Source organism: Hyperolius riggenbachi, chromosome 1 (genome assembly GCF_040937935.1).
Source record: "Hyperolius riggenbachi isolate aHypRig1 chromosome 1, aHypRig1.pri, whole genome shotgun sequence".
Taxonomy (NCBI): domain Eukaryota; kingdom Metazoa; phylum Chordata; class Amphibia; order Anura; family Hyperoliidae; genus Hyperolius; species Hyperolius riggenbachi.
This window is the reverse complement of record NC_090646.1, coordinates 230401887-230473975: the sequence shown is the minus strand read 5'-3', so window position 1 is coordinate 230473975 and position 72089 is coordinate 230401887.

Genomic DNA, 72089 nt, shown 5'->3' with positions numbered 1-72089 from the left:
AGCTTCTTGGTATGTTCTAGTTCTGCTGACAGAACTGCAGATTTTCTCTCTAAGAGAAAATCCCCTTAAAGAGCAGGTCTGCTACTCAAGCCTTTTTTGACTAACTCAGTCCAAATAACTGAGGCCTACTTAAATTATAACAATCCCCCCTAAAAAGGCTTGACCCGCAGATCCCAGCATCTGAACCTAACCGTACCTGGTTTCTTTCCTTTATGTTTCACTTTTCGATGTTCGTGCTCACACAACTTCCCTGCTCTCGGCGGTTATTCCTGGAAGAGAGAGAGCAAGACCTCTTGGTCTTCCTGTAACCAGGCTCTCTGGGGAGGCCCTACTTCTAAGTCCCTCAATACGACATGCTCAGCATTTGCGTCACTTGCGTATCACTCACAAACTTGCATGACCACAGAAAAGTGAAACTCGTTTGTTTGTTACTCAATGAAGCAGTGCCAGGTGCCTTCTAAAAGAGCGCCTTTATACAATCAGCTCCATCACCGGTACTACTAAACCTATACCCGTAACCCTGTATATCCCTTAATTTAAAAATATTGGTTCATGAGATTGTTTATGAGGCACCAATCTCTTGACCAGGTTAATTTGTTTTACGTAATTTTAACACGCAACCTCACCTGGATAATGATGCCTAAAGTTGTCATCCCCATCCAGACGACCAGTGGATGTAGGAAGAACTTTTGAACTGCAGAGGCCCAGTCCGAGTGTCCCTGGAACATCACCGGAAACCTTTTCCACCAGGTCAGACTGGAACTCACCTGCTTATTTTTGTGTTCTACCTCGTTAAGATCCCCGGGATCATGGTGAAATCTTACCTCTAACTTAGTGTACTGTTTGCTTAACCGTTGTATCAAAGTGTGGTCGTCTTGGATCAACCCCTGTTCCCCTTTGTCCCATGTCGTGTTCTCTTTTAGGACGGGAACTGCCCGTGAAACTTTGAACTTTAGAGTTCTCTTAACAATTTAAGAAATAACGTCATCAAACCTGGATGACTGGATCCATATGGGATCTCCGCTCACCCAATATGTTCCCCTTGACAGATCCCCCTTATTGGAACAATTATGAACATGTACCTTGAATGTGTCCTTAGACATGATGCTAAAAAACAAACCTTTCCTTCAGCCACCGGAACTATCGGCTTGGCTTCAGGGTGGATCTTTTGAATGGTAGCCTCGCATTCTGCGTTATTGAGCCTGCAGGCTTCTTCACTAAATTTGACTTGCCCCGGCAAACACAGGTACCTCTGTGAGAATTGCCCCCATGAGGACAACTCTACTCGTTTCACCTCCCCGTCTAGCACCAAAAGAGTTTGACCTCTCAGGTCATGGTATAAGACATGTGTTGAGGTGGGAACTAAGGAAGTGGCGGTGACTAAAAGAATGTTGCACCGTTTCCATTTGTTCACCCAAACATTTTGAAGCTTCCATGCAAAAGATCCTTCTCCAGAAAAATCGATATACCTCCCCTTGTCCAATCTCAGTTGGACAGGATCTTTAAGCATCTCCCTGACAAAATATGTCCCCAACTGTCCTGATTGGACCTCTTCCCCCCTTATGTCCTGAGGCACAATATGTACCAGAGGTTGGGAAGACTGTACTCTCTGCAATTTTTCAATTAAGAGTACCTCTTCACTTACCCAACTAGCATGAGGATAAGCGGCTGCATATGGACTGTGTAATATCGTCCCCTGTTGTGACCCGTGTAGTGTGGATGGGGCTCCCTGTGTTGGCTTTCCTTCCCCCGGGACCGCTCTCCCCACCCTCTTTGTCACCTGGAAATGTGGCTCGATCTCGATTTTTACTTCTTGTTTCGAGAACCACCACCCCTCGGCTTTATAGCCTTTACGTGTGTATAGTTGTTTCAGAGGCACTCTCTGTTGGTAGTTCCAGAGTGTGATGTTGTCCCCCGCGTCTCTCTGGCAGGAGAATTGATGCCTCCTGCTCGTTCCTCTCCAATCTGGAACCATCTCACTCTGGATAACCAAGACAAGGTACCCCTGAATCACACACTCCACCTTTTGCATGTACCCATTGTACTGCAATGTACCTTTTAACCAAACTTTGGATCGGTGCATCGATTCTGGGAGTGGGGCATTCAATAGCATTCATCTGCATTCAATAGCAGATTTACATCTTTTCCTCCGTCCCTGCATGGTCCATCTGTGCCAAGCGGAGGGAGGTGTGAAAGGATTAGTACCTTTGTCACCAAACATTAACATGCTTGGGCCTTGCATTCTCATTAACCCCTTATTATACATGAGAATGTCCTCTCTTCGTTCTCCTAGGACGAAATGGCAACCTAGGATCACCATCAGCACGGTACTCTTCATTATAAAAGCACCACCTTGGGAAAGAAAAACATTAGCAATTTGCACTATGCTTTGCTCAGTCAGTTTTTTTAGTCGTTTTCCGATCTCAGGAATCTCGTGTTTTAGTCTCTTTCCAATTTCAGGAATCTCGTGTTTTAGTCTCTTTCCAATTTCAGGAATCTCGCTGTTCTTCAACCTCAGATTGGCATCTGGAACCTTTCGCTTATCCGACTGACATCTCCATCTTTGCTGCCAGCACTCGAGTCCATATTGCCAAACTCCTGAAATCGAAATTCTTATTAATGATTTGGGATTCGCCCTGCGGCTTGTACTCTGTACACTTTAACTTGATCAATATATGCCGTAATTGATCTCGTTGCTTTATGGTTCTCATGAACTCTGTTTACTCTTTTTGGTAGATTGGAGTTAAACCTCTCTCCCCTACCTAAGTACTATCCGAAGTACTTACCTGTGTAAAATATGCTCCCGCGGACTTCACCTTTGGAAGCTCTCACCTCATTGCAAGCTCCCTCCACATCCCCCCCCCATCTGTCCATGCGTGGCCGTCGCATGCACAAATTATGGATGCCACACCTGTTGTTGCTTTGCAGGTGAGCCTGCAATGCTCTTACTCATTATCGCATTTACTTATCTAGAACCTCATTGAGATACCAGCTCTGCTAGAAGTTCTGTGTATTGTACCCTCTGACCAATGTTTGCCGTGCTACTACCCCCATACTACACAAAAAATGGCTGCCTCCCTGTAGGAAGGAGCACTTTGCACTGAAACTACAGAGGGTGTAGGGTGCAGGGCTAAGCATTCCAGCAACAAATGCCTGTATGCAGATCCCTGAATGCCCACTTGGTAGGTAGTCGTATGGCAAACCTGTCCTGATACACTGGAAACTGTCACTCTGTAAATGGCAATTCTTTCATTTGTATAATTGCCCCATGAACTGCTGTCAGTTCTTGTTCTTTGTGCTACACTTGATAGGAGCTGGAAAAAAACATATTTGACCAATCAGTGGACGGAAAAACTGCACAAAAAAACAGCCCCAGCCCAGCATAGACCTCTTAGTCAAACTCTGGACCTGTCCACGACAAAAACTGGAAAAAAAAACGTTACCGCTCTGCAGCAGCGGCGACGGATACCTGGATTGGTCAACTCCCTTTTTTTCCAACTCCGGCACCCCCTTGCTGCACTGTCCCCCCTTTTCTCTATTGGGAACTCATGCTGCAACACCCATTAAGGTGCCCCACTTACAGGAATAATCCCATAAGCAACTCAGTACAGACACTTTCCTGATCTGCGCTGTTCCTTGTCTCACTGCACCTAACTGGGAAACATTTCCTATCCGTGACCATGCTAGTCTTACAGTAATAGCTTGGTGCACGTATTCTGGCATTCCTTTCCATGGACCCAGGGAAAAGCTCTGGGGAAATACTTTGAGATCCGAGATACTCAGTAGAATGCCTCTGTATTTCTACCCCCCTTCCTTTCAGCTGCTCTGCCCGGAGCCGCGAGCACAGCCTGACGTGACGTGGATCCCCCAGCCCCTCCTCCCCCCTGCCATGACGTGTGGGAGCCATGACTCTTGGGGGCGGGCCCTCTCCACTGCCGCCATTTTGAGTCCTGGACTGCCAGCTAAGATGGCTGCTCCCATAGCAACCTCTCAATCCTATAAACCTTAGGAGAAAAAACAAACTCAAACAGAACAAACATTTTATGCATAGTTACACCTAGCATCGATACACAGTGCAAAAAAAAAATCAGCATTCTGCCACACACACTGCCTTCAAAACCGGAGAAAAACTTTGACCCAGCTGCAATTCTACATGGACAACTCCCTCTCTACACAAATCATCTGCAGCTTATCTCAGCCATAACTCAGACCTACTAAAGCGCGCAGCATAACTCTAGACCACATTAACTGTTACCATCCCAGCTAGTACTTCTGAGACGAACATTTATCAGCCGGAGCTGACTAAACAACATTAAACATATGCAGACATTTAGAAACATTTTAGCAGCACTGACTGGAAACGCACCGAGGAAAGACAAACAAAAAAACAACTCACCCATTATCTCAGCTGTAGCTATAAACTTACTTTCACAGCCACCCAGAGACAAGGACTGTGCCTTCCTGTCTACCCAGCTCACCGAAAAAAAAGAGAGAAAAAAAAAACCCAGCTTACCACTGTCTCTCACTCGCTTTCCTCCCCTCTCTGTCTTCCCTCTCCCCCCCATCCACTACTAACAGACTGAAACACTGTTGGTTTCCCTCTGCCGCGGGGGACCCCCCCCACATCTGGCATCCTTCCCAGTCTCTGGACAGGGAGAGAAAAACAAAAACAAAAACCAGAGAAAAAAGAAAGAACGAAAGGAAAAAAAAATGAAGCACGCAGCCTCCAAACTGCAATTAACACAGAATATACATATTAACAACTCTATTGTTATAACACCAAATACAACACAGATAACGCCATATAACAACGTAAATCATACATGCCTGATCTGCGGACTCTTGGAAATTCATCAGCTTTCCGCAACTGTTGTCCGCGAAACTGAGTGGACACCGGAACTTCTGGGGGGCTCACACTCCCCCTCAGCGGATCGATCTCTCGCAGCAAGTTGCCAGCTGGCCATCAGAGTTTTCCTTTCGATCCAATTTAGGCTGTGACCTGCAGTGCACATGCAGTCAAAGTTAAACGTCCAAGAGTTTCGCCGCTGATTCCTTGAATTGCAGCCCGTGTGCTCGGCTCCCGCACACTCCCCACACCAGCTTATCAGGTTGATAAGCTTTTCCCGTCCGCGTCTATTCCGCTTGTTTTGCTGTGGAATATCTTGAAAACTTCGGCCCCTGGCCCCGTCTGCCTGTTTTGCTAGGCAGCGGAGGGTTTAATCGGCACCATTGTTAGATTCTGTTCTAAATCACCTTGCTTCGACACCATCAACTTCTTATAGTTGCGTCTCACAGACTGTGAGATAACTTGACTCTCAACATAGCAAGCAGGAGATAGACTTTTCTCAGGCTTCTTCAACGTTTACGGAGTTTATTCAGGAAACAGAAATACAGATAGATACAGTTCATCATATCCTAGCCACGCCAATCTTCATGTTGCGTTACAAGCTTCTTGATTAGACTTCCTGCTGAAGTCAATCAGGTACCTTCTTTCTAACCTAAGTTACACTAGACTACCTATGTACAGCATACATTATATCAGATTACAGAAAGGAATGAACATACTTAGAGGTCCCAGTCAGCCTTGCGAGCTAGTGCGAAAGTAAGAAGCAGAGTGCGCTCCCATAGCTCACTCAGACTTTAATACCGACTAGGAAAGAGTTAAATATGACATCATCTTCGCCATCACCTAGATCAGACTATTGGTGGACTCACTCGTGGTGTCATCATACACACCTACTCGATTAATATTCAATGAGGCATTTGACATACATACTGGAATGTGGATATTTACAAAACATGGTTGATGTTTATTGTTCTAGTGGCGGTACATGCCCAGGTCAGGGAGACCTGTGGCCTTGTCCATAGAACAGCTTCTTGGTATGTTCTAGTTCTGCTGACAGAACTGCAGATTTTCTCTCTAAGAGAAAATCCCCTTAAAGGGCAGGTCTGCTACTCAAGCCTTTTTTGACTAACTCAGTCCAAATAACTGAGGCCTACTTAAATTATAACATTTACCAGTGCTGTGAACGATCTCCCACACCCATTCACGTAACCCCATCGCAATGATTGGTGAATGGAAATGTGTCCAGCAAGTACCAGTAATCATTCATTGAAATGAAGGTAAAAACAAACAAACTCACTGCAACTGTAAACTGTGTACTGTTCTAATAAATAGGATAAAGTGAGTGGACATCTAGTGTATACAAAGATAAAAAAAAATACATAAAAAATACATCTTCTATAATCATTTACCCCATTCCTCCCTTCCCTCATAGTTACCAAAATAAAACACAATAGTTAAAGTGACAGCATTTAAAAGCATATATAAATAGTTACCTTGGGGACTCAGCCTTTTTAATACATTTATCAAGAGGGTATATTACTGTTATTTTTGCAAATACAGGCTTGTAATTATTGATAGAGTATTGATAGTATAAACAAACACAAAATGGAAAAATTACACCTTTAATTCCCCCAAAAACATTGTCACAATACATTTTACTAGGGACATAATTAAAATTCTGTAATAACCAGGACAAATGGGCAAATAAAATATGTGGGTTTTTGCTAGAGTAGCACTTTTTATTTTCAAATAATACAGTGGCTGAAAACTGAAAATTATTTCTTCTTATTATTCCCTTAAAATACATACGAAATAAACTAATTCTTAGTAAAAAGTACCACCCAAAGAAAGCCTAGTATGCTCCGCAAAAGACAATATATACAGTAGTTCATTAAGGTGTGATTGATTAGTAGTGATAAAGTTTTTGGCGAATAAATGGTGGGAGCGTGAAATGTGCTCTGGTTTTTAAAGAAAAATAACCTGTGATGGGGAAATGATTAAAGAAGATTAAAAACATGTGCACTCAAAGTATAGTTGCATACATTTTTTTACTGGGCTCTACGCTGCTTGTTGGTCCCTTGGCTTGCTCACTGCCCCTTCTTGATCCCTGCTTCAGAGGGATACTTTCAGAGTTTAATATGGAATCCAGACCAGAAAAAAGCATAGCTCTCTCACTTTAGCACAGTATTCTGTTAACGTTTGTGAGCAGATTTTCCCTACTGCAATACACATAGAGATGCCTGGCGATCTGGTCACAGACAATCAATTGCAACTATTGGTGGACAATGTAGACCACCTAACATTTTAAAATGTTATCAAAAATGAATGATACATGGGGTAATAAAAACTATGATGCTCTTCCTACGCAGCATATCCAGTAGCCCTTGTTCTCCCTAACCCTCTATTAAAACTTTTCTCACCCTACCTGCCACAGCCAGAGCCAGGTCAAGGTCCTCCAGCTCCCAAGGCTGAGACACCAAAGTGCGCCCCATTCATCACTCCCACCCCAGCTGTCACTACTGATTGTTATTAGACTAAGAGCCGCCCCAGGACCCCTAACCCCCCAACACCTTAATCTCTTGTTATCTGGCTTGCAGTTACTGCCATGTATCCCTCTTTCTTATTTCTCTCTGCTTCAAACACAATATGGGACTGATAGCTGAGTGAGATGTGCGCACCCTCCTACACTGCGCCCAGAGGCTGGTGCCTCTCTCGCCTCTGCCTCAGCCCAGCCCTGGCCCCAGCACCCTTAATGTATACTGAAGTACATAGAAATGTAAAATAATTGCAGCTTGTCAGCTGTCCACTCCAAATCCAGTAACAATTTTTTTCTCTATTTCCTTTTAAAACATAAACATTTAAAAGTAGGTTTTTATTAGAGTAATTATTAACTCACACATTTCTTAGAGGCAGGTTCTGTTTTGTTTTCTTTTAAATACATTTCAGGCTGATACCACTCTAATTTTCAATATGGAATAAGGCTGCCCTCCAAAATGACCACTCCCAAGACAGGCAAAATTACCTCTAAATCACCAATTCTCCAGTTTTCCACAATATACCATAGTAGGCCACTATGTCTGATAGTATAAGTGTTGCCACCAGGCTCTACTTTGCATACAGAGAAATTCATCATACCAGGCAACTAATGGCTCCATCCACATTCTCCAACAATGGCCTCAATTCACTAAGATCATGCTGGAGATAATAAGGCAAGAGAAAACTTACCTCCGCACATCGATTGCCTTATTAAGATGTACAGATAAGTTTTCACTGTGAGAGAGTTACCTTTTCTCTTCAGTCCTTAAGTTAACTCCTCTGTAGTTATTTTCACATGCAGTCAATTAACAGCCTGTCTTTAACTTTAAGCCCCATCTACACCACACAATTTTTGGTCCAATTTGATATGTCTGATCGGGATCCAATTCGATTCAATTTGCCATTGCAAAACAATGGCAAATCAAATCGAATCCCGATCTGACATGTCGGATTGAATCGAATCGAATTGCTGAATCGAATCACACAAAAAATTGTATAGTGTAGATGGGGATTTAAAATTCTGGAGTTATTTTAAGGATTGAAGAGTTAACTTTAGAGATCTCACCGTAACTTAATGACAGAAGTGTTAACTTTAGGTTTGCCTGAGGTAAAATGTTTCCAGAATACTACATGCCTTATCACCATGGTGCTAACTCTAGCAATGTTATTAAAGACAGGAGATAAGCTTAGTGAATTGACGCCAATATGACTTAATTCACAGATATTGCACTAGAGGAGAATATGTTGCCCCTCACCAGAATAAAGCACTGAAATTTGAGAAAAGTTTGTTAGTGAAAAAAAAAAAAAAAAAGAGCCACATCTCAAGAATAATCAATCTTAGCATACATATTTTTGTTCACTATTTCTGCAATTGGGTGTAGCATTTCCATGTCCATAGGCAATTCCCATGTGTATTGCACTTGCAATATGTGCAATTGAATTAAGCCCTGGGTATCTCTGTTGGACTGTTGGTGAACCCTTCTTGTGGGCTTTTGAAAGAAATAATCATACGTGTAGTTAGATGGTCTTGAAGGACCAACTTCTGTGATAAATGAGATTTTCTTCTTATTTGATTCAGAATGTACTATCCTTTAAACAGTTTTATTTGCATAATTAATATAATAGGAGATATAGTACATAACATGAGATCAAAAGGTTGATTTTGGGTGATATTACTTTCCTATCTCTCGTATACAACTACGATGAAGCAAAATCTCTACGCAGTGGCAGTAAATTGAAAGTCTTCAAATTATTTCATCATAAAAAGAAAGAAAGCATGAATTAGCACGGTAATAAATTATCTTAAAAGTATTGGGTAGTAAATTAGTGGCTGTCTTTATACAAATAACTCCAAAATGTTGGACTGCTATGACTCCACTTAAAAAAAGAATAAAATAAAATCCATCATAACTTTCACTCACAGCAACACAGGGATTAAAAGGGCTATAGATTCCAAGAATCTTCCTGTATTGGGGTTACTTAGCTGAAATGCTTGTACACTCATTATACTGTGCTCTATCATTTCCTAGGTATAGTAAATGGAAACAGCTAGAAATTTATAGCAAATGTCTCTGATGAATCATATATCCAGCAGGAATGACACTTTTACATTTTGTTTCTCAGTTGTTTTTTAGGCCTTTTCCCCTGAACTTACTTAGCACCTGCAAATGCTCAGGTCTGTAATGACATACAACTACATCCTTATAGAATACATATTTTTCTCAATACTGTATATTTGTTTTGTTTAAGCACTATATTGTAATCCATAACATTTAAAGTTCAATTCAAAGGTAAACTAAATTAAAAAAAAAAGTGACAAGGGGACATATTCACTAAATCACTGAAAAATTACCACTTACCATATTTTCCACTGTATAAGACACTCTGGAATATAAGACACATCTAGGTTTAGAGGGCAAAAACAAGGGAAATAAATATATATACTAAACATGGTGCATCTATGTTCCAGAAGTGTCTTGTGCATGTTCTCCCCCAAATGGTGTCCTCCTGGATCCCCATGTCTCCCCCATGTGTCTTCCAGTAGCCCCAAGTGTCCTTCTGTATCCCCCATGTCTCCTGTGTCCCCGCATGTGTGTGCAGTGTGCCCAGCTCTGCCTGCATGCCTCTGATCCCTCCCCTTGTGTTTTCTGGTCTCCCGTGTGTAGCAGAAGCTGGCTTACTTATTCGCCATGCATGCGAGGATTGCAGACCTCCCTCACATTCGCGCAGCTTGCTCTAGTGATCGGCTTGTGATGATGACAACATCAAATGCCGATCACTAGAGCAAGCTGTGCGGATGTGAAGGAGGTCTGCAATCCCCGCGGGCATGGCGGATAGGTATGCCAGCTGCCACTAAACACCCGGGGGGAGGGGGGGTGGCAGGAAATACAAGGGGAGGGAGTAGAGGCATGCAGGGGTAGCTGGGCACACTGTGGGCACACAGGCAGGGAATCCCGATGTGGCGGCGAGTCTGTGATTTGTATTGGCGGGCGTTCATAAGCTGGGGATTTGCTGCCTTTTTAGTATAAGATGCGAGGACTTTTTCTCCCCATTTTTGGAGAGAAAAAGTGTGTCTTGTAAGGTGGAAAATACAGTATATAGCATACATTGTGCAATTACTAGGGTAATGCATGTTACCCTACTTGTGTAACGTGTTACTCTAGCAACATGTTGTGCATTACTTATTTGTTTATGAATGTTGAAATCACTGAGTAGTGAGATCATCTTGAATTGATATTCAAATGTGTCAAATATGAAAGGAGCACCTTTCCATGTCTGCTGGAAGCATGGTGATGTTTTGGTCCCTGCTAACTAGTTTGTGTTTTCCTTTCCCGCATGCTGGGTCTTATTTGTGGGCAGGCCACATAGGCCATGGCCTTGGCAGAGCTTGAGCTCGGGCAGTGTTGCAGCTGTCGGCAGATCAGTTGTCCTGCAATTACTTGTCAGGGTTTCTTTCCTCTCTGCGTCTTTTGTTAATGCTCTGCTCTCACTCCCCTCCCACCCCTCCACTCTGACTCTGAGGGGAGGGGCTGAGCAGAGCAGGCTTGGGAGACTGGAGAATGGGGAGGACAGCGCTGTGCACATGCAGACGGGTAATTATGCAACACCTGATCTGCTGCCAGCTTCTGTGCTACTCTGCCTGCTAGTATTACAGCTTATGCAGTGAACAAATCAATAACAGATTTTTACATAATAGTAGAAAAATATGAATATGTTTATGAGACTTCTCATTCTTTTTATCCTATTACTTGATACATAGCTTATTTACAGATGCTTATATGAAGGGAAACATTGGTAGGAATAAAATGAATTAAAGTACTATATGTTTTGTGCGTGACTTCTGCATAAAATCTGTACAAGTAGTGTGGCAGAAGTGTGTATTAAGATGTACCTCTTTCTTATTTTAAAAAGTTGAGAGGTATGGGAAACATTTTGATAATAATGTTATCCATTCAGTCGTATCTGACTCTTGGTGATTGTATGAGTTAGCTCTCTCCATGCTGTCCGATCTTGTACCATTTCTACCAGTTGCCTTAAGCTCAATACTGTGTCTGCTTTGATGGTGTCAAGCCAACGCGTTCTCTGGTGGCTTTGTCGCGTTTTATCACTGATCAGGTCTGCCATTAGGTCTTTCTCTAAGGAATTTGATCGCATCACCTGGCCGAAATACGTGAGTCTGAGTCTGGTGATCTTGCCTTCCAGTGACATGTCTGGTCTTATATGTTCCAATACTTCCTTGTTCGTTATCCTTGCTGTCCATGCTGTCCTTGCTGTCCATGTCATGCTTGCTTCCCGGATCTGCCCGGGATGCGATCTATGTGAGTGCAATACGTTTTATATATATATTAAAGTTTTAATGGGGCTATGCTATGGGAGATTTTTTATTTGAGGTTATATGTGGAGGAAGAAGTGATATCTAACAGTGAGCAGTTGTATGATATGGGATATATCTGAAGAGAAGCATTGTGAAGAGGATAATCAGTATTTGAAGGAGATACGGTCGTGAGAGGTCAGGGTGACCTGGTAATATCCCCAAGGTGCGTGAAGACCCTGGTGGTCTCATATATTTGGTGAGTGTCATGATATCGGGTGTAGTGAAGGTGATTACAACTGTTTATCAAGTTTATCAACGTGAGAGTGTCGCTTGGACTGAGAGGAACGTCTTTGGACACTCAATCTTTTCATTTTCAACTGCTATCTTGATATTGTTGTCATCTACTGTTGCCATGATCTTGGTCTTTTTGATATTCAGGAGGAGGCCGAACTTTGCACTTTCCTCTTTGATTCGATCAGATGTTGCAGGCCACCCGCTGTTTCTGAGAGAATAGTTGTGTCATCAGCATACTGAAGGTTATTGATGTTCTGTCCATAATAATTTTTACATTAATTTCCGTTTCCTCAACATCCAATTTCCTCATGATCATTTCAGCGTAAATATTGAACAGGAAGGGGGATAGGATACAACCTTGCCTCACAGCTTTACCAATTTTGAACCAATCAGTGTCTCCATGGGGTGTTTGCACTGTGGCTTCTTGGCTGTCATATAGTGATCTGATCTTATCCGCTTAACCAGATGAGTTGGCACACCCATTCTACTTCTCCATTATTAGCAGTTATAAGAAGGTTGGCTGATTACTCTTGGCACTCATATCATTAACAAAATGTAATTCTGCTTTAAGAAATATAAACTGGATTCTGTATCAGGGATGTGATGTTGGGAAAACATAATTACCCCAACCTACCATGTGATCAGCTTACATCCTCTAATGTAGCTAATAATATGCTGGGCTATTGCACATACACAAGCTAACACTGCTGGAGCATGTTGATTAACCACAGTATGATTTAGTTCTTAGGCTAGGACATTTACCCTTAAGTTGAGTAAGTTCCCTTCCCTGTCTGACAGGATCTTTTCCCAGTTGTCGGTTATGTTCCCGATTTAATCGTCCACTTTTGTCCTCTTATTGTTGGTATTATTAATATTTAGTCTTGATATAGTGTCAATATCTTCCGCAGTGCTGTACAGATTATATAGTCTTGTCATTTATCCATCCCTCAGGAATCTCACAATCCAATCCATACCATAGTCATATGTCCATCATAATCTAAGGCCTTTTTTTAGGGGGAAGCCAATTATGTTTTTGGGATTTGGTAGGAAATCAGAGTGCCTGAAGGAAACACAAGAAGACATGGGGAGAACATAGATACTCTGTGAAGATAGTGTCCTGGCTGGGATGCAAACCAGGGACCCCGCGCTGCAAGGCGAGAGTGCTATCCATTATGCCACCATGCTATCCTGTTGTTATTGCTATTCTGCAGTAGTAAGATATAGAACTTGTTGGTTTGTCTCATTTGCTGTTGGTGTGCTGGCTAAATGAGCACACTCTAAAAATCCCAATGCTTTTACTGCCATTTCTACAGGTAGTTGAAATCCTCTGTTCAAAACTGTTGGATTTCTGTCTCGCCTTCTTAACAGTAAAGTGAATCTGATTTAAGCCTGATGAAAGCTGCACAGCCGAAAGCTTGCTTACTCTTATTCTTTTAAGTTAGCCAATAAATGGTATCATCCATTAATTATTTTAAAGAGTATATGAACATTATCTCCTAGGAGATAACTCAGGCGAAAAAAGTTCATAGCATATGGGCCAATGTCACCAAGTAGGTGACTAAGTCCTGAATTATTTTACTATTTTACAAAGGGATTTTTTACATACGGTATAAGGTATAAGGACAAAAACTTTTTATACTGGTATGAGGCTGATGATATTTAATGCCATAACTCTTTCCCAGCCTATATAGCTAAACTTGTGAACCTCGGAATACATACAATGCCTCTGTGACAGTCTGACACCCAATTCTGTGAGTATTGTATAAACAAAGAGTCTTATCTCAGCTAACAACCTCCCACCCCAGTTAGATGTTCTGTTTTACTTAAAGTGAACCTTAAGTCAGAAAAAAAATGAGTTTTACTCACCTGGGGCTTCTACCAGCCCCCTGCAGCAGTCCTGTGCCCTCGCAGCCACTCACTAATCCTCTGGTCCCCCGCTGCCAGCTAGATTCGTTTTTGCCGACAGGCCCGTCAGGACTGGCCACGCATAGCTCTTTCCGCATTTCCAACTGCAATTAGCGCTATTGCGGGCCACAACGCGTACAAAAATACGCGTTGCCGCATATCTATGCGTTCGTATTGTGGCAACGCGTATTTTTGTACGTGTTTTGGCCCGCAATAGCGCTAATTGCAGTTGGGAATGCAGAAAAAGCTACGCGTGGCGAGTCCTGACGGGCTTGTCGGCAAAAACGAAACTAGCTGGCAGCGGGGGACCAGTGGATTAGTCAGTGGCTGCGAGGGCACAGGACTGCTGCAGGGGGCTGGTAGAAGCCCCAGGTGAGTAAAACTATTTTTTTTTCTGGCTTAAGTGTCTCTTTAAGGCATCTTAATGACAGGTATTTATGCTTGAAAAAAATCTATGTATCCCCTTTTGATGTTGCATGTATATAGCTGTCTGTTCCATCAGTGTGTAAGCAAACAGGATTGAAGCCCGATGAAGGCTATACTGCCGAAAGCTTGCTTACTCTTATTCTTTTAAAGGGGAACTTCAGCCTAAACAAACATACTGTCATCAAGTTACATTAGTTATGTTAATTAGAATAGATAGGTAATATAATCTCTTACCCACCATGTTTTAAAAGAACAGGCAAATGTTTGTGATTCATGGGGGCTGCCATCTTTGTCATGGGGCAGCCATCTTTTTGGTTGAAAAAAGGTGACAAGGAGCATGAGACACAGTTCCAATTATCCTGTGTCCTGATTACCCCTCCCAGCTGCACACGCTAGGCTTCAAATGTCAAATTCAAAATGTAAAAAAGAAAAAAATTGCACCAAAACAGCAGAATGAGAACAACAACATCAGAAATCCCATCATGCTTTGCACAGTATTAGGGGAAAAAAAGCCAGGGCAGTTTTCTTCTGTGCAGCTAAAAATTAGGCTTGTATAAGAGAAACAAAGTTCTCACGCTGTGAAACTGTTAAAGAAACACCAAGCCTTTTCAGTTCTGCTGAGTAGATTTTTAGTCCGGAGGTTCACTTTAAGTTAGCCAATAAATGGTGTCATACTGATTCAAAACTTCTTGCTTTTACATACAGCATATACTGTATGGCTGTATCTATTTTTTGTTCTGGTAAATGCTTATAAGATCTTTTGTATTATACATATTTTTATGTCTTGTTCTGGCACAGACCTAACTTTGTCTATGCTATCAAGTAATGAGTTCTACGGCTACTCAGGTGACTGTGGGACCATTAAGCCTCTGCATCCTGAGACCCTGCATCTGTGTTTCTGAATGGGGAACAACATCACAGCATGACACTTTACCTGGGAGCTAACTTTCTCACCAAATGAAATACAGAAATAACATTGCTTGTGAATCATATTTTAAAGCAGAGGTTAATAAATGAAGGGCTCCATAGGGGAGGTTTTCTAGACTACTTAAGATTGAGTCTGATTATTGGTTATTTGGGAAGCAAGGATTAGTGTTGGCTGTTTCCATTTATAGTGAAATGTATCCATACAGAGGTGAGCCAAAGTCCTTTCAGACATTTTATTTGTTAATAAAGTGCGAGGAAAAAAAAAAATCCTCCTCATGCAAGACCCTAGGATCTTGTTGATGTTCATTTCATTTGGGTTCCTTGCCGCAGACCCAGTCCTCTCAGGACTGGCAGCCTCTAAGGATCGCCGCCCCCATGCACACACCTCCGTGAGAATGTGCCAGCCTCACCGCGGCTGCGCATGCGCAGAAAACGACGGCCCATCGCGGGTCGTGATCCTTGGAGGCTGCCTGCAGTACCCAGGAGAAGACTGGAGCTGCAACGAGGGACACAAATGACTTCTGGAGGCTTTTAAACAATACCACTTGCTTGTCAGTCCTGCTGGTCAGGACTGACAAGCAGGATCAGCAGGACTGACAAGCAACTGGTATTGTTTAAAAGGAAACATACATATTCTTCTCAGTTAAATGATTCCAGAGCTGACATGTGACATGATGAGATAGACATGGTTTTTAGGTCGAAGTGTTGCTTTGGAAGGTCTCAACAACATAAAAGTGCTGATGCTGGTCTGTTACTGTGATCAGCAATTGCATCTGATTTGAATGGAGATACATTCTCACAGGATACTGATGTTATGTGCATATGCTGATCTGTCATATAATCAGCCATCCCTTCTGGTGAGAGTACCCTGTTTAGACATTATCGCTGATGTGGTTTTATTGTGATACAGAGTTTACATATTGAACTACTGATGATGTTGAGCGCCTGCACACTTTCTCTATAAAACTACATTTATGTTGTGGCCTCGGATGTCCTTCAAAGGACCACCATTGTGAAGAATTGTAAACATAAGTGTATGTGTAGGTATGCAATGTACATTTGTCCCAGAGTAAAGTGCCCTATACATTACTTTTTCCTATGTCACCGTCACATACAGTAGGTTGGACAAATCTGACAGGTTTTGGACTAGTTCATGGGGGATTTCAATTTCTTTATTTTCAAAAGAACTTACTGAACAGCATTTGCTTAATCCAACTTTCAGAAAGGTTTGCAAGTGAGTAGGGAGTCTGGCCAACATTTGTGTATAGATCCCTTCCATGGACAGTTTTTCTAAAGAATAAAGGAAATACTGAGAAGCCCCCATGAGGAGATGGACTAGTCCAAAATCAGTACCCACTGTAAGCGACATTAGTAGAAAATCAATTTATAATGCATTTTATTGCAGACACTGATGGACATGTTGCCCTTTAACCTTGCAGACCATTTAAATAGCAAGGTTTTGCTTCAGAGAGAGCATCTGGCTTCTCTTGTGCTAGTATTTCCTTTGAGTAGTAGTTGTGGGTAGTAAGGGGCTATATGCTCTGCCCCCCGTGGTTTCCCATGTGAGTGGTGGTCCAAGGCTTGTACTGCTCACCTGTGTTTGTAACAAGGTGTATGACTTGTAACATGAAACTGCCTTCCACAACCCAACCTTTGTAGCAGTGTCTGGCTGTGCCTCGCCATATTTTACGCTGTTGATTATCAATAGCACCTTCTAGATATAACTAGTACTTCTGAGCATACGGATACAAAATCCCTCACATTGTGCAGGCGGCGTGCGCGCGTGCGCACACAAACACACACACACCACACACCACACACACCACACACACACCACACACACCACACACCACACACCACACACACACCACACACACACACACACCACACACCACACACCACACACCACACACCCCACACCACACACACCACACACCACACACACACCACACACACCACACACCACACACCACACACCACACACACCACACACCACACACACACCACACACACCACACACCACACACCACACACCACACACCACACACCACACACACACCACAAACACACACATACCACACACCACACACACACCACACACCACACACCACACACACACCACACACCACACACACACACACCACACACCACACACCACACACCACACACACCACACACCACACACACACCACACACACCACACACCAAACTCACCACACACACACCACACACACCACACACCACACACCACACACACACCACACACACACACACACACCACACACACACCACACACCACACACACACCACACACCACACACCACACACGACACACACACACACACAAACACACACACAAACACACACACAAACACACCACACACCACACACATACACACCACACGCACACACCACACCGCACACACCACACACGACACACACACACACACACACACACACACACACATACACACACACACACACACACCACACACCACACACACACACACCACACACACAACACACACACACACACACACACACACACACACACACACACACACACACACACACACACCACACACCACACACCACACACCACACACACCACACACACACACCACACACCACACACACCACACACACACCACACACACACACACCACACACCACACACCACACACACACCACACACCACACACCACACACACCACACACCACACACACACCACACACACACACACACCACACTCACACCACACACACACACACACACCACACACCACACACCACACACACACCACACACCACACACACACACACACACCACACACCACACACCACACACCACACACACACCACACACCACACACACACACACACACACACACACCACACCACACACCACACACACACACACACACAACACACACAACACACACACACACACACACAACACACACCACACACCACACCGCACACACCACACATGCCACACACACACACACACACACACACACACCACACACACACCACACACCACACACACAACACACACACACACACCACACACCACACACACACCACACACACACACACACACACACACACACACACACACACACACACATACATACACACACACACACCACACACCACACACACACCACACACACAACACACACACACACACCACACACCACACACCACACACACCACACACACCACACACACACACCACCCACCACACACCACACACACACCACACACACACACACACACCACACACCACACACCACACACCACACACACACCACACACCACACACCACACACCACACACACACCACACACACACACACCACACACCACACTCACACCACACACACACACACCACACACCACACCACACACCACACCACACACACACCACACACACACACACCACACACCACACTCACACCACACACACACACACACACACCACACACCACACACCACACCACACACACCACACACGACACACACACACACACACACACACACACACACACACACACACACACACCACACACAACACACACACACACACACACAACACACACCACACCACACACCACACACCACACCGCACACACCACACACACCACACACACACACACACACACACACACACACACACACACACACACCACACACCACACACACACCACACACACACACACAACACACACCACACCACACACCACACACCACACACCACACACACACCACACACACACACCACACACCACACACACACACAACACACACCACACCACACACCACACCACACACCACACCACACACCACACACACACACACACACACACACACACCACACACACCACACACCACACACCACACACACACCACACACACACCGCACACACACACACACACACACACACACACACACACACACACACACACCACACACCACACACCACACACCACACACACACACACACAAACACACACACAAACACACACACAAACACACACACACACACACACACACCTTTGACAAGCTGATTAATTGGCGCAGTACTAAACAAATCTTTGTATGGAAACAAAAGTACAAATAGGCACAAAACAAGGAGGAAAGTGCATGCCAAATGTCTATCCAGCAAGCTTTATGCGTTTTATATACATTATATTTGTTTAGTTGCTTGAAAAGCTATTACAAAATACACTGTGAAAGATAAATGATCTGGAGTAATCTTGCTTTTTTATATTTTTGTAATCATTTTTTTAACCAGCCCCCAGCATGGAATGTGACTAGGTTTATGCTTTGGAAAATAAATATGTATTTGGATCATTGCTTCTTTTCCCACCCCATGAAGCATATTGTTTAGAAATTTATACCCAGGGGTAGACTGGCACTGTTTACCTTCCCTAAAAGCTGTCATTTTGTTCAGTTCAGACGTTGAGCACTGTCTGCATTGAAAGCTCAACAAACGTATGTAATTTGTATGTATATATGGATACATTTATTTACATGGCGCCACAAAATGTATGCAACAATTTAAAGCATAAACGAGAAAAGAATAACATTAGGAAGAACAGCAAGTTCAAGTACCAGAACACAGTAGGAATGACATCCAGGTCCCAAAGATAGATTTAGGCAGATTTGCAGACAGTTTAAATTGATTTATGGCTATACACATAAAATATACAGCAATAGTTAATCTGTCATTCTGTTTCTAACCCTTATATAAAGACTTTGGGGTTTTTGGTTCTTTGTAGGCACTCAGTATCTAACTTTGGTTTTAACTGTATGTAAGCGATTTTATTGGCTGATTTTATATGAATCAGAAATGTTTTCACTAGCTATCTCCTGCCCCATAGACTCATAGGCTGCAGTTCTTCCAATGATTCCGGTCAGTAACCTGCTCTCCTTGTAGCATCAACAGTACAATGAGCTGAGCTAAACAGCTCTTGCCACAGATCCCACTGTAAACTTCAAAAACTTAACATTTGGGTACTCTACTAACCAAGTTTTCACACACTATATTTAATTTTGCTCCTTGAGATAGGGTTTAAATATATAATATTAGTAATTGCGGCTATTATTGATTTGTGGTTTTTTTTTAACGAGTATACGCAGTATGTTATGTCCAGAACCAGAAGTCTAGCCATTCTGGGTTCTGGCTTGTCAATATGTGACGTGGCCAGGTCACTGCGGCCAATTGACCTCCTCTCACATGTGCCTGTAGGGATGAATTTACAGGGCAGCCCATCCTGTGCTCTCTCCCTCCTTGCTGTGTGTGTGAGAGCATGTGGTGTCTATGGCTCTCACTGCATCCTGTGTTACTACAGCGAATACTGGCAGGACAGGCTTCAATAAAAGCCAAAGCAGCATGACCAAACGTCCGGTTGGACGCGAAACGGCCATCACTAGGCCCACCGTCAGTCCCTCATCTCCCACCTCCCCACCAGCCACCGGCAACACGTTACAAAGTATTTATGTATGCTGCATCTCTTTATGGATCACCAAGATGTTAATTAAAAAAAGTTTTTCACACTGTTTCACGGAGCACACGTGACAGGTGAAGAGAGATATAGGCAATGGTGGATGACCAGTTTGCTTTTGCCACACTGCTTACAATGGTTGGTTCACACTGAAAGGCGAGTGCCACACTTCTTTTTTTCTGCTATTGAATGATATTTCGTTTTTTATTAAGTGCTCAGAGTCCCTTTAATAAGGTCCTACGAAGGTCCTGTTCAATGCCTGCAAATTCCATTTCCTATTGAAAACAAATCTGCATATTAGTCATATTTTCCATTTGTATCTGGTTATCATCATAAATATTAACATAATCAGTATAATTGTCACAAATATGAGCATCATTATACAATCCCATTTCCCAAAAAAAGTTGGACGCTATGTAAATGTGAAAAAAAAATAAAATAGAATGTGATGATTTGCAACATATTTAAACCCTAGATTTAATTTGAAACAGTACAAAGAAAATATATCAAATATTTAACTAAAAAGTGTTATTGTTTGAAAAAAATATATGCACATTTTCCAGTTAATCCTAGTCTAGACTTCCTAAAAAATCTTACAATTTAGGGATTTCCAAACCTACAGTAATCAAAACCATGAAAAGATTGAGAGTACACAAGGGACACAATTAAAAGCTTATACTAGATACTAGCAGTCCCAAGCCCGTTTAAAAACGGGCTCTAGGGTCTGTGTTTTTTGCCACTGCCCGCTGCATGTACTGCACTTGCGCACCCCCCCCACGCGCGCCGCTCGCACACCTGCCCGCCCGCTCACATGCCCGCCTGGCTCCCTGGCCCCGTCCCTGTCCTCCTGTCTCTGTGAGGCTGGGTCCATGCAGTGCACATGCGCAGTAGCAAAAAGGTCGGACCTAGCTACACAGAGACAGCACACGCAGGGACACAGGGGTTTTATTATAGAGGATATTTTGTTACTCAGTTAAGCATCAAATCTTGCTTAGCAGTTAGGTGTACTAATTGATGGTGAATTAAGACTCAGGAATCAAATCTCAGCTGTTGTGAAACATTCCTTCTTTCACTTTAAGAAGTTTGCAAAAATTAAGCACCTCATCCCTCCAGCAGATCTTCCAACCCTAGTTCATGCTTTCATCACATCATGGTTAGACTACTGAAATGTTCTTTATACAGGCCTTCCAAACAGACCTGCGCCACCTGCAATTTGTACAGAATGCACCTGCAGGGCTGTTAAGAAGCCAACCCCACCATTGCCACATAACACCAATCTTTCACTCACTCCACTGGCTACCAATAAAATAGATAGTTCTGTTTAAGATTGGCTTATTGACATTCCATTTCTTGCACAATCTGGGCCCTGGATACCTGAAGGATTTTTTTGCAACTGCATCACACCTTCCACAATTTTAGATCAAAAGGATCTAATAACTTGGTAACCCCCAGATTCCACCTCAAATCCTTTGGAGACAGAGCCTTCTGTCATGATGCTCCTACACTTTGAAACTCCCTACCTCTCCCAATCAAGACATCTTCATCCCCGGAAGAATTTAAGTCCAAACTAAAAAGCCGCCTGTTTAGTCTGGTATTTATGAACACCTGACTATCTATTCTGTAACACAATCCAGTCTGCAACCATGTATTGATCTGAGGCATATATATGCACTTTGAGTCCTTCGGGAGAAAAGTGCTTTACAAATGTTATTATATTGTATTATCTATGGGCCCTAAGGCATCACTTATCATGTCATTAGAAAATGACATGATCCTATAATGGAAATCACTGCATGGGCTTAGAAACACTTTCAAGATGTTTGTTGAAACACCGAAAACAAAAGTTTGCTTTCTTAAAACAAAAAAGTATTTGCGATAATTCAGGTTGGAGTGAGCTTGAGATGTCTCCCAGTGCATCACTGCTGAATATATGCAAATCAACCGTTGTTGCCCTTAGAAACTAAACACACCTCTAGATCCGCTGGAATGCAATGATGTGTCAGCTTGTTAATTGTACAGAGCCAAAATAATCCAACATGCATACAGACTGTTTCAGACTGATTGATCCTCATCAGTGCATGGCATGGATTAATGTAGCTATAAGGAGTAGGACTTGAAACACCCAGAGGTACAGACTAACCAGCAAGGTCATAGTGAACCAGAACTTATTGAAGTGCGTAAGGGGCTACAATGGTCCAAAAAGTCCCCTTACTAAAATGCTATGGAAAACCAAAGTTTGCTTTCTTAAAACAGAAAGTATTTGCGATAATTCAGGTTGTAGTGAGCTTGAGATGTCTCCCAGTGCATCACTGATGAAATATGCAAGTCAACTATTGTTGCCCTTAGAATGGCAGTTGCAAAGTCTAACTGACAAAATAGTGTGCAAGTGATAAGGGAGGCCGGCTCGTATCTTACTATTTAGGCAGTTAAACTGCTGTTCAGGAAATGCTGTTGAAAACAAAGAAAACCCAGAGAATCCCCTATGAGGAGATGGACTGGCCCAAAACCTGTCGGTTCTGTCAGATTTTAAGGTCCAACTTTTTTCGCGATAGTGGTCCTTTAACCTTTGCCGATAGGTCTCGAAAACCTTCCAAAATGTGGACTTCATTGAGTAATGGATGAGTAAATCAAGGCTATCTGAGTTGTCAAACCTGCATTTATTTTCTTATAATAACTGTGAACTTGTTCATATTTGCCGTAATTAATCCTAATTCAGTCACGTTATCCAGATTGTCAATGTTTCTTTTTATATGGATACTAAAATGCATGTATATGGATACCAAAACACAAGTGAACTCAAAATAGATACTTAGAATGCATCAGTACCAAATGTAACCCTTGTGAGCTCTTTTTTGGTCCATGGCATCCCTGGAGGTAACATTGACACACAACTGTAGTTATACCACTACATAATAAGGTTACACAGACTGTGATCTTCAGCTGTGTTGGTTTTCCCTTTGTTTATATTTAGCAGTAGTGACTGAGTCTTACTATGAAAAGGCTTGACAACATCATGCATAATGACATCATTATACAGCAGGTATGCACTGGGGTCCGAAGTGGATCAGTTTATACTACTCCAAACACAAAATTTCCAATCCTCAACATACTACAGGATATATCAGTACATAAACTATGTATAGAAGATTTGCCTGGAATTAAAATATATTCATCCTGTACTTTTTAACTATCACTAACAGAAACCTGATCTGACATATTTCTGGCACTGAAGTGATGCACAAGCCAAAGAGCATTATTATAACGTTTTTCTTCCTTCCAAGAGACACATGCACCCATAAAAAGAGTAGTGAGTCACTGTTCCTTTTGTGTAGAGTGTTCAAGTCATAAAATCTTGTGAAGTGTTCATCCGAAAGCTTACACTTTTACAACAGCCATCTAGAGGACCAGAAAATGCAAACTAATGTTAGAAAGTCCCTTTATTGGCCTGTTAAATGTCCTCCGAGATTAAGTAACTGTTCTGTTTCATATCAAGGATGGAGGTACTGAAATTAACAGCTTCCTTATCTCTATACATGCTTAACTATGCCTCAATGCAACAGGGACATTTAAACAAGTATATAAGGAATGGTTTTTGTCAGGTCAGCATAAATCAAACCAGTTGTTCATAGGCACATGGGTGGATGGAAGTAAGTAAGTTGGTGGTCTAAATATTTAGCAATGCTACAGATGTCTGAAATGGATACTTAATGATGTTGAAACATGTTTAGGTCCTATGCGCACTTATGGTGACTTTTTTTCTGAGCAATTATATTAGTATAACAATAACTATATTGAAAGGCAATGCTAAATTTATTAGAAATCTGTGGATCTGCCTCCACCTGCCGGGCCCCCCAGGCCTCCCCATGTAATGTATTCCCCCAGGCCCATGTTGTTGCAGCAAAGCTTAAGCTCACCTTTCCACCGTAGCACTCCTCCTGTGTCTTCTCCCCATGGCCGCCAGGACTCCTGCACCCTCTGACCCAGTGACACGTGTGTGACCAAGTACATGCTATCAAGTAACGGGGTGTAATCAACTGGCAGCAATGGAGAGAGGACAGGTGAGTGTGAGCTTCACTACAACACTTACCGTGGACCGGTAGTATACTGCTGTGCGCCTGACCGTCCCTTTCAAACAAGATTTTTCCAGTATGACGGATCGAAAGTTTTGATAATGTTCAGCTGAAAATCAATCAAAATTATGATTGGATGGCAACAGGCAGTATTTTGCAATCTAGTTCTGATCACCTACAGATTGCAAAACGTTAGATCCTGCATAAGCTAATGGAAAGAGAAAACTTAGGAGAAAAAGTGAATTGGATTGGTCCATATGTACTCTAAGAACTTCCTCATTCTCTCTTAGAACCTGATCCAATTCACTTTTTCTCCTAGTAGATCTTTTTTCTTCTTCTGTTTAAATAACGTTTGCACTCTGCAATAAAAAAAAGACAAAAATAAAATTATTCTGAGTATTTTCTTGCTTGCTGGTCGCTTAAAAGGCATTTTATTTATAATGTGAAAATAACGAGTAGGAGAAAACTTAGGAGAAAACATGAATTGGCTTGGGTCCTTAGTTTGCACCATTTCATATGAAGTATGCTTTTTCTGAGGGTGCATCCCAAACAATGTTAGTGATTTAGTTACTCCTAGCTGCTGTGACCTTCCTGAATGCTGGGTGCCCTTCTGGTCAGCTAGCTCCCAAATCACAGTACATAACCGCTCTCCAAGTTGGGTAATTTTCAGAAGATAGGACAGGTACACAAAATAGACTTAAGGTAGTGAGGTATCCCTTTTTAACATTTATTTGCAAATGTGTGAAATCTATGTCTCTATTTTTATAAGACATATTGTTTTTCCCTTACTGACATATGAAAAATATATTTGTACATCTGTACTATTAAAAAGTTGAGTAGCCTTGCCTCGCCTCGCAGCACTATATATTATAAGCAAGATATTGTTTGCACCAAGCAGTTAAAAAATATATATAGCTACCATCTAAGAAGAGATGGAACATTAGTCCAGTAGGGATTAGAAGTAAAATAGGCAACTTTCCCCAAATTGCTCTATGAAAATGCAATAGACCAAATAAATGGAATAATTTAGTGATTTGTACTTGCACATATAGAAGTACAACAACAACAACAAATAACATTTGTAAAGCGCTTTTCTCCCATAAGACACAGCGCACAAGCATGGCTCAGACCAATAATTGGTTGATTGGTAAATTGTGGTGCAGAGGAGGAATTCTATAAGTCTGCAAATGCCAGGCTAAACAGGTGGCTTTTCAGTCTAGATTTGAATAGCTAGAAGGATGGGCGTGCCTTTGCTGGCTGTGGTAGGGAATTCCAAAGGGTAAGGGCAGTATGACAGAAAGCTCTAGCTCCAAAGGTTTTGAGGTGCACTCTGGGAATTAACAAGTTTATGGATCCTGCTGATCTGAGGTTGAGAGCAGTGTGGTGCAGTTTCAGCAAGTCCTCCATGTATCCAGGTCCCAAATTGTGTAGGGATTTGAATGACAACAGTCCACTCTTGAAGAGTATTCTCCAATCTTTTTTTTAACCTGGCAAGTAACAAAATCACTAACGCTGCTTGGGAGCACCCCAGAAAAAGCATATATGCAATTGTGCAAACTAAGAGAGAATTTGGAAATTCGCAGACCACATATGGCTCGATCCAATTTATCCTAGGTTCCTTCGATCATTGTGGTGAAGAGTGATATTGACAAACAGTCTTTATATGAGTATTTTTAACCACTTCCCGACCGCCCACTACACAGGGGCGGCGGGGAAGTGGAGCCCTGCAGGACGGCCTCACCCACAGAGGCGGCAGTCCATTTAAGGGCATGGGCGGAGCGATCGCGTCATCCGTGACGCGATCCTCCGCCCGGGATCGAAGCACGGGCATTTTGTCTCCGCTCGCCGGCCACTTAGCAGAGCCGGCGAGCGGAGGAATCCGCAGGATCAGCCAATCCCTAAGTATAAGGCACTTTGTTAGGTAAACAAAGTGCCTTATACGTGCTTCCTCCTCGCCTCGTGGTCTCATTGTTCCAGAGACCACCAGCGAGGAGGAAGCACTTGTAAGTCTCACTGCACGCAGCTTGATTTTGCCCACAGCCTCCCTGATCACCCACCCCAGGCCTCATACCCCCCCTGATCACCCCAGCAGACCCCTGCCCAGCACCCTTGCACCCCTGCAAAACCCCCACCCCCCCCCACCTGCCACTAACTAGCGACGCTGCCCCTTAGTTTAGGTCCCTAACTGCCTCCTAGTCACCCCTGATCCCCCCTCCCTACCTTTAGATCACCCCCACACCCCATCCCAGACTACCCCCCTGTATACTGTATACATTTGTATACAGCTACATTACCCTCTGATCCCCCTCTGATCACCTGTCTATCACCTGTCCATCAGCCCTCAGCACCCCCACCCATCAGAGCAGACCCTAACTGCCCCGCGGGGGTAACCGATCACCTGCCCAGGCCCTCGATTGCCCTCGTACCCCCCTTCTGATTACATCCCCTGCTGTTTGTTTACATCTGTCCTCCCCAGCAATCACTAACTGATCTTTGATCAGTAACCCCCTGTGTCTGCCTCTCATCAGATCAGGACTCAGTCTGCCCCGTGCAGGCTCCTGATCAACCCCCCATCCCCTCAAATCGCCCTCAGACCCCCCCCCTAATCACCGTCCAAGTGCATTGTATTTGACTGTGCTGCGCTTGTATTCGATTGTGCTGCGCTTGTATTCAATTGTGGTGTAATTGTATTTGATTGTCCCGTGATCGGCTTCGATTGCCCCGTGATTGTTTGATTGCCTGAGACCCCACTTCCCGCCACACCCAACCCCACCCTCCCCCCCACCACACCCAACCCCACCCCCCCCCCCCCCCCCCCCACCACCACCACCTCCAACCACCACCTTCCGAGTGCATCAGATTTGCTTGTGCTGTGATTGGAGTCGATTGTGCTGTAATTGTATTTGATTGTCCCGTGATCGACTTCGATTGCCCCGTGATTGTTTGATTGCCTGAGACCCCACTTCCCGCCACACCCAATCCCACCCTCCCCCATCACCTTCCGAGTGCATCAGATTTGATTGGGCTGTGATTGGAGTCGATTGTGCTGTAATTGTATTTGATTGTCCCGTGATCGGCTTCGATTGCCCCGTGATTGTTTGATTGCCTGAGACCCCACTTCCCGCCACACCCAACCCCACCCTCCCCCCCACCACACCCAACCCCACCCCCCCACCCCCCACCACCTCCAACCACCACCTTCCGAGTGCATCAGATTTGCTTGTGCTGTGATTGGAGTCGATTGTGCTGTAATTGTATTTGATTGTCCCGTGATCGGCTTCGATTGCCCCGTGATTGTTTGATTGCCTGAGACCCCACTTCCCGCCACACCCAATCCCACCCTCCCCCCATCACCTTCCGAGTGCATCAGATCTGCTTGTGCTGTGATTGGAGTCGATTGTGCTGTAATTGGATTTGATTGTCCCGTGATTGTTTGATTGCCTCTGAGACCCCACTTCCCACCAACCCCAATACCTCTCAAATACTCCCTTTTTGCTAGGTAGGTGCTCTTTTTTTCTGGGTAGTCTCGGAGGAAAACCCCATAAATTTAGCAATCCAAAATGGCAAGAAGGGGGCTTTCCGATGACGAGGTATACAGGTACATGGACCAGTCGGATGAGTTCTTTTGGGAAGAATCATCCGTCGAATCTTCCGGGTCCGATTTTGAACCTGTAGAAAGCAGTGGTTCCCTGACCGATACTGATGACGAGGCTATGGTCCCGGCTAGAGCCAGGCGTACCAGACCCCAAGTCGTTAGACCGCAGGTGGCGCAGGATCCGCCTCAAGGGCAGCAGGGTGGTGCTAGCGCTGTTGATAGTTTTCTTGGTGAGGCAGGCACCAGCAGCGCAGCATCTCCTGGACTTAGTGCCAGTGCTTCCGTAGACCCTGACGAAGTGGTGAGCGTCAGCATGGAAGTTGAAACTGGTACGGTGGCAAGTGCAGTAGTACCCCCGTCGCAGCCACCAACAAGAAGACGGGCCCGTAGTACCCATAGACTCCCAGAGGTGCTGGCACAACCAGATTGGCAATCCCCTGATTCCGCCGCACCCGTAGTGCCCCCTTTCACCGCCCAGTCTGGAGTCCAGGTGGCGACAGCTCATCTAGGAACGGCCCTAGACTTTTTGCAGCTGTTCATCACCCAGGTTCTCTTGGACTTAATTGTGGTTGAGACCAACCGTAAAGCCACACAATTCATCACCGAGCACCCGGAGAGCATGTATGCCCAGCCTTTCGGGTGGAAACCAGTCCAAGTTTCCGACATTAAAATCTTTTTGGCCCTTATCCTTCACTTGGGACTAATGAAACAGAATGTACTGCGGTCGTATTGGTCTACGAACCCAGTAAATCATGTTCCCTTGTACCCTGCTGCCATGTCCAGGACACGATTTGAGTCCATCCTGCGCTTCCTGCACTTCAACGACGACAAAACCTGTCATGAAAAGGGCCACCCTGCTTATGACCGGCTCCACAAAATTCGGCCCCTCATAGACCACCTGTCATCAACATTTGCAGATGCTTATATCCCTGAACAGAACATCTGCGTAGACGAGTCCCTCTTACGCTTTACCGGGCGCCTTGGCATCAAACAGTACATCCCAAGCAAGCGCGCCCGGTATGGGGTGAAACTGTATAAGCTCTGTGAAAGGGCCACAGGCTATACATGTCGTTTTAGGGTCTATGAGGGAAAAGACTCAAAATTGGAGCCGGTCGGATGCCCTGACTACCTGGGGAGCAGTGGAAAGGTTGTGTGGGACTTGGTGTCACCCTTGTTCCAGAAGGGGTACCATCTTTTTGTGGACAATTATTACACAAGTGTGGCCCTCTTTCAGCACTTAAAGTTAGAAGGAATCCGATGCTGTGGCACTGCGCGGCCTAGTCGCCAGGGCTTCCCCCAACGGCTCGTTACCACCAGACTTTTACGGGGGCAGAGGGTCGCCTTGCGTACTGAAGACCTGCTCGCGGTGAAATGGAGGGACAAGAGGGACGTTTACTTTCTGTCCACCATTCACACAGACACGACAGTCCAAATTCAACGGGCAACTGCGGTCATTGAAAAGCCCCTTGTCGTCCACGAATATAATGTCAACATGGGAGGGGTGGACTTCAATGACCAGAGGTTAGCGCCCTATTTAGTTACCCGGAAAACAAGACGCTGGTATAAGAAAGTGTCTTTTTATCTGATTCAATTGGCAGTTTACAACAGCTTTGTTCTCTACAGTAAGGCTGGGAGAACTGGATCTTTCCTCCAATTTCAGGAAGAGATCATTATGGACATCCTGTATCCAGGAGGTGCCAGGCCCCCCCCCCCAGATGCAACTAGCCGACTGCATGGAAGGCATTACGCCTATCAGCTTCCGTGTGCCCCAGGTCAACGCATCCGAAGAAAACGTTGCCGTGTCTGCAGCAGGGCTGGAACAAGGAGTGACACCGTTTATTATTGTCCCCGCTGTCCTGACCAGCCTGGTCTATGCGTAGGGCCGTGTTTTGAGAGGTACCACGAGCAGGTACACTATTAGAACCTAGGGAACTCCAGACACAGGAGTAGGCACACACTCAGTGGTCTTTCGCACATTGTCGCAGGGAGAGGAGAGGTAAGCTTGAAGACCAAACGGGTAAGCATAAAAATGGGAAGAAGGATCGGTTTCCATGCTTGATATTGCTGATCTGTCCTGGGTTGGCGATATAAGACGGCATGTTTGAATTTCCCTTGAGTGTGGACACCCCCGGTTTATATGTGATTTGGGCCTATGATGATGCTTTAATGCCACACAGAGTCATCTCTATTGGCAGGCATATTGCTGTATCCTACAGGCATAATGCTGTATACTAAAGTTCTGAGGCCCAGTCACATAAGTTGGTGGCTCACCCTGAGTGCAGGGTGGCACGGGGTGTCTCTCTCCTGAGGTTATCACTGCCATTGATGTGGAGGAAGATCTGCCATTGATGTGGAGCAAGGTATGTTTGCCGTTCATTTTTCCTTTCAGCCCAGAGTGCATTACTTGTATACCCAATATAAGGAGTATAGCAGAAACTCCTAATACTGGCCATACATGTAATGATTGCAGAGACCCTAAAATGCCAGGACAGACTCCACAAATGACCCCATTTTGGAAAGAGGACACCCTAAAGTATTATGTGAGGTGCACGGTGAGTTCATAAAAGATTTTAGTTTTTGTCACAAGTTAGCAGAATTTTTTTTTTTATTTTTTTTTAACAAAGTGTCATTTTCCGTTAACTTGTGACAAAAAATAAAATTTTCAATGACCTCACCATTCCCCTCATGGAATACCTTGTTGTGTATTCTTTCCAAAATGGAGTCATTTGTGGGGTTTGTTAACTGTCCTGGCAAGTGGGCGGGGTGCTAAATTTTGAGCACCCCTGTAAAGCCTAAAGGTACTCATTGGACTCTGGACCCCTTAGCGCAGTTAGGGTGCAAAAAGGTGCCACACATGTGGTATCGCCGTACTCGGGAGAAGTAGTACAATGTGTTTTGGGGTGTATTTTTACACATACCCATGCTGGGTGGGAGAAATACCTCTGTAAATGACAATCTTTTGATTTTTTTACACACAATTGTCCATTTACAGAGTTATTTCTCCCACCCAGCATGGGTATGTGTAAAAATACACCCCAAAACACATTGTACTACTTCTCCCGAGTACGGCGATACCACATGTGTGGCACTTTTTTGCACCCTAACTGCGCTAAAGGGCCCAAAGTCCAATGAGTACCTTTAGGATTTCACAGGTCATTTTGCGGAATTTGATTTCCAGACTCCTCCTCACGGTTTAGGGCCCCTAAAATGCCAGGGCAGTATAGGAACCCCACAAATGACCCCATTTTAGAAAGAAGACACCCCAAGGTATTCCGTTAGGAGTATGGTGAGTTCATAGAAGATTTTATTTTTTGTCAAAAGTTAGCGGAAAATTGATTTGTATTGTTTTTTTCACAAAGTGTCATTTTTCGCTAACTTGTGACAAAAAATAAAATCTTCTATGAACTCACCATACTCCTAACGGAATACCTTGGGGTGTCTTCTTTCTAAAATGGGGTCATTTGTGGGGTTCCTATACTGCCCTGGCATTTTAGGGGCCCTAAACCGTGAGGAGTAGTCTGGAAATCAAATTCCGCAAAATGACCTGTGAAAGCCTAAAGGTGCTCATTGGACTTTGGGCCCTTTAGCGCAGTTAGGGTGCAAAAAAGTGCCACACATGTGGTATTGCCGTACTTGGGAGAAGTAGTACAATGTGTTTTGGGGTGTATTTTTACACATACCCATGCTGGGTGGGAGAAATACCTCTGCAAATGACAATCTTTTGATTTTTTTACACACAATTGTCCATTTACAGAGATATTTCTCCCACCCAGCATGGGTATGTGTAAAAATACACCCCAAAACACATTGTACTACTTCTCCCGAGTACGGCGATACCACATGTGTGGCACTTTTTTGCACCCTAACTGCGCTAAAGGGCCCAAAGTCCAATGAGTACCTTTAGGATTTCACAGGTCATTTTGCGGAATTTGATTTCCAGACTCCTCCTCACGGTTTAGGGCCCCTAAAATGCCAGGGCAGTATAGGAACCCCACAAATGACCCCATTTTAGAAAGAAGACACCCCAAGGTATTCCGTTAGGAGTATGGTGAGTTCATAGAAGATTTTATTTTTTGTCAAAAGTTAGCGGAAAATTGATTTGTATTGTTTTTTTCACAAAGTGTCATTTTCCGCTAACTTGTGACAAAAAATAAAATCTTCTATGAACTCACCATACTCCTAACGGAATACCTTGGGGTGTCTTCTTTCTAAAATGGGGTCATTTGTGGGGTTCCTATACTGCCCTGGCATTTTAGGGGCCCTAAACCGTGAGGAGTAGTCTGGAAATCAAATTCCGCAAAATGACCTGTGAAAGCCTAAAGGTGCTCATTGGACTTTGGGCCCTTTAGCGCAGTTAGGGTGCAAAAAAGTGCCACACATGTGGTATTGCCGTACTCGGGAGAAGTAGTACAATGTGTTTTGGGGTGTATTTTTACACATACCCATGCTGGGTGGGAGAAATACCTCTGCAAATGACAATCTTTTGATTTTTTTACACACAATTGTCCATTTACAGAGATATTTCTCCCACCCAGCATGGGTATGTGTAAAAATACACCCCAAAACACATTGTACTACTTCTCCCGAGTACGGCGATACCACATGTGTGGCACTTTTTTGCACCCTAACTGCGCTAAAGGGCCCAAAGTCCAATGAGCACCTTTAGGCTTTCACAGGTCATTTTGCGGAATTTGATTTCCAGACTACTCCTCACGGTTTAGGGCCCCTAAAATGCCAGGGCAGTATAGGAACCCCACAAATGACCCCATTTTAGAAAGAAGACACCCCAAGGTATTCCGTTAGGAGTATGGTGAGTTCATAGAAGATTTTATTTTTTGTCAAAAGTTAGTGGAAAATGACACTTTGTGAAAAAAACAATAAAAATCAATTTTCCGCTAACTTTTGACAAAAAATAAGATCTTCTATGAACTCGCTATGCTACTAACGGAATACATTGGGGTGTCTTCTTTCTAAAATGGGGTCATTTGTGGGGTTCCTATACTGCCCTGGCATTTTAGGGGCCCTAAACCGTGAGGAGTAGTCTGGAAATCAAATTCCGCAAAATGACCTGTGAAATCCTAAAGGTACTCATTGGACTTTGGGCCCTTTAGCGCAGTTAGGGTGCAAAAAAGTGCCACACATGTGGTATCGCCGTACTCAGGAGAAGTAGTACAATGTGTTTTGGGGTGTATTTTTACACATACCCATGCTGGGTGGGAGAAATAACTCTGTAAATAGACAATTGTGTGTAAAAAAAATTAACAAATTGTCATTTACAGAGATATTTCTCCCACCCAGCATGGGTATGTGTAAAAATACACCCCAAAACACATTATACTACTTCTCCTGAGTACGGCAATACCACATATGTGGCACTTTTTTGCAGCCTAACTGCGCTAAGGGGTCCAAAGTCCAATGAGCACCTTTAGGCTTTACAGGGGTGCTTACAATTTAGCACCCCCCAAAATGTCAGGACAGTAAACACACCCCACAAATGACCCCATTTTGGAAAGTAGACCCTTCAAGGTATTCAGAGAGGGGCATGGTGAGTCCGTGGCAGATTTCATTTTTTTTTGGTGCAAGTTAGAAGAAATGGAAACTTTTTTTTTTTTTTTTTTCGTGTCACAAAGTGTCATTTTCGGCTTACTTGTGACAAAAATTAATATCTTCTATGAACTCACTATGCCTCTCAGTGAATACTTTGGGATGTCTTCTTTCCAAAATGGGGTAATTTGGGGGGTATTTATACTATCCTGGAATTCTAGCCCCTCATGAAACATGACAGGGGGTCAGAAAAGTCAGAGATGCTTGAAAATGGGAAAATTCACTTTTTGCACCATAGTTTGTAAACGCTATAACTTTTACCCAAACCAATAAATATACGCTGAATGGGTTTTTTTTAATCAAAAACATGTTTGTCCACATTTTTCGCGCTGCATGTATACAGAAATTTTACTTTATTTGAAAACTGTCAGCACAGAAAGTTAAAAAAATCATTTTTTTGCCAAAATTCATGTCTTTTTTGCTGAATATAATAAAAAGTAAAAATCGCAGGAGCAATTAAATAGCACCAAAAGAAAGCTTTATTAGTGACAAGAAAAGGAGCCAAAATTCATTTAGGTGGTAGGTTGTATGAGCGAGCAATAAACCGTGAAAGCTGCAGTGGTCTGAATGGAAAAAAAGTGGCCGGTCCTTAAGGGGGGTAAAGCCCTAGGTCCTCAAGTGGTTAATAGTATTACCATGAAAGTATTGTATTTTCTAAGGTATCCTGGACATTATTTATTCTGTTACTAGCTGGTTTTAGACATTTTTAGCATGCCAAACTTTACACTGAAAAATATGTACACGTGAATTGATCAGAAGAAAAAGTATGTGGGGTGAAAGAATTTAAGAGCCAAAAAACTATCAATCCACAAAAGCATTTTCAATTTCTACAATGCTCCTTAACGGCATTTTTTATTTTTTGTCTGCAGTTATTGTTTTTCCATAATGTCTGGCAGTGAAATTGTAACGCCAACAATAGAAAGAAAGAGAATAAAAAAAGACAAGAAAAGAGGTAATAACAATATTCATGCATCTTCTGCCTTAGAATAATATCAAGCAATGTATATCCAACAAAGTATGCTGAGATATTATCGTGGCATGCTGAGGTCAGTATGGCTAAACATAGTCTTATGGATGGAGTCAGATTAATCAGAAGAAAAGTTTTATTGGTGTCACAATTTCTTATGGTTTTCTTTCTTTGCATAAACACTTTATTAAAATTTTATTGGTTGTGAAAGCAGTTGGGACATTTTCAGCTGAAAATAAATTTCTGGAAATGATTCAGCATTTAGAAATATATTATAAACACGATTTAAATGGACAACTGAGCATATGGTGTTCGTACCAAATATTACATTTGATTTACAATATGCTAAAAAATTATTTCTTTCAGTGTATATTGATCAATTCAGGAAGGTTATTTGCAACTCCCCCCCTTACCCCAACTGTGATAGAGACATTACATTATCAGTCTTGCGAAGGATCTGTGTACACAGATGGTAAGTGCATGCTTAAGCTCAAGGTGAATTGTAGTTGTGTTGAATTATGTGTGTTTTTTAATGTAGCAGGCTCTATTCTATTGAAGTTAGAAAGTCACAAATTGATTGCAACCATGGAACTAACTAAAACTGTAAAACACTGCAGTAAATGCTGTTATCTTCAAAGAAAGAAAGAACTCCAGTAATTCTGCTCATTAAAGTCTTTATTTTAACCATGAGGATGGAATACAGAGGTACAAAAAAGCCTCCCTGATTGGGAAAAAATGCCAAAAGTTTAAATTGGATATCAGCAGGCCATGGATTCAAGCAGGCACTCCATTAGTACGATTGGGTGCTTGATACAGTGGTACAGGTAATAAATCCAAATAGTTGCAGAAGATGGGGGCTTATGACACATTACGTTTTAAACTCAAGTTATGTTGCCATGGTATCTTTGTCATGGCAACATTATACCATGCTACACATGTCATTGCGTATCTTTGGACGCAGATGGGGGAGCCCCCCTCAGAGGGAGGTTGCTAAGGGAGCGCCACCATTGACGAGCGCACACATCTGCTATGCCGCTGTGCTCATGTAAGTCATGAGGGTCGTCTCCATGGAGACAGTGATGCGGAGGTGGGGGGGACTCGGGACGGCCATTGGCCATGCGCCTTTGACCAGTGGAAGCTGGAGGTGGACCTTGCTTGCCGGTTCCCTAGGTAACTGGACCCTGGCTGTCACTCTGGACATAATGGCTTTTGGGTGGAAGTTTGATTTAAATTGCCATGCGTATTAACTCATCCATTCTATCTGCAGCACTGTGGGGATGCCAGGAATGGGTAAGTACAGTGTACACTGAATACCTTAGCAAGTTTGCTAAATGCTTTGATTAACCTGGCAGATGTGAAACATAGTATGTTTATTATGGTAATTATGGTCATGATATCACTAATGAGGTCACTTTAACTACTTAAGGACCGCAGTGATTGAAATCTATGCCCTGTTTTGGTGAGCTCCTGGCTGGCAGGGCATAGATTTCAATCACCGCCGCAGCGCGCATTCGCCGTTTCCATCGCTCCTCCGCCGATTGCGCCGCTCAAACCCGAGGTCTCTCACTGCAGCTCGCCGCGTCTCTCGGCAGAGCCCTGTGAGCTGGTCAGAAGCAGATTTCATTGGCTCCTGGCCGTGTCTATCAATGTAAGTAGCTCCCATTGGCTTACATTGACAGACACGGTCAGGAGCCAATGAAAGCGGCTCCTGACCAGCTCACATGACTCTGCCATCATAGAGACAACAGAGTGGATGTCAGGAGGATCCTGGCGTGCGGCGGTGACGGCGATTCAACGGGATTCCGTTGTTATTGTACCAGTGGTCTCTGGTCCTTAAGGGGGCAGAGACCGCTGGTACTTAAGTGGTTAAGGGTGTGGTACTGGGGACCACTTATGCATATATTCTATTTAATTTGCAAATGATATGTAAACCAGATGCCTTAATAAAGGGGGACCCTGCAAGGCCCCCAAAATAATTGTCAGACTTCTTGTAGAACCTGAGCACAATAAAAAATGAGCTATTTCTTGAAAAGCTAGTGTGCTGATACGATACAGTAATACAAATTATTGCAACATTCTGAAAGCCACTATTTGTGAATACAGTTCCTACATCTACAAATGTAAGTTAAGACTCTTCCATTCAACAATGAAACCACACATGAAAATGATCCAGAAAGATCACTGTCTTCTTTGTGGCACAGTGGTATGGTAACTGGCACACTCACCTCACAGCGTTAGTTCGAGGTTTAATTTATGGCCTGGATGCTAACTGTATGACACTTGTGAACTACCCCAATGTGTGCATGAGTTTCTACTGGGCACCCCTGTTTCCTCCCACAACCCCAAAACATATGGTAATTTAGGAGAGCCGGGAGTGTTGAAGGAGTAATGAATTATGGATTATGGCAGGGGTACACGTACATAGTATATGCACATAACCCAGTTACCGTATATACTCGAATATAAGTCGACCCCGTGTATAAGTCGACCCAAATATTTGACCCTCTTAAGATGGAATTTTTTGATGACTCAAGTATAAGTCGACCCAGGAAAGTGTGCCATAAAGGATTTTATTCATGCTAACTACAGAATGCATACAGTGAAACCATGAACTTTTAAACATGCAACGATCCTCCGGTCCCCCACAGTGGCTAAGTTACCTACTCGAAAGTCATCAGCCACTGCACCTGTGCTGCTCTGGCCATGCATGTCCTTGATCATGCTCGTTGCCGGGAGCGTCTTGTGCAGGCGCAGTACTTGAAAATCTTGTACTGCGCCTGCGCAGGACGCTTTCGGTGATAGAAGCGTGATCAAGGATGCATGCGGCCAGGGCAGCGCAGTGGCCGTTGACCTGCCAGTCAGTGGAAAATGAAACACCCGCTGCGGGGTATTGAAGGATTGTTGAGTGACTGCGCTGGGCTTAGGATGTTTGCAGGTAGCTGGTAGAAGCGCAAGGTACGGTAAACCGTTTGATTTAGGTTCACCTTGAGGAGGTTATCGTACTTTTTTGTGTGCTGTTTTCACATGTATGAGACAAGATACCTGAAACAAATGGCCCTGCATGATCTCCATGCATTTTCCCCACACTTTGCTACTGTTAATGTGGTAATACAGAACACCAACAACAGCACAGTGTTGGAAACATGCTTATATATCATGAAGGTTAATTGTTTAAGGTATCTTGCCTCAGATCTGGCTACGATATGTACCTGCTGGCTGAGATCTATAAGCTGCTCTCTCCCTGGCGCTGCACAGTGACGTTATGATACTATATGAACAGCGCTGGCACTTCAGGGGGAGACAGTAGCTATTAGATTGGTTGTGCTTGACAGTAATGTGGGGGGCGGAGCTTAAATCACGGGGGGCGGAGCTTAAATCGCCGATGTCTAGTTAACAAAAAGCTGCTTGCATCAGGGACAGCTGGTGAGGGCAATGATCGGTGGCTGGAACGGAGAGATTTAGAGCGGCTCTTACCTCCGCAAAGGGGGTAGGAGCCGCTCTAAATCCCTCCATGCCACCGATCATTGCCCTCACTAGCTGTCCCTGATGCAAGCAGCTTTTTGTTAACTAGACATCGGCGATTTAAGCTCCGCCCCCCGCGATTTAAGCTCCGCCCCCCCACATCACTGTCAAGCACAACCAATCTAATAGCTACTGTCTCCCCCTGAAGTGCCAGCCGCCCAGCGCTGTTTATAGAGCAAGTGCTGGGGAGAAACAGCGCTGGGGAGAGAGCCCTGTTAGTCAGCTATCAGGTACGAGTGAGGCATAGTGAGCAGCTCCAGTGAGCAGCTCCTACCCCCGCAGCTAAGGAGGATCAGTGCTGAGTGGGGGATCAGCATTCTCAGCCGCTGCCTGCATATGTAATTAGCGGGGGTTTGTCCATTCTCCTGTGTGGAGGGGGGAGCGGAATTTTGGCATCTAGCAATCTTAGAAGTCCAGAGGGACACAATCTGGCTGGCTGGCAGCACTAGGGGGGCAGAATGCAGCAGATGCAGAGTAGGAAGGACTCTTGATACTCGGCTGCAAGTCAGAAATTTAGGTCTGATGCGAGTATAAGTCGACCTCCCTACTTCACAAAAGTAGATCAGACCTAAATTTCTCGACTTATAGCCGAGTATATACGGTAGCTTATTTAGCTTATTGAGCACACTCTAAGTGGACACTTAGTTGCCTATGCACTTTGAGTCTTAAGAAAGAAAAAAACTCTTAACAAATGTTAGCTCATTATTTCATTCTTTGGGCCTTACGTAACACCGAATGAGGGACATACGGTCAAAAAACATCACGTAATCTGAAAAATAAAAATTTGAGTTTATTTTTGGAAATCCTTTATGCCACATCCTCAGGGCTGAAGAGAAGGGCCATCTGGCTTGACATAAATACAGAAGCCAGAATAGTATGGTTCTTGAGTGTACATGGCATATCTAGCTTGCAAAACTGGTAAGGTACCAAACTTTGGAGCAACACTTGGTGCCATTCGGACAAATTTGTTTACAGTGAAAACCTTGTTTACTTCAGCAACACAATGCTAAACCTCTTTATTCATGTATTACAACAACATGACACATAGTAAAAGAGTTCAGGTGTTAAACCAGCCTGTCTGCAGTATAGACCCATCATAAAAACATTTGACACATTATTAAATGAAAAATATAACCAAGAAGACAGCAAACTGCTGAGACATTCCTCAGCAATTGGTTTACTCAGTTCCCAAATGTATGCAGAACATTGCTAAAATAAGAGCTGATGCAAGACAGCGGAAAAAATGCCCCACCCCAATTTTTTGAAATGTGTTGCTGAAGTCCAATTAAAATTGAGTATATATTTTTCCGAACACAATTAAGTTTCTCAGTTTAAACATTTACAAAGCGTACTAAGTTTTTGGCATGACTTCCAAAACATTGTGTTCTGTTTCTATTTACATTTTTTTTTTTGGGGGGGGGGAGGGGCAATGGATACCGGTATATATACACACTGATCAGCCATGACATTAAAACCAAATGACAGGTGAAGTGAATAACGCTGATTATGTTCTTACAATGGATCCTGTCAAGAGATGAGATGTATTAGGCAACAAATGAACAGTCAGTTCCTGGAGGTAACATGTTGGAAGCAGAACAAATTGTAAACATCTGTGGGACTTTGACAAGTGCCAAATTGTAATGAATTGATGATTGAGTCAGAGAATCTCCATCATAGTCTCATAGGGTGTGGTTATTATGCAGTAGTTAGCACCTATCAAAAGTGCTCCAAGACAGGACAGCCAGTGAACTGATTGTGAGATTACAATGGTAGGGTTCTCCCCCCTATTAATTCTCATTTCTGTGGTTATTATATCAAACAAACATGTACTTGTATTGTGGGAGATTTCCACACCATGTATGAGCTCAGTATTTATTTTGTACTTGTGGTTCTTGATGTTTTAAGTGTTATGCAGTATCGCAGTATTGTAGTTGTGAAGGGTATTCAGGGCACCCTATAAAGAAAAAACACAGAGGCAACGGAAGCCCAGATGGTGCAGTATGTCACGATTGAGTAATAATAGAGAAGAGAAGAGTGAATAATAAATACGGCAAGTTGCATTTGGTCATACTCACACTGATGGTCCAGTGCGGTGTTAAACCACTTGAGGGCCAAAAGGTAACACCCCTACAAAAGGAGGGTGGAAGGTACAGAAGGGAGGAAGAGGCACACAGGACATGATAAAACTAGGTTAAAAATCGATAAAAATAAGAAATGTGAGGTGGCTTACCTCAATGAAAACAAATTTGTGTATTAAATTAATATGCATATTAAAATTAATGTAATACAGGAATTTGTCTTCATTGAGGTAAGCCACCTCACATTTCCTATTTTTATTGATTTTAACCTACAGGTAGTTTTACCATATTTTGGGCACCTCTTCCTCTCTTCTGAATCCAGTTATATTGTCTTTATTGTATTTAGGCATGGCAGATCACTGGGGATAATGAGTACTTAGACCCATGCTCATGATGGGGTTTGTAAAACTGCATGACTGTGAATGCTTGATTGGGAATTAACTATACCTCTGCCAAACCCCACCTCACAACATTTGCCCTTTTCAGCCCAGCTTTCACCTCCACCCTCCTTGGAGTCATGCTTATGTCACGGCCCCTGGAGTATATAGCTGAATGGGCAGGTTGGATGGTACTGCCCATATAGCCGCCCATCCAGATTACTATCCTCCCTGTCTATCTGGACAAATAGGCTGTATAGATAATCCCAGCTTGTCCATCTCTGATCCAGGGGCTGTGATTTTGGCATGGCTTCCGAATGTTGACAAGGTGACTAAGTGCGGGAATGCCAAGAGGGGGAAAAAGGTGACACCCAGACTCACCAGGTAAAGGGGGCATCCAACTCACTTGTGTTGTGGTTTGGTGGGTGAACCAGGGACCAAGTCAGGATTTGCAGGTTCACTGGTTAGCCGGTGAGCAAGATGTTTGTTTGGTTTGTGCGGCTAGCCGCACTACAGAAAGTTCACCCAACATTATTTGTGTGCTGTAAAGTGCCACAGAAGACAATGATATGTAATAAATAATAATAAAAAAGAATAAGTGATGACTTACCATCCAACGTTCTTCAATGTGCATGGGAAGCACAAAAGAGCTACTGTAGTACAAATTAAAAGAGGAAAAAAGTAGTACAAGGAAGAGGAAAAAAAAGTCACAATTCTAGCTATAAGACAAAAGTGTTAGAACACACAATGCAATTAAAATACAGCCCTATACACATGAAATGCTGTATATGGGGCTATATAACTGCCAATCAGATAGAGTGCCATCAGGGGCGGACTGGCCAGGGGGAAGGGGGGGCAATCTCCCCCCAGGCCACCTTTCATTCAGTGATTTAGGACCAGTCTGGTATATTCAGTCTAGTGTATTTGTTGTTGTACAATGTGAAATACTAGGCTAGCTGATAAAAGTGCAATTAGAGGGCAGGCAAGCTGATAAATATAAGCAGCATGATGCAGAGCTTTCCTGGAGGGTCCGTGGGCAAACATCTGTCTGGTCTCTCCACTATGTTATAATGACTGCATGTGTGGATAAGGCGTTAAACAAGTTGAAAAGTTTTTGACAGTCCCTAGACTCCAGGACGGCGGCTTTCTGACTTGTGTGAGAGATACAATACAGCAATACAGCTCTGCTCCATCTCAGGCTATTCTCAGTCTCTCTCCACTCCTTCTTTCTCTGGGCTAGTGAATGCCAAAAATCACAATAGCAATTGCTAGCAATTTGCGAGTGCGATTTTGTGAAATGATTTTCAGAGCGATTTTTGAATGACTCACTCCAAAAATTGCTACATGCAACGTGTTTGCGATTTTGAAAAAAATCACAATGCTGCTGTGAGAACACCCTCATTGGGTAACATTAGCCAATCGCTTTTCAAATTTCTGTCGATTTGAAAAACGCTCAGAAGCACTCTTGGTGTGCCAGCCCTCTCTCATTCACTTTTGTTTCCCTCTTCCCCTAGTGCTGGCTGGCTGTGTCTTCTTCTTATACAGGAAAGCTAAATGAAAGTGCAATCCTGGTGAGGCAAATTATTGTTATTATTATTTAGTATTTATATAGCGCCGCCATCTTCCGCAGTGCTGTACAGAACATACTGTCTTGTCACTTAACTAACTTCTTCCTTCTCTTTCAGCTTTTCTCTCCTCCCTGGTTCTCCCCTTCTCTGCACACACTATGAGAGCTTTTCTGAGCGATTTTACTGTGATCACGATTTTACCATGATTTTAATGTAAGTCAACGGGAGCCCTGTTTAAAAAGCTCTCAAAAAGTTCTGATGGCTAAAAAGTGCTCATAAAAGTGCTTATAGTGTGTCTGAGCCCTTAGTATTTGTATGCTGCGGGTAAGTTGGGCGCCGGGAGCACCGAATGACTGCTCTTCCTGCTGCCACTAAACTCTCTGGCAGTGTTAAATACTATTCCCCCTCCGAGTCGTTGCAACTCAGAGGGAAGTGTAATTTGGAGTATGGCAATCACCTGTGCCCCGAATTACCCTTACGCTCCCTGCGCAGTTTATTATTGCTGCTATGGGGCTCCTGGTTTGGGTAACCGGTGCAGGGCTGTGGAGTAGAAGTCAGAGTCAGAGCAATTTTGGGTACCCGGAGTCGGAGATTTTATAAACTGAGGAGTCGGAGTTGGATGATTTTTGTAAAAAATCCACAGCCCTGGTAAGTATTAGACTAAGGAGTCGGAGTCGAGGTGTCGGAATTGGAGCCATTTTGGGTACCTGGATTCAGAGTCGGTGGTTTTATAAACTGAGGAGTCGGAGTTGGAAGGTTTTTGGACCGACTCCACAGCCCTGGCGCCGTGCACCAAAACCACCTGCTTTGCCTTCTCTCTCCTCTCTCCAATCTTGTTACCGTCTTTCCCCGAATATAAGACACTGACTTATATTCTTTTTGGGGAGAAAATTAGTGCTAGGGCTTATGTTTGGGGGTGGGAGGGGCTAGACGCTGTGTCCGGTGGTGGCGGCATTGTAATTAATCTGTGAGGGCGCCCTTTGACCCTCACGCAGTACGCTAGGTCGGGCTCTGCGCTGGCGCTCTCTACCCTGTCATCATGTGCGCCCGGCTGATGTGTCCCAGGCGCACATTGAATCAATGTGCGCCTGGGACGCATCAGCCGGGCGCACATGATGACAGGGTAGAGAGCGCCAGGGTAGAGAGCGCCAGCGCAGAGCCCGACCTAGCGTACTGCGTGAGGGTCAAAGGGCGCCCTCACAGATTAATTACAATGCCGCCGCCACCGGAGGAATTACTAGGAACGGAGGGCGACGCAGCCACAAAGGGAGGTGCGGTAAGAGACCACACACCTCCCCATACCCAAAGCGTCCCCCAGCTAGGTCTTAATTTCGGAGTAGGGCTTATATTTCAAGCATGCTTGAAATATAAGGTAGGCCTTACTTTCGGGGTAGGTCTAACTTTAGGGGAAACACGGTATTAGAAACCATAATCTAAAGCTGGCCATACATGCATCAGTTGTTACAGGCAGATTCTTTCACTATGATTGAATCATAATGGCTTTTCCACCTGTCAGGAGTGAGTATGGATGTGGCCTATAGGGTTTCATACTATAGTAAAGTGGGTCGTGGGCAGGCTGTGATGCACTGCCACTGACCACCAACAAAAAGCAGGTAAGCAAGGCATGGATGTTGGGGGGGGGGGGGGTGAAAACAGTGATGGAAGGAGTTATACCGAAACTTTGGAAATTAGCATTAACCAGGCAGGGATCATGGTGCCAGCAGCGAGGTCAGTAAGGATGTGTCTGGTTATGGGGGAGGGGATATCTGAGGTGGAAGAGGGGCATATTTGAGGGATTAGTAGAGATAGTGGCGAAGGTGAGGACATAAGTGTGTGTGTGTGGGGGGGGGGGGGGGAAGAATGAGCTTTGGGGAATTAAAGTGGCCATACATCTGTTGACTCGACAGCCAATTGACCAACCGTTTTGATAATATCGAATCAGATAAAAATTTGGGGTGGAAATTGGTTGAATGTATCAATCTGAGATGTTGGGAAATCTCGGGCAAATGTGATTGTCGGGTGTGATAATCACAGCATGCGATAACCACGAATGTTAGACACGACGTAAACCCCGGCTGTTGTCCCTTAAAATGTATTATGTGAGCCTGTTGCCTGTATTTCCGCATTGGTGCTCCACATGGCTACTGGCATATACGACGTGGGGTGCGTGTGACATAATTTGGGCTGGTGCTGCCATTATAACGGACCTCTGGTTTGTGTTTCCCCCCAGGCCAAAAGGTCCCAGTCCTCCCCTGAGTGCCATACTGACCTTTATCCATTGCCACAATAGCAGATGGTTTTAATGGTTTGATCTTTGTGTTCAGCCAACTGTGGATTACTCTGTTTCTCTTGAGAGGGTTGCTCAGCTGGGAAATAAAAGCCCAGTCAACCAAGCATAGTGTATCCTCTTCTGGGAGAACCACACAGACAGGTAGTGCTAGGCTGTAAAGGTATTGGAATTTGTGCTGAAAAAGACTGCTATATTTGGAGTTTTTTTTGGCTTAAGACAAATATTAGGCTTGTCTTGTATAAAGGTGCCTACACTCTATCCCCTATGCTATCAAGGTATTTTGTATTGACCTGAGGAAGCAGGCCATGACCAGTGAAAAGCGTTGTTAGATTGCTTTTTGAGTAAAAACTTTTTTTTCCCAGTTGAACTGGCATCTATATCTTCTGGAGAGGTAAGAAATTACCTCTCCTTTTTATTATTATTTTTTTTTGCTTTTATTTATATTTTAAAACACTAAAATAGAACGCACATTGGGTGCCTTCATCCTACCCACTACCAGTCAGACCTCCTTTGGAGGTAATAGCTTTGCAGTTTTTCTGGAAAGTCTATCGTACTACAGGAGAGTGACCAATCCGGTATCCAGCAGGACCTGGAGTACGGAGCAGGGATGGGTAATTCCCTGCAGGCCTATACGGTGGTTGCAGGAACTGCAACCCACCTTTGTGAGTATATAGCAATATAATTTTTTCCTACCTATACCTGACGATACCGCACCATTGGGCAGTAAAAGCCCTATATCTTGGTGTTCAAGTTTAGATAGTAGCCCTTCCAGTGGCAAGGTTTTGTTTATGGTTATTTCCGTGATATATTATAAACAGCTGAAACTAGTTTGTACAGTACAAATAAAGCTTTATGTTGAACCACAAAGACCGTTTCTCCACTGGTTTCCACTGTTTCTTCCATCTCTGCCTCTCCTAGGAGACAAAAACATCTGCTACCTATCCATGTTTCTATGTTTATAGAGACATAAACACACGTTTTTGGTGTTTTTTTTTGTTTTACCAATAAAAACACATCACCTACTTGCCTGTCTGTGACTGGCACTCTGTCTAGAGACACCTCCTTCACAAGACAATATTCTCTTTCCAAGGTTAAAATCATGAAGATGCATTTTCCCTACCTCAAATTTTTGGTATTACATCTCTTTAAGCTTCATGTATGGAAGTCTCCAATCCACTGATCCAGTCTCTCCAGACTACAGGCAGCTTCAATAACGTGTGTAATGTACCCTCAACTCTTTATTGATATCAGTAGCACTGCATAGTTAGACTCTAAAGCCCCTGGCTGGACTCCAAGACACAAAGGTGTTGGGCAGCTTTTCATTTATGCTGAAATCCTGTTGATGTGAAACCAAACCAAGCCCATTGTTGTAAAAAAAAAAAAAAAAAAGTTCACTCCATGGTTAAACAAAATATACAGGATCCTTTCATAATCAGCTCATACAACAAATATATCCGACTTACAGACCCTCTTTAAGCAACTTATGGCAATTATTTCGAAGAACAATAAATACTGTAGAAAAAGAGCTAGTGCAAGACACACGGGAAGCATGTAGTTGACTTTAGATACTTGACCTCTCTGTCCACAGGGTGTGGTTATTTTAAAATATTACCTAGTGTAAGGAATGACCCAGTGGATGGTTTCTGAATATTGGAGCAAGTTTGAAAGTGCTGTCCAAAGCACACAGCCAAGTTTAATATTTCATTTGCTGGGAAACCACAACAAAACATCTGATTGGTTGGCGTGGCTGCAGCTCCACTCGTGTATCATTTTTCATAAATTAGTCACTCAGCATAATGTAATACTCCTGTCCATGGGTGAGAATATCTGTAATTAGGTGTTAAGTAATCGAATACATTAGCATACTTTTGGTATGTCTTTTTTTTTTTTCTAAAGCAGATCTGTAGGAAATAAAAAGTGGTTTAAGTGTGGTTTGGAAGAACGTTATTCACTGTGATTGTCCTTGTTTTTAATTTTAGAAAACCACAGTTGAACTGATCTATCTTACTCCTTTGGGGCTAGTTCACACTGCAAGTGATTCTTCGAATTTAATGGAGCTTTAGCAAAATGCTAGGACAATGTAAACTCTATTGTTATTAGTGCGATCTGTTAAAGCTTGGAGCTGGCTGGCTTCTGAGAAAATCCTGCTGTAGGCAATTTGGTGGTACTGACTTTCATAGGAGTCTACTGACTTTCATAGGAAAATGCCTGTCAGTGCCAGTGGAATCACTAACAACATTTATCACCACCAGTGCATGCTAAAAATGCCACTCAGTGTCTATGAGCTCCAGTTGTGACTGCTTAAAGTCTGGGCCAGCGCTTCTATAATGCAATTGCCTGGGGCCTAGAGCGGCTAGGGGCTTGCTCCAGCTCCTAGAAGCCTATGGGCTTGATTCTCTATAGAGTGCTAACCGTTAGCACGCCTGTGCTAAACAGTTAGCACGCGAAGTGCCGTAGCGTGCATCTGTACGCGTGCAAAGTTTTGCGCCTGCACGGTAACTACAGTTTGCACGCAGACTTTGCATGCACACAAGATAAATACCGCATGGGCACGAAACTTTGTGCGCGTACAGATGCGCCCTACGGTACTTCGCGTGCTGTTTAGCACAGGCATGCTAACAGTTAGCACTCTTTAGAGAATCAAGCCCCATGTGTCCCTCACCACAGCTCCACTCTCAGGCAGCCCCCTGGGGTTCCCTTCGTAGCCAGCAAGCCAGGTCGGCAGCTTCTGTGCATGCGTGATCACATGGCCACACTGCTCACAGTCACGCTCCTGTGGTGGGAAGTGTTCTGCGCAGGCGCAGTACTTATGCACCTGCACAGAACACTCCTGGCTAAAGGGGCACCACCACGAGTGGCACGGCAGCACATTTCACATGCACAGAAGCTGCTGATCTGGCCGAGTTGGCGTCCGCTATGGAGGGGACCCTGGGAGACAGCCTGTGAGCGAAGCTGTGCAAGGGACACATAGGCTTCTAGGGTCTGGAGGAAGCCCCAGGTAAGTGAATCTGATTTTTTAAAATTGACCTCATGTATCCTTTAAGGTGTGTAGCATAAAGGTAATGGTGGTCCCCCTGTTGTGTTGCAGAGTACAAGCAGTAACTCGTCCTCAACTGTCTGGAGATGGAAGCATGCTACAAAAAGAAGGAGGCAGCTCCCACCTGGACAAATGCACTACTGTGTGGACTCTGCAACAAATCGGGGGCCTGCAGAGACAACCTAATGCTATTGGGGGGGGGGGGGGGGGGACTAATTCTGCTATCTGGGGGAGAAACAGAGTCCACCTAATTCTGCTATCTGGGGAAGGGGGGAACTCACAAAATACTACTATATAGGGGGGAGAGGTCAGAGGGGACCCATTTTATCTAGAACCAGTCCTGCTGAAAGTGCCAGTACCCACAAAAAAAGCCAAAGAATTCCTGTCAAATAGTACCAGCTAGTGATATGATGCCATAAAATCTAAATAGTTTTATCTTAGAGCTGAATAACTGAAATTGCACTGAATACATGTATGAAAAAATTGCATTTTAACGAGCGTGAAGATCGGAAACATTTTTTACATAGTGGAAAATCTATTTTGTCCGGTGTTTATTATGTTTATGGATTCGGAAAATATTTTTGCGCATATGACATTTGTTGTCTATTTCTTGATTTATGAAAGTAATTTCCTAGTACTTCATCATCTCTGTATCCAAACTCACACATGAAGGAGTTGTCAAGTTGTCTCCACAATTGCTTTGAATGTGCCTGGAAACATGTTGACACAACTATGGCCATAAATAAAAAAAAAATGCCTGTGTTTTTTAAAAACTGCTTCATGTGGAATTATTTTTAATGTTAACCAATAAGTCTTGCCTTGTCAAATAAAAAAAGGTGTAAAGTATATTTTTTACTAGCTTGAAAAGAGTACAGTAAGTTTATATTTGTATGATCAACTACATTTTAGTGTAGTTGGGAAGAAGCATGATGGGTTTAACATTCTACAATCATTGTGTGAATAGGTACCTTTTTTTTAAATAACATTATTTATACATGTTCCTGTGCTATTTTGAGAACCTTTTGAAACATCTGCTAAGATAAAAAAAACAGCAAACACGATTGCATCTTCTCTAGCTCGCACCATTTAATAAAGCTTCACCATTTAGCAAGAGAAAGTGTCTATATTAGTGACTGGAGAAGTATTTTAACCACTTCCATGGTTTTTTACAGTATATCTACGTTGGGTAGGACCTCAGTTCCTGCCCAACTACGTAGATAATCGTCAATGTCTGCAGATGGCAGCTGCTCGCTCCCGTGCATGCTCTCACATGGGTACTCACCGCCGCCTGTTAGTGTGGAGATAAATAAATGGGAACTTAGTTCCCATTGATTAATCTAAGTCCCTATGTCAATGATGAGATGCCTGCATAATTATATCTGACGGAGTAACACGTCCTTGCATTACTTCCTGGTTAGCGTACTTCTGGTACGCTAATAGGAAATAATGCATGAGAACATCTTGTGGGCGGCCAAATAGTAAAATTACACCTACATTCATTTATTTTAATAAAAAGACCCACGCTTACATTAAAAATTAACTCCTTCCCTCCCACCGTTACCTATATAAATTATAAGCATATAATAAAAAAATGACACATAAAAAAATACATAAATAGTTACCTTAGGGATTGAACTGTTTTTTAATATGTATGTCAAAAGGGTATATTAATTTTTTTCATGCAATTATGGGCTTGTAATTAGTGATGGATGCAAAATTGAAAAAATGCACCTTTATTTCCCAATAAAATATTGGTGCCATACATTCTACTAGGAAAATATTTTAAACATTTTTTTTAACTGGGAAAAATAGGCAAATAAAATATGTGGGTTTTAATTACAGAAGCATGTATTATTTTAAAAATATAATGGCTGAAAAATGAGAAATAATGATTTTTTTTCCATTTTTTTTCTTATTTTTCCCATTAAAATGCATTTCAAATAAAATAATTCTTAGCAAAATGTACCACCCAAATGTATTTTTCCCCTTGCTCTGGTACAAAAGGGGAAAAACCCCTCAGTCAGTAGTGAAGTGGTTAAAACCACTTGAGGACCACAGTCTTTCTACCCCTTAAGGACCAGAGCCTTTTTTTCCATTCAGACCACTGCAGCTTTCACGGTTTATTGCTCGGTCATACAACCTACTATCTAAATGAACTTTCCCTCCTTTTCTTGTCACTAATACAGCTTTCTTTTGGTGCTATTTGATTGCTGCTGCGATTTTTAGTTTTTATTATATTCATCAAAAAAGACATGAATTTTGTCAAAAAAAATGATTTTTTTAACTTTCTGTGATAAAATTTGTCAAATAAAGTAACATTTCTGTATACATTTTTGTCCAAATTTATTGTGCTACATGTCTTTGATAAAAAAAACCCATTCAGTGTATATTTATTGGTTTGGGTAAGAGTTATAGCGTTTAGAAACTATGGTGCAAAAAGTGAAGTTTCCCATTTTGAAGCATCTCCGACTTTTCTGAGCACCTGTCATGTTTCATGAGGTGCTAAAATTCCAGGATAGTATAAATACCCCCCAAATGACTCGGCTGTGGGCGGTCGGCAAGTGATTAATTCACATTTTTGCTAAAACACAATTTTTTACATAGGCACACTTATGTAGGCAAACTTATGTAATATAAAAAACAAATTGGGAATGGTTCCTAAGTGTATTGGTCAACACTTGGCTGTATGGTACACCTTAGTGTCAGTCATAGTTTTTTGAAACAGAAACTTTGGAAGACTATTTCAGCATCACTAAGCACAAGTCTTCAGGATCAAACAGAAGTGCTTGTTTTTCAGATTGCTTCAGGAAATCTGCTTTTAGAAAACAAATGCAATCATTATCATTGAAAATAAATACATATAGCAATCAAAAATCACAATGAATAAAAAGTTGAGGCTGTGTGGAGTCACCAAACACCAAATATGTCTACATTCAAAATTGTGCATCTTTATGAAACTGCAAAAACCCAGAAACAGCTACAAATTGTATTTCTTCTAGTTTTCATTGTAAAATGATGCCCTATAAAAATAGGAGACTCGGTTCTTTGTTGTATTGTATGTTTAATAATGAATACGTTTATTTTCAACTTCAGGTTTACTGTAAAGTGTACCTAAGGTGAAATACAAGTATTAATATACAGTATACTTACCTTGATGTACCAAAAGCATTTCAGACCCCTCCAGGCTACTTCTTTTACCTGGCCTCCCATCCATCTTGCCGCTGTATGCCTTGTTCCTGGTTGTGGCAGGGATCAGTTGGAGCCTGGCACATCCGCAGTACACTCCACACACCTGCGTGTATCATGCTCTTCCACGGCCGTGGCCAATAGCTTCCTGAGCTTGCACAGTTTGTAAATAACCATAACTATATATTCCCAGAATGCTCCCTGCTATGGCTGCTAAATACAGCTGTTTGTGGAGTTACAAACTGGCCATACAGTAGCAAGATGGAGGAATGGCTGCAGAAAGAAGTTGCCTGGAGGGGTTTGAAGAGCCTACAGAACATTGAGGTAAGTATACTGTGTAGTAATACTCTTTTTTTAACCTTAGATTTACTTTAAGTAGGCTTACTAGTGGGCATACTGCAGAGAGGTCAATGAATTAGACCCCTGATTTCCTGACACTGCCCCAAGTTTTGATTTGAACTACATGGATTCCAGTTTGATTACTAAACTGTTCAGCTGATTATCATGTATTTGTGGATCACTGGTCGGCAGTATGGCAGTACATTACAGTTATAATTACTAGAGTTGATATTTAATCTTTTTTAGACACAGTTCCTGAAATGCAGCCACTTTATGGCTTTGGCATTAAGTGGTCATTTTTAACGGCAGTGTAATAAATGTGTGTTATATTTATTTGAAACCTAAAACATATGCCAAAAGCAAATGAGCTGTGTCTAAAATGTGTTAATTGTTACAAGTACACTTTGTACATCAACTCATTTCAAGATTACCCAAGAAAGTCTGTCACTTGGTACTTGGTTGCGGTCATCGCAGCTTTAGTTGTTTTATGGGAATAACATCAGCTGTGAAAATCTGCACACTAATGAGAACAGTTACCGAGTCCTCAAGAAGATTGGATATCTACTGTCTCAGGATCAAGAACCTCCAACGATGAGACAACAAAAACAAACAAACAAAAAAGAAAACAAAGTTGCCCACCCTGAGAAACTTTGTGTGCTCTTAGGAAAATGTGATTTACAACCAGATTAATTTTATGATTTATAAAACCATTACTGTGTTCTGCTGGAAATGTGCTTTCTTTGCTCTTTTTAAGAAAGGGAACAGCTTTGTGATGTTAGCACCATCAATTCAATCATAAAGTATTTGTCTGTTCTCAATTATCACATCTGCCAATAATACATTTGGGCTGTGGTTTTATGTGAACACTGAGGAGAAATTCTTGACTATTTCCATTATAAACCTGGACTCGTGTTCTGAAAAGCAAGGTCCACTTCAGGATTCTCATCCATCTTCCCAAGAAAGTCGGCCTGGTTGTGATAACAGTAAAATGCAGGATAATAACTTTCCCAAACAGCACTGCCCTAAACGTCCACATCCTTTAATTAAATTCATAACAAATGTCAGTTTTATATGCTCGTCTCTAACTAATTCTCAAATGTGTATTAAGTGAAATAAGTGCTTAGATTCCAAGTCTGCAAACATCTTAAAGCCTAGATCCAGACCAGGAATTGTGCTAGTGGATTCTCTGATTTTATCATTGTTCATACAATGCAAAAAGAGACGTTTTTAAAATGTAAAAAATGAGCCTCCTTACCCAAGTCCTGTAGCTTGTCCACATGGTTTGATCCATGCTCAAGAGCAGCCTGCTAGGCTCCTTCCCACACTCTTTGGGAACCTGCATGCCTAAGCATTGTAATTTAATTTACTCCTTGCAAACAGTCTTCTCCTATTGTTGAGGTACCATAATCTTTTCCACGTTTCTGTATGCCCCAAAAAATGAGGTGTGAATAAGGTTAGGTCCACACTAGGCACGGTTACAGGATGGAGCCTGCGGTCCGTGATCCTACAGGTCCGTCATCCTAGCCAAGGGAACGCCAACGGATCAATGCTGACTTTTTGCAGCATACATTTTTTATCCATTTGCGTTTTGTTTCATTTTTTGGGTAGCAGGCAGGACGAGGGAGGCAGCGGTCAGCGGGGAGGGGGGACGGATGTCTCCCCCACTCCCTCACCTGGGTCCCCCGCTACCCCCTCCAGCTACATGCCGCAAAAATGTAGCAGGGTGCTTACCTCCTTCTCCTACTACTTCCTCCGCTCCCTACGTCACTACCTGCAATTCTGCCCTCTATATTTAGAGGGCTGCATTGCAGGCAGTGACGCGGCGAGCGGAGGAAGTAGAAGGAGGAGGTAAGCTCCCCGCTTGCCACTGCTATACATTACATTTTTGCGACATGTAGCTGGAGGGGGTAGCGGGGACAAGTGAACCAGGTGAGCGAAGGGGGGGACATCCCCCCTCCCTGTTGACCGCTGCCACCCCCGTACTGGCTGCTATACCCCTCCAGCATGGCTGTCCCCTCTCTCCCCACAGGCTGTGACACAGAAACGGATCCGTTTCTGTGTCCAAATCTGGCTGTGTAGAGGGGGATCCATTTTCCTATTGCCTGCCTGTAACGATCTGTGTCAGCAAGAGGCAGAATCTGATTATTAGGTGATCTGCAGTATCACCTATAATGCAGATATATACCTGATTATAAGGTGATCTGCAGAATCACCTGTAATGCTGGTATATCAGAAGCTGCCATGACAACAAATACAGAAGGTGTAACAGGTGTAGTCACACACAGGAGGTATATGATAAATAGTGCTTGGTGTAACAGTAATACTTGATAGCTCACCAGAGGAGCTGGTGAGTACTATCAGTATAGCGACTCTCACCAGAGGAGCTGGAGGATGTTATCAGTACCGTAGGACTCACCAGAGGAGCTGGTGAGCACTATCAGTACAGAAGCCTATCACCAGAGGAGCTGATGAATGATAACAATACAGTAGTTCTCACCAGAGGATCTGGAGGAGACTATCAATACAATAGTCCTCACCAGAGGAGCTGGTGGGCACTAACAATAAAGAACCTCACCAGTGACAAGGGCTCACTGGTGAGTAGAGTAGTCAGACAGATCGGTTTGGCAACAGACAGGAAGATACAGTACAGAATCGGCAGGCAAGAGGATAAAGGTATTTCAGGCAGTGTTAGCAACAGGATCAGATGGCTATAGTACAGAGACGTTAAATGAAAGGGAAGTCAGAAGAGAGCCAGAGTCATACACAAGTATCAAGCAATATAACAATAATAAATCCTAGTCTGTGTGAAATCCCCGGTTTCCTCCCGGATCAAAGCACACCAGATCTATCTAAGGGTCTGAGTGCTAACACGTAGCATTCGCAACAGCAGACAAAGAAAGACTGAATCCTCCGGGCTTAAGAGCCCGAGGACACCTCGCAGCACGCCCCCCTGCGTTCAGCCAATCAGCGGCGACGGACGTATGGTGTGACGTCAGCCGACCCGTAGGTCAGCTGAGCCGCCTCCTCACCGCATAAAGGCCGTGACGGTGCGTGCGTGCACGTGTCACAACAACCCTATGGGCAGCAGACAAACCCGTCCTCGGCGTACTAGACTCCGGAGGCACGGGTGACACAGTGGGCAACGGAATGGAGGCAGCTGCGGAGGATGCCAGACTACCCGCAGCTGCTTCCTCCATGTTCCCTACAGACACACTGGGCAGCTGAATGGAGGCAGCTGCAGAGGACGTCAGACTACCCGCAGCTGCTTCCTCCATGTTCCTTACACTGCCTCTAAAATCTGCGTGTATCAGGTTCCAGATCCGCTCTGTGAAAATGCAGCAGATCCGGACCTTCCGGGACGGTTTTAAAAATGGGTCCCCGCAAACGCAGATGGATCCGTTTTTTGTTTGGGTGAAGACAGCTGCTATTTTTAACATTGCTATCCGTGGCTCCGGTTTTGATCAGGTTTTAAAAATGTAGCCACTGATATGTTTCTGGGCCTAGTGTGAACTAGCTTTAATAGCACGAAGGTACTTATTGTGGAGTGTGGAAGCTGTTCTCATTTGGGGTGGCCAGGTATCCTCACCATTCCAAGGGAATAAATGATGTGAGTAATCCTTGCTTATTCTTACAGACGGTTAAAAGTCACCAAAATAAATCATTCACTGCAACAAATACATTCACACTAGTTATAGACTGAAACAAGATCTCCAAACTTCCAACTTTAGAGGTCATTCGGATCTTTCATCTTTTGTACCAAAAAATTATATGAGACCTTGACAAAGGTTGATGCCAAATTGGCTATCCAAGGTTGACTCCCTATAGAAATGTAGGATTAGCTAGATGCTGCCATCATGGAAGAGGAAATACTTAACATAATAAATAGTTAAAAAAAATGGAAACGTTTATGTGGTTGATGAATTTTTTTGCAAAATGCTATAATACATTTGACTTAATTCGAAATTACTATCCAGCGTTATGATCGAAGAAAACCAAATAGCAGAAGAAATTACACTTCATTTCATATTACCTTAACCACTTGCCGACCGCACGCTTATACCGTGCGTCGGCAAAGTGGCAGCTGCAGGACCAGCGACGCAGTACTGCATCGCCAGCTGCAGGCTGATTAATCAGGAAGCAGCCGATGGCGGCTCGCAGGCTAAATGTAAACACAAGCGGAAATAATCCGCTTTGTTTACATTGTACGGCGCCGCTGCGCAGCAGCGCCGTAAGGCAGAGCGGCGATCCCCGGCCAATCAGCGGCCGGGGATCGCCGCCATGTGACAGGGGACGTCCTGTCACAGGCTGCACAGGACAGATAGCGTCCTGTGCAGCCCCGATCACCAGGGGGCCAGGTAGGAGAGGGGGGAAGCGGAATTTCGCCGCGGAGGGGGGCTTTGAGGTGCCCCCCCCGCCAGCCACACGCAGGCAGGAGAGATCGGACCCCCCCCCAGCACATCATCCCCCTAGTGGGGAAAAAAGGGGGGTGATCTGATCTCTCTGCCTGGTGTTTGATCTGTGCTGGGGGCTGTAGAGCCCACCCAGCACAGATCACATAGATCAATGCTGGTCCTTAAGGGGGGGTAAAGGGTGGGTCCTCAAGTGGTTAAAGTGAACCTCAAAGGGACTCTGAGCAGTGCAGAAACTATGGAAAGATGCATATCATTTTAAAGCTCTCTTTCTTCTCTTTCCAATGATATATAAACCGCCACCTTACGCCTTTTAATTTTCACTATTTTCGCGATCGAAATTGCTGCGGCCGCGATTTCGATTGGAGCTGCTGACTTTAGGAAAAAGTCGCCCTGTGTAATACAGTATAACTATGGAAAGATGGATATCATTTTAAAGCTCTCTTTCTCCTCTTTCTGACGACACCTAAATCCTCGCCCTACGCCTTTTAGTTTTCTCTATTTTTGCGATTGAAATCGCAGCCGCAGCAATTTTGATCGCGAAAATAGTGAAAACTAAAAGGCGTAGGGTGGTGGTTTATATATCATTGGAAAGAGGAGAAAGAGAGCTTTAAAATGATATGTATCTTTCCATAGTTTCTGCACTGCTCGGAGTCCCTTTAAGTGAAATAAAAAAAATGAGTTTTACTCACCTGGGGCTTCCCTCAGCCCCCTGCAGCTGTCCGGTGCCCTCGCAGCCTCGCTCCGATCCTCCTGGACCCGCCGGCAACTACTTCCGGTTTCGCTGTCAGGACCCGACAGGCTGGGAACGCGAGCGATCCTTCGCGTTCCCAGCCACAATAGCTCCCTCTATGTTGCTATAGCAGCATAGAGGGCTGCTATAGCAACATAGAGGGCGCTATTGTGGCTGGGAACACGAAGAATCGCTCGCATTCCCAGTTTGTCGGGTCCTGATGGCGAAACCGGAAGTGGTCGCCGGCGGGTCTAGGAGGATCAGAGCGAGGCTGCGAGGGCACCGGACAGCTGCAGGGGGCTGAGGGAAGCCCCAGGTGAGTAAAACTCATTTTTTTAATTTGACTTAAGTGCCTCTTTAATACTTAACTGTAATAAGGATCATACTGATAAAATCAAGTATCTCCCAATATCATTCAGGATGCAAAGTTAAAGCATAATCAACTTCAATTTCTTAATATAGGTCTGAAAAAAAGTATTGGTTGAAAATACATCTTTTGCATTTGATAACATTTTATATTTAAAGGGGAAATGAGGTGAGAGTGATATGGTGCTGCCATATTTATCTCCTTTTAAACAATAATAGCTGTCCTGCTGATCTCTTTGGCTACAATAGTGCCTGAATCACACCAGAAACAAGTATGCAAGTAATCTTGTCAGATCTGACAATAATGTCAGAAACACCTAATCTGCTGCATGCTTGTTCAGAGGCTATGGTTAAAAGTATTAGAGGAAGAGGATAAGCAGGACAGCCAGGCAACTGGTATTGCTTAAAAGCAATAAATATGGGAACCTCCACATCTCTATCACTTCAGTTGCCCTTTAAGGACAGAATTCTCTCTACAGTAAAATTCTATGGCCCATATGCAATTAACCTTTTCTCCTGCGTGAACTCCTAGGAGATAATTTTCATAACCTCTTTAAATAACTTTTAAACATTTTATAATTAAAGAAGTAATTAAAAGTTGGTGAAAAACTACTATCAAAATTATTTTGAGCATTTTCTTGCTTGCTGGTGGTTTAAAGATACTCTGAAGTGAACAAAAATTGCTAGTCTCATTAGCATAAACCGCCGCATGCCTGCCGCAAAACAAACCCCCCAAATTCCCGGGCAAACATCCACGACCAACCTGGTTGTGGATTGTGTTGCCCTGAGAGGCAGAGCTTTCTGCTGTAGCTCTGCCTCTCCTGACGCCAATCGTCGTGCGGATCTCCGCCTCTCCCCTGGTCCCTCTCTGTGAAGGAAGAGTGAGATGGGCAGGGAGAGGCGGCAATCTGCGGCGTTTGACATCAGGAGAGGCAGAGCTGCAGCTGAAAGCTCTGCCCCTTCCAGGAAGCTCCGGCCAGATTGCCCCCGGGGATTTGGGGGGTCTAAAGCGCTCGTTTTGCGGCAAGGATGCGTCGGTTTACATCTACTGAGAGTACTGAAGTGAACTAGCAGGTAAAAACAGCAATTTTTGTTCACTTCAGTCTTTCTTTAAAGGGCAATTTATGGTAAGGTGTGAAAATATCACCTAGGAGAAAAAGGTGCATATTGTTTCGGTGCCGCTCAATTCGACGCGGTGAGAGCCGAATGACGGCTCTCACCGCTGCCGCTAAACACCGAGGCGGCGTTAAAAACTATTTCCTGTCCAAGCTGTCGCAACTCGGAGGGAGATGTAATTCGGGGTCTGGCAGCCGCCAGAGCCCTGCGCAGCATAGCATTGCTGCTATGGGGCGCCCAGTTAAGCTGATCCGGAGAAAAAGTTAATTGCATATGGGTCTATTTTTCTTACCCAAACAAAGATTAAAAATATTATCTTAATACTTAAAAACATTATATATATATATATATATATATATATATATATATATATATACAAAATTTACTTTGTGTTCTAAACAGATTTAGTTGTGTTATGAACGTAAAAGTAAATTATTTTAAAGCATCTCTCTCATCCTTGCACATACCTAAAAATTATACACAGCTGTTCATTACTTTAAAATTTGCACCCTAAATACTGTATCTGGAAATTATTACCCTAAAGGTTTATACTACAATCAACCAAACCCCGTAAAACTGGAATAGGCATATAGGGCCATATCGTATTCAAGGTAATGTCTAAACCTTAAGGGTTTACCCTGGGCAGTATGCTTTGTGCGGTCTGGATTACCTCCTTGATTTATGAAGGCCCATTACATGGCAGGTTGGCTTTTCCCCGATGAAGGCGGCTGTTTAGCCCTCTTCCGGGTGGTGGAGCGCATCCAGGATGCTGGTTTGTTACCATGGCGATGACGCTCCAGCAGTGTCAACGAGCGTGGTGACGTTGCCATGACAGTGGATGGTGATGAGCTGTGCTCCGAGAGGACGCACGCTCACGCTATCAGACGTGGGACCTGACGTGGATCGGGGAGGAACAAGTGGGCGGATATCCTTCCAAGATATTTTAAATATGCACACATTGTGAATGGACATAGACTGTAAATACTGTCAGCTTGCAAATCTATGCTATTAAATCGGACAGTTTAAACCAGTTGGTGCCCATGTGATATTGGAATCTAGTACTTTGAATGTCCTTCTGCTGTTAAGATCACATGGAGGCACAACCCAATGGTCTGTCTAGCTAGTATTGCAAAAGTGATACCCAAGTCAGGGCGTGTTGTGTGCATCAATCCAAGGCTTATGAACTGTATGTTGCTATTACATGCCTGCTTTAAAGATTGCACCAATGCAGGGGACATCTACCATTGAGCTAGTTGAATCTATGCATATATCCACGGAAGTGGATGAGGAGGATGTCTTTAGATCTGAATGCTCTGACTGGGAAACTTATTTTTCTGACAACAGTACAGCCACCCCCACCCACAGAGACCTGAATACCAGACGCATTGAGCACAAACTGTTCAGGGCCTCTGAAAAAGAGGTACGAGTGTTTTGGACTGTTGCATCGTTGAAAAGATATAAGGAGAAGGGGTATGTGTCACGAGGCTTTCGACGTTACCAACCGCCTGCTAAGTACAGCGATGATCCGATCTTTATGGAAAAGTGGAACACTGCACATTTGAATCATGCAAAGGTCTTGTCAGAGCTGGCATTAGAACGCTCGGAACAAGAACATGACAAGATAGTCACTGAAATAGATGACCTAAAGGATACATTGTATGCTGTAGCTGCAGGGGATAAGGCAAAGGAAGTGGAGAGTAAGATTGATAAGAGGCTGATCCCGATTCAAAGAGACGTTATGGAGAGAAAATTTAACAAATATTTGAGAGACCAGGAAGATTTCAAAACAGGCCACATTTTTGATTGGGCCCGGGCTGAGCCTAAACCTAAGAGCCCTTTCAGAAGGAGGAAACCACGTAAACCCAAGAAGAAAGGCTACTGGACCTCAGACTCTGGTTCTGAGTCAGAAGCAGAAAGGAAAGGGAAAAAACCTAAGAAGGCCCCTTTAGGAGGAAAAAAACAAGGAGAGGGAGGAGACGACAACGAGGAATCATGTGTAAAGAAAGTGTCCTGGAAAGGGACTGCCCAACAGGAATTTGCCTAGGGAGTGACACTGATCAGGGTCAATTTCAGGTTTTGAATCTGTCTGGAGAACAATTACCCGATTCATGTATTAGGGCCCTTCAGAAGGGTCTGAATTTCGTGACTACCACATCCTTTGATTACACTAGATTTGAGGTGGACCTTTACAAGAATTTCCGTAAAATTAAGCTGTATAGAATGTTTGGGGGTAATTCCCCCTTACCTCCACAGCCAACCACAGGAACATTGGGCTTTATGCTGTCCCTGTCATTTCAGGATAGTGTGGCCATTTGTGACTTACAATCATTACTTGCAGAGAACAGCACTCCCATTGAGGATTCCACAGAGGCTTTAGTTAGATCCACCAAGTTCAAACCATGTAAATCTATGGCTCCGTTCCCTCCCTTGTCAGGCTCTATTTTGGATATATTCCAGAAACAGGTTCTGAGAGAATCTAAGGCCTTAATCTATCCACGTGATGATAGAAATCTCTCGTCGGGTGAATGGAGGGCCCTCAAATGGCTTAAATCCCGTCCCGATCTTATTGTTAAAAAGGCTGACAAGAGAGGGAACATAGTGGTAATGTCAACAAACCAATACGTTAAGGAAGCAATGAGACGGTTGGAAGATTCTTCCACCTATGTGAGGCTTAATGAAGACCCTACCTCCATTTTCCAGAAAAAATTACGGAATCTGTTGCGTGAGGGAGTGATTTTCGGTCTGCTGGAACAAAAATTAGGGGAGGATTTATTTCCTGAATTTCCAAGGAGACCGGTGATCTACATCCTACCGAAGGTCCATAAGTCCCTGGTGGATTCCCCGGGCCGACCCATTGTCTCCAGGAGGGGCTCTGTAACAGAGCCCCTCTCTAAATACCTGGACCATGCCCTTAGATCTCTGTTGTCCTTTGTTCCATCCCATTTGAAAGACACAACACATGTCCTGAGGATGATTGAGCAGTTAAAGTGGCAGGATGGTGACAGCCTTGCCACCATCGACGTGGTAAACCTATATATTAGGATACGACAGGAGATGGGGGTGAAGGCTGTCTTGGAGATGCTACATACCACCAAGTTGGTGGAACAGTCAGAAAGCGAATTCTTGGGGGATTGCCTGAGATTTGTGTTGAGACATAATGCCTTTAGATTTGGGGATGTCTGGTATCGCCAGATATCAGGAACAGCAATGGGGACATCAGTAGCCCCCACATTCGCCAATATTTTTTTGGCTAAATGGGAGGAGGAATACATATATGGGGAAAGAAATCCCTTTAGAGGTGATCTGAGGGCATGGTCCAGGTATGTTGACAATGTGTTGGTCATTTGGGGTTCCACCAGAGACCGCTTCAGATCTTTTTTTGAATATTTGGACAAAAATGATAGGAACATGTTGTTCACAGGTGAAAGGGGTGGAGATAGGGTCAACTTCTTAGACCTCACCTTGGAGGTCCACGATGGTGTCCTAATTTCTAAGGGACACAGGAAGGACACGGCCACAAACTCGGTTTTACATCACGATAGCTACCACCCTCCCCATGTTAAATCAGCAATTCCATGCAGTCAATTCATCAGACTAAGGAGGAACAATTCCCGGGACTCGGATTTCGAGAAGCAGGCAGAGGAGATGAGCAGTAGGTTTTCTGAAAGAGGTTATGCAAAGCAGGATCTCAGAATAGCCCTGACTAAAGCCAGAGCGGTGGATAGAAAGGACCTCCTTAAAGAAAAAATTGGGGAGCAAGAAGATAGGTTTGTCATGACCTTTGACTATTCACCAATGGCCAACAAAATTAAGGAAATTATAAACAAAAACTGGTACATTCTACAGCAAGACAGTGGTTTTGGACCTAAGATCCAAAGTCCACCAATCTTGGCATATAGAAGAGGTCCCACGGTAGGGTCTTTAGCGACTAGAAGTGAGTTTGTTAGACCACAAAATAAATCCTGGTTAGGATCTATCAAAAATCAGGGTTGTTACCCATCTGGACATTGTCCAACATGTAGCCATGTTAACCACTTAAGGTCCAGCCCTGTTCTGTGTGATCTGCGCTGTGTGGGCTCTCCAGCCCGCAGCGCAGATCGTGTTAATGGCAGGGCGATCAGACTTCCCCTCTTTTTTCCCCACTAGGGGGATGACCTGCTGGGGGGGTCTGATCACCGCCGCTTCGTGTGGCTTAGCGGGGGGGGGCTCTTCAAAGCCCCCCTCCGCAGCGTTTTCCGCGCTCCCTCCGTCCCCTTACCTCCCTCTCCCTCATTCATCTGCGCAGGATGGATATCCGTCCTGCGCATTGTGGGATAGGCTTCAGCCTATCAAATGACGGCGATCCCCGGCCAATAAGAGGCCGGGGATCGCCGATCTGACTTACGGCGCTGCTGCGCAGCAGCGCCGTATGATTTAAACAGCGGGGATTTCTTCCCCGTGTGTTTACATTTGGCGTGCGAGCCGCGATCGGCGGCTCGCACACTGTTCACGGAGACAGTCTCCGTGAACTGACATGGAAAGGCCGCTCGTACGAGTGGCCGTTTCCATGTAGTAACCACTTAAACCCGCCGCCGCCTATGGGCGTAAGGCGGTCCTTAAAACTAAAAATGTGAGACTGGGAGATATTGATCTCCAGATTAAAGATTTTATAACCTGCAGAACCGAGTTTGTGGTCTATGCCCTCCTGTGTCCTTGCCTATTCTTCTATATAGGGAAGACTACTCGCCCTATGAGGAGAAGATTAGTTGAACACAAAGGCGGGGTTCCAAGATTAGTGGAACATTTCAAAGAGGTTCATCAAAGTGATCCCACTCTGCTAAAGATTGTTGGACTGTTTACCGTGGTAACCCCTCGGAGGGGAGGAGACAGAGACAGACTCCTTTCCCAAAAGGAAGCAACCTGAATCTCAAGAACCAATGCGATGGGTCCATTAGGGTTCAATGATCGGAACGAACTAAGTGTGTTCTTGGAAAATAATTAATATGTTATTAGCATAATGTTCATATCTCTCTATATATGCTCTCTTGCTTGGTTTTGGGAGGTCACTTGCCGATTTTTCTTCACTAGTCCTTTGCTATAGTTGTTAATAGTCATTTAGTTATCTTAAGCTTCTTCTCGGTAATGGGTACTTTTCTTAATATGATGCATAATGTCTAAACGTTAAGGCTTTCCCCTGGGCAGTATGCTTTGTGCGGTCTGGATTACCTCCTTGATTTACGACAGCCCCATTACATGGCAGGTTGGCTCTTCCCAGATGAAGGCGGCTTTTTAGCCCTCTTCCGGGTGGTGGAGCGCATCCAGGATGCTGGTTTGTTACCATGGCGATGACGCTCCAGCAGCGTCAACGAACGTGGTGACGTTGCCATGACAGTGGATGGTGATGAGCTGTGCTCCGAGAGGATGCACGCTCACGCTATCAGACGTGGGACCTGACGTGGATTGGGGAGGAACAAGTGGGCGGATATCCTTCCGGGGTATTTTAAATACGCACACTTGCCCGTGGCGTTTTGAGCCTTATCCCCGCCGCGGAGAGCAGCGGTCCAGGAGGAAGCTACCAAGCAAAACAATTGTCGACCGGAGGGTCTCTGTGGGTGGTGACACCTGAGCGGTGATGTGATGTATGATATGTAATAACTGTATTTTTTGTTTAATGTATTTTGTTCCTGCTTTGTTTGTTTGCTGTGATTGTTTTACTGGAGTCGGGTGGGGGATATACTATTGTTCTGTTGTGTTTAAAGGGATACTGTAGGGGGGTCGGGGGAAAATGAGCTGAACTTACCCGGGGCTTCTAATGGTCCCCCGCAGACATCCTGTGTTGGCGCAGCCACTCCCCAATGCTCCGGCCCCGCCTCCGGTTCACTTCTGGAATTTATGACTTTAAAGTCAGAAAACCACTGCGCCTCTGTTGCCGTGTCCTCGCTCCCGCTGATGTCACCAGGAGTGTACTGCGCAGACACAGACCATACTGGGCCTGCGCTGTGCGCTCTTGATGACATCAGCGGGATCGAGGACACGGCAACGCAGGCGCAGTGGTTTTCTGACTTTAAAGTCAGAAATTCCAGAAGTGAACCGGAGGCGGGGCCGGAGCATCGATGAGTGGCTGCGCGGGCACAGGATGTCTGCGGGGGACCATTAGAAGCCCCGGGTAAGTTCAGCTCATTTTCCCCCGACCCCCCTACAGTATCCCTTTAAGCAGACTGGCCTTGTCCTTATCACTTGATTACATTTGAGGTGTGTTTGTTGACCATCCCAATTTATTGTCTGGTAGAGAGGGAAAAGCAGTTAGTTTGGTGTGAGACAGCTGGATGAAAGCTGTATGCTACTCTGTGGATGTAACTTTGCTTACAAATGCTTCAGAATAAAGTGTTCATCATTAGAGTTGGGCCGAACCTCCGATTTTAGGTTCGCGAACCGGGTTCGCGAACTTTCGCGGAAGGTTCGGTTCGCGTTAAAGTTCGCGAACCGCAATAGACTTCAATGGGGATGCGAACTTTGAAAAAAAAAAAAAATTATGCTGGCCACAAAAGTGATGGAAAAGATGTTTCAAGGGGTCTAACACCTGGAGGGGGGCATGGCGGAGTGGGATACACGCCAAAAGTCACCGGGAAAAATCTGGATTTGACGCAAAGCAGCGTTTTAAGGGCAGAAATCACATTGAATGCTAAATGACAGGCCTAAAGTGCTTTAAAACATCTTGCATGTGTATACATCAATCAGGGAGTGTAATTAAGGTACTGCTTCACACTGACACACCAAACTCCACTGAACAGAACAGGTATGCAGTGGCGGGTTCACTGAACAGAACAGGTATGCAGTGGCGGGTCCACTGAACAGGTATACAGTGGCGGGTCCACTGAACAGAACAGGTATGCAGTGGCGGGTTCACTAAACAGGTATACAGTGGCGGGTCCACTGAACAGAACAGGTATGCAGTGGTGGGTTCACAGAACAGGTATGCAGTGGCAGGATCAATGAACAGGTATGCAGTGGCAGGATCACTGAACAGGTATGCAGTGGCAGGATCAATGAACAGGTATGCAGTGGCAGGATCAATGAACAGGTATGCAGTGGCAGGATCAATGAACAGGTATGCAGTGGCAGGATCAATGAACAGGTATGCAGTGGCAGGATCAATGAACAGGTATGCAGTGGCAGGATCACTGAACAGGTATGCAGTGGCAGGATCAATGAACAGGTATGCAGTGGCAGGATCAATGAACAGGTATGCAGTGGCAGGATCAATGAACAGGTATGCAGTGGCAGGATCAATGAACAGGTATGCAGCCAGGGACAAGCTAAGGCTAACTAATCTTTCCCTATGAGAGACTGCAGTAGCTCGCCCTACTCTAACTAATGCAGGCACACGAGTGGCCACGGCCGCCGCTGCCTGCCTATATAAGGGGGGGTGGGGCTCCAGGGGCTAGTGTAGCCTAATTGGCTACACTGGGCCTGCTGACTGTGATGTAGAGGGTCAAAGTTGACCCTCAGTGCATTATGGGGCGAACCGCAATGGGGCGAACTTTTCCGCAATAAAGTTCGCGTGCGGTACCCGCACGCGAACCACCTAGGTTCGCGCGAACCAGGTTCGCCGGCGAACCGTTCGGCCCAACTCTATTCATCATCAGATTCCATGTCTGCTCCCTGTTTATGGACAATCCTCATGTCATATCATGACATATTGGTGAGCAGTGCTGGGACAGAGCAGACTTTGGAAGACCAGAAGCATGGAGGAGATACTGCAGGAGCTCGAAATCACTACCCTTTGGAAATTATGCCGTAAGAGGGGCTTACATCCTGATGGGCTGAAGAAACCTCAGCTTGTGGAACTTTTGATGGAGAGGATACAAGCTGCCAGTAATGGTGAGGCACCAAGTGAAAGTGGACATGTGCAGACTGATGAAGGCTTGGAGGAACAGACCCAGGAAGGTGTTGCCAGAAGTGAGGACATGCTACACACGTTGCTCAGAGTGCTGAGTGAGATGATGGCACAGAATGTGAACCGATCTCAGGGGGGAATGTCACAGCCACGTATGGACACTGTTAGACTGTATTCCTTATTCCCCATGTTTGATAAAAGTAAAGAAGAAATAGATGCCTACTTAGAAACTTTTGAACTGATATGTGAGACACATTGTATCCCAACCAGTGAATGGCATCGCATTCTGTTGGGAAAGCTGACTGGCCGGGCCAATGACACTTTTAAATCACTCCCTCTGGCACAACGAATGAACTTTACTGAACTGAAGCGGGCATTGCTGGCTTGGTATGCCAAAACTCCCGAGACCTACAGACAGTCTTTCCGATCACTGTGTAAGACCTCACAAACCTCTTTTACTGAGTTCGGAGTGAAGCTGCATCATGTATTTAATCAGTGGATTCAGGGCAGTGGTGTCAGGACTTTGGAAGACTTAAAAGAACTGTGTTTGCGGGAACAATTCCTGAGCTGCTGTCCTCCAGAGGTGAAAATGTGGGTATTGGATCGGAACCCTCCAACAATGAGTGATGCTGCAAAGCTGGCCGATCAGTTTGTGGAGAACCGGTCACAGGTGTGTCATCTGCCAGAGGATTTGTGTGTCTGTGAAGCATCCAGGACAGCATCTTGTGTAGAGCTCAGGCCCACCACTCCAGAGAGGAGTTCTGCCACTTCAGTTGTTACAAAGAACAAGGTGAGGAAGTCCTGTTTTGGCTGTGGTTCAACTGAGCACCTGGTAGCAGCATGACCGCATGTCATCAGAGACAATGGAACTGCTCAGTTTCCTCAGCCCACTGATGGTAGAAATGTGGCAACCATCTCCTCAGGCATTTCCCCACTCTTAAGAACAGTAGCCATAAAAGACAATGCCAGAGGGATTAATTATGTTCGTCTGTCAAATAATATCTTGACCAGTGACTCATCTGACTGTGCCCAGTCCCACGGAGCTTGCAGGACAAATTCCAAGGTGTACATTGGACACTTGGGAAGCCAAATCAGCAAGTGGGAGTTGGGGCAAGTGTTTTGCCACTATGGACCTGTGCGCCATATCTGGGTCTCCAGGAGTCCACCTGGATTTGGCTTTGTTGAGTTTGAGAGTCCGGACAATGCAGCAAGGGCTGTATTTGAATTGAATGGACAAATTTTATGTGGACATTGAGTCAAAGTTGAACTGGCATATACAAAAGGGAGAACAATTAATTATGAACTCCCACCTAGGTTGAGAAGGAGCAGGTGGACAGATTTGCCACGTGCCTGTACCTCAGTCCCACCCAACTAATGGGTTCACCTGGGGGTCCAGGAATGTATAGGGGGAGGAATGGGATGTATGATATGTAATAACTGTATTTTTTGTTTAATGTATTTTGTTCCTGCTTTGTTTGTTTGCTGTGATTGTTTTACTGGAGTCGGGTGGGGGATACACTATTGTTCTGTTGTGTTTAAGCAGACTGGCCTTGTCCTTATCACTTGATTACATTTGAGGTGTGTTTGTTGACCATCCCAATTTATTGTCTGGTAGAGAGGGAAAAACAGTTAGTTTGGTGTGAGACAGCTGGGTGAAAGCTGTATGCTACTCTGTGGATGTAAAAGCTTACAAATGCTTCAGAATAAAGTGTTCAGATGCGAGCTACTTATCACCTTGCCATCACGCGAGGATTACCGGCAAATCCTATTGCCCATATCCTTTGCACGATGGCCGATCGATAGGGAGCATTACACAGGCGAAAGCCTGAGTTATGCTCCATTTTACCGAGTGATGGGGAGTGAGGTTTACTCAGCTGAGGTGCTGTCCTTCAGCACCACGGCCTCGCTCCCCACACATACGCACTCACACGCTGAACATCCGCCGCCATCTTCCGCCGCAGCATCTGGGGGTCTCCTTTAATAAGGAGACCCCCAGAGCTTCCCATCAGGTCGCTGTACACTTTAGAAGCCCCACACGTAGCTCTGCCGGTCACCCCTGTAAAGATACATCCCGCCGCTAATCACCCGACGCCTCTTGCGATTACAGTGTATCTCTGTAATTACTGTCCGCCTAGGAGCCCAGGCAAAGCATCTTTGACTCTGAAGCTGGGGCTCCCCATTGGTCCGCTGTCTGAGCCATTGTATTGGTCCAGCGGCGTGACGCATTCTTAAAGTGGTTAAACAAGTCAGTGCAGCCGTGTAAGCTTCGCCCCCGCCATCGCCACATGCATAGTGTTTTAAAATGCTGACAAGTGTTTTCTGCCTCCCCATCGTGCACCGCTACATGTGCATTTGCATTGCAAACATTGCATTAAAGTGGCCTCTCTGTCCCCCTTTGTCCCCGTCGGTATATGCAGAGAGGGGGAGTGTGCCGCGTTTCACTTACCGATCCTCGCATTGATCCCTCTCCTCAGTCTGCTGTCTAGTCGCAGGCTCTTTGTTATGATGCCCTCCAATGATGCATATGATAAGAAGCACCACTAGAGGGCGTTATAACAAGGAGCCTTTGACAGGACAGCAGACTGAGCATAAGAATTAATGCAAGGACCAGTAAGTGAAACGTGGCGCACAACTCCACTCTACATATCCTAATGGGGACACAGGGGGGGACAGAGAGTCCATGTTAAAGCACTGGCTGCAGCCCAAATGCAAATCTAGCGGTGCACAATGGAGTGGCTGAAAACACTTGTCCGCACTTTAAAACATTATGCACATAGCGATGGCGGTGCCGGAGTTTACTTGGCCGTACAGACTTGCTATGGTTTTTGCACAAATGCCCATCTGTCAAAGCACGGGGGGGGGGGGGGGGGGGGATTGGGTGACGGATAACACTTGGACTCTGCACATGGTAATGGTGGTGGGGGGTGGGGCTTATGCGGCCACGCTGACCTGAACTCCTTGCACAGGACAAAAGGGAAACATAAAAATATACCCTGTATGTTTTTAAAGAGTTTAGCCTAATTCCCCCTCACATGTATCTGATCTCAAGTTGTAATTTGATGTCTTCCCTGAGTCGCCTGACTGCCATGGCAGTGCAGCTCATTTCTAGGTCATTTCTAAGCACAGAATGTTAGCAACATGTCTGCTTCCATGAAAGTAGGAAGTAGACAAACTGCAGATTTATTGCAGGATTTGTTATTATGCTGTTCCACATCTTTTAGCGTAGAGAGGAAGTTCTGAGTTCAGGTCCGCTTTATTGCAAAATACCTATTGTATTTTGCAAAGTACCTATTGTATAACCCGAAGGGCCACTCTGGGGCGCACAGAGCACTACATGCTTTGTTCTATGCCATAAGGCCACTGCATTTTCTACCTGCGGCTTATACACAAGTTAATTATTTTTCCCAGGTTTTTATAGGTAAAGGTTGTGTCGGCTTATACTCAGGTTGGCTTATACATGATTATTTATTGTACATGTAAAAGTCATGCTTTTAAGTGCATTGCACTGAATATTTAAATTAATGTATTTTGTATGTCCATTATATTTTTCCTGCACTAGACAATGCAACAAAAAATAGAAATATATATGTGAATAAGCCCTTATAAAGTGTGAAAGATTTAACAAGTGTTAAGTAAGCAATTCCATTAAATGAACCATAAAAACTGCTATATATTTTATTTGATCCTTTTGATAGCTGTAAATCAGCAAACTTGATCTGGATTCTTATAAAAATGATTAACTACTATTAGCAGAAGTTTGCAACCCTGCATTGGATCACATTAGATAATAGCAGAGATCAAGGGTTAGGGAAATAGCAGTCATGCAATAGCAATAACATTTAACACCTGCAGTGAAATTCCACTAATGAGTGGTAAATTACAGACTTATTTTACTGTATGGAAATGCACTGCAGGCGATACATGTGACAATACTTGCATAACTGTTATTTTAGTCTTAGTCTTATTTTAGTCTTTACTGTGATCTGATATGACACAGGAGAGAATAGCCCATTTTTGTCACTTAATATTACACAGTTTTAAAATAATCCAGATTGAGTTGATTGTATCACACGGGTTTTCCTCTGCTCTCTAACCTTTGTAAGTCATGGACAATGCATGCTCTTAAGTTATATGCATAGCACATTCCCAGTGGTGATGGGAATTAAGGCAAAGGAGCATCAGAAAGTGCTTTGATAGGAGAATGCATCATAATTTGTCTTAAAGTTGTGCAAACTGCTTGACAAAGACCGTCATAACTGTCATAAATGGTTGCCAGCCCAGGACAGATTCTCTGTCTGCTAGCCTATGAATCCTGACTGAGGGAGATCAAGTCACTCAGTACTTCTCATTAGAGGCTACAAAAATCCACACATTTGTAAAAAGGGCTGTTGTACATTGCTCTACATTAGTGAAACATTCTTGTAAATGTTTACAGCCTGTTAATTGGCTTTTTTATGACTAACAAATTTGCCAACTTATACTTGGTTTAAACACTTATTGCAATAGCTGGGTAATGTGCATTTCCTTAACATTTTACTTTCCTATAAATGCAGACAATTATGACATTTTACTTTATAAGAAAACTTTCCTTATCAGTACACCATATCAGTTGTTGCTCATATATCTCAAGTATATATAAAAAGAACACTAAAAAACTGACACAACGCTAATCCAATCAAAATATCTCCTCTCAATGTTAGCCTGCAGTATGGGCTGAAAACCCCAAATCTGAGCAATCAATCCATTTGGATCACATCACATCAAGATAAAAAAAAATCAGCCAATATCAAGTTAAAATTGAATGGTCTCTTCTTCGATCAAAAACCGAATCAAACTGTGGGGCTACGAAAAGTACAAAAATGCACCTCTTTAGTGTATTAACATTGTATTCATAAGAACAAAACAAAAAAGAAAACATGATAACTGCTTATCTTATGAAGAGTGGAGTCTGTTATGCAGGGAGAAAAGACAGATGATTGTAAGTGACGTGGTCAGTGACGTTACGGGACTTCTCCAAGCCACCAACCTTGATGAAAGGGGAGATGTTGTGACATGGGCGTAAGTAATCCCCGTCCTGATGAAGGGTGAGGCCCCTGAAATGTGTTGTGTTATAAACAGAAGCGATCTCAGAGGGGGCAGCAGCTGAGCGTGCAAATCGAGGAACCCTGAGTTCCAATTTGGTGGCTTAGAAAAGTCCCGTAGCGCCGGTGGCTATGACACTTATGCGGACTGTCTTTCCTTACTGCATGCCAGACTCCACCCTTCATAAGGTAAGCCGTTCTTGTTGTGTTTGTTTTCATGAACAAAACGTTAATACATTAGAGAGGCACTTATTGTTCCATTGTATATAAATAAGTATGTGTCTTCAGTGTATCCTTTTTTTATGCATTCACATCCACAATTTCACACACTGTTTTACTACTACTAATTTACTACTAACAGATAGACTAGGGATAGTTGGAATTGCATGATTTCAAATCTTGTTTAAAGTCCATCTAGAATTTTGCAGAATTTTCATGGAATTCCACACAATTCTGTGGCATGCCACCATTTTGTTTTGCTGGAAGGGGCTAGTAAGAACATGTAAAAAATAAATTTTCAAAACACTGAAGTTTTTGAGAAAATTGATTTTAAAAAGTTAAAAAAATGTTAAACTTGATTTACATCTTCCAAATTCGCCAAACGATAATATTATATATATATTCGCAAACGCTGCGGTATACTTTACTATATACCTAGTTTAATTTTCTTAAAATGTATACAAAACTCGGAGCTCAGTGTATATTAAAGTGTATCATAGCAAAATTATTTGACATCCTTGAACTTTTTAAAATCATTTTTATTGTGATGCTGTTAATAGTAATAATTATAATGCCAGTATTTGTATAGTGATTTTCGCCTGTCGGACTTGAGGCGCTTGCAATGCAGCCACTAGAGCGCACGCTGTAGGCAGTAGCAGTGTTAGGGAGTCTCACCCAAGAACTCCTTACTTAATAGGTGCTGGCTTACTGAAATAGGTATAGACAAGATTTAAACCCAGAATAGTATTGTGAGGAAATGTGGACATGGTTAAATTTTCAATGTATATTTACCGGTTACACAATACTGTAGGTACAGCCTATAAAATTAGAGTGCAACTATGTTATTCAATGGTTATATACCATAACGGTTATGTATACCATTACAATTTTATTG